Raw genomic sequence first — 72,089 nt, 5'->3', positions numbered from 1 at the left:
TCCTGGTGTTGATGAGTTCCTGCAGCAGCCCTGCCATGGTAACCAGGGTGGAGGTGAGGGCTCTGATGTCCTCCCTGTACCCCCGATAGTGTTCCTCCTGCAGTACCTGGATCTCCTGGAACCTGGCCAGTACCGTCGCCATCGTCTCCTGGGAGAGGTTGTATGCTCCCATGATGGTGGTGAGGGCCTCGTGGAGAGTGGGTTCCCTGGGCCCGTCCCCCCCCTGTCGCACAGCTGCCCTCCGAGTTGCCCTGTTTCCCTGGGCCTCTGCCCCCTGGCCGGTGTGCCCACTACCACTGCCCCCAGGTCCCTGTTGTTGTTGGGGTGGTGGGTTATCCTGGGTGCCCTGTAGTGGTAGACACACCGCAGATTGACGCGCCCTGGAGACAGAGGCATGGGCCCGCTGGGTGGGAGCTGTGCTGGTGTTCCCAGAGGGGTTTGGGTCTGTAGTGGCCTGTGCCTGTGTGAGGGGAACCGACTGTCCAGAGGTCCCCGATGGTCCGGGCTGGTCATCAGTGTCCAGGTCGACAGAGCTGCTGTCATCGCTGACGGCCTCTTGGGTGGGGGGTGTGGAGAATTCTGGGCCCTCCGTGGCGGTGTGTTGGCGGTCGGGTCCTGCAGGGGTATAGAGGTATGGTTATAGTTTCAATGTGTGCCATATGGGTGTATCTGTGGGTTCCCGTGTCCCCAAGTGCTGGCATTCGTGTGTGGGGGCTTTGGTGAGGGTGGCTTGTGGGGGGGATGTGTATATGCATTGGGCATGCTTTGGTGATGGGTGTCCATGCTTAGTGGACGCATGCAGGCCTAGGTTTTGGGATGTGTGGGTTGTGATGGTGAGACATTGGCAGGGAATAGGTGTGCTGGGGGTGGGGGTGAGGATGGTGGTGGGGGTGAGGATGGTGGTGGGGGTGAGGGTGGGGGTGAGGATGGGGTGGGGGTGAGGGTGGGGTTCGAGGATGGGGGTGAGGGTTGGGGTATGATTTGGCATGCAGGTGGGGGGGAAGCAGTATTGAAGCTTCAACTTACCAGAATCCATTCCTCCGCCGACTCCTGCGAGGCCGTCAGGATGCAGGATGTTCAAGACTTCCTCCTCCCATGTTGTAAATTGTGGGGGTTGAGGTGGGGGTCCTCCGCCAGTCTTCTGCACGGCGATGTTGTGCCTGGATACCATGGAACGCACCTTCCCCCGTAGGTCGTTCCATCGCTTCCTGATGTCTTCCCGATTTCTGGGGTGCTGTCCCACAGCGTTGACCCTGTCGACAATCCTCTGCCATAGCTCCGTCCTCCGGGCAATGCTGGTGTATTGGATCTGTGTGCCGAAGAGCTGGGGCTCTACCCGAACGATTTCCTCCACCATGACCCTGAGTTCTTCGTCTGAGAAGCGGGGGTGTCTTTGGGGTGCCATGGAGTGGTGTGTATGATGTGTGGGGTGGAGTATGTGTAGTTAAGTGTGTTGAGTGTGGTGGTGTGTGTTGTTTTGTGTGTGGATATTGTGTGGTTGATGGTGTAGTGTGCCTCTGTGTGATGGTGTTCTGTGATCGCTGCTGTGTCTCTCAGTGCTTCTTTTTGGATTTTGGTCGAAGGGGTTTGTGGGTGATGTGGGTGTGTGTTTTATATTGTATTGTGTGTGTGGGAGTGGTGTGTGTATGTGTATCAGGTGTGTGGAATTCAAATCGGCCAATGTGGCTGAGTTTTGTTCGTTTGTGTGTATTCTGACCGCGGCGGTGTGTGCCGCCAATGGAAAACCACGTTTGAAAGACCGCCGCGTGGATTCGTGGGTCGTAATGGCATGGGCGTATTTCTGTTGTCGTGACGGTGGAGGTTTGGTCACCTCCACTTTTCCGCCGACCGCTGGTCTGGCGGTCTGTTGTGGCTGTCGGATTTTCGGAGGTTTGGCTGCTGCGGGTCAGAATGACCGTGGCGGGTTACCGCGACCACGGCGGAATTATGGAGGATTTCTGACCGGCGGTAGGCGCCTTTTACCGCCGAGGTCAGAATGACCACCTATATGTGTACATTTTTCGGAGCCTGGATTTCGCAAACAATGGGTGATTTGTATTGGGTCAATTGAGAAGTCCCCAAGGCTGTCAATGTCCCCCTCAGAAATGTATTGTCTCCTACACCCATGTCCATGACCACTCTTTTTGGCAAGACTGCCCCGTTCTTTTGTTTTACAATGCAGCATCTTCGTTCAGACTATGCATCCATTCTGTCCCCTTAAACGGAGCTACGCAGTTCCCCTGCTTATCATATACACTGGGCCTACCAGTCCAAATCTCGCCCCGTATTACAGCGCGGACCTGCTTTTCTCTGTCGTGCTGTAGCCAAGGTGAAGAACGCAAAATCCCACGGACAGGGACTTACCGCCTCCCTTCTTACGTCCTGAACGAGTAACCCACACCACTCCTACCCCCGCTGACTCCCGCAAAACTAGCTGCCAAAGCTCCCTTACTGGTTCCATGACGTCTTCTGTCGTTTGCAAGGACTAAGTTCAGAGCCTTTGAAGGACAGCCACCACTACCCCCCACAAGGCGAGGTAGCCATCACGAGGGCTGGGTTCAACCCTGTGTACATGGGCCATGCTCCCCGGCTACCCGCAGAGACCTAGCACAGGTTACTAGGGTTCACCCACCCGGTTGAGTCCAGACTTGTTCTCAGGGGTTTGTGAGGCTTTTCCCAGTGTCCGTAATCCAGTGGATGTGGCTCAGCGATAAGAACAATAACATAACAATGAAACTGCAAAGACGCTACAAAAAGTAAATTTCCTAAAGATTCCTGAAGTGGGTGTCTAACCGTTTCTCACATCCGACATCTGCTTCCAAACAAGCGGGCGAGCACGAGCTACGAGTTGGTAGTGGATCACAGAGAAAACTACCAAATGACTGTGCCTATGAAGCTATCACTGCAGTTATTATGGTCACAGCTATGTTTGATATTTTCAAGTGAGTGGAACTGTTAAGGCAGGCAGTCTCTAATTCATGAAACTAACTTCAAGTCTGCACAAAGCAAGTTGTTATGGGATGAATGTGGGGTAAATTCTCATCCATAAACTCTCCGTTACTGCCGCTCTCAAACCAATGAGTTTGTGGAAATGTTCAACTAGACTCTGAGTGGCATGATTGGCTAGCATGTCAGAGGTCCTTTAGGCTTTAAAAGAGAAGGGGAGAAAAATGGCCCAAAGAAACTCAATTAGGGTCTTGTGAGTTAGTTATAGGTCTCATGCCCAAAATAATCCAGTGTATTACTAGAAGGCAGGGGTGTTAGCAAAATGGTACTCTCACTGAATACTAAAAGAAGGATTGGGTGGTACAGCCATTGAGTCCGGACCCCTGTGAAAAGTGGCACATGCCCTGCACAATGCTGGTCAAGATCAGTGGGGCAGTGTAAGTGATAGGTCTTGAAATGTTGAGACAACCCTACTGGGTTTAACATACCAAGTGGGATAAACCCGTCTTTGACCAGAATGACATAGCCATGCTGGAAAATGGAGTATAGAGAGCAACTCCCCTACTTGCTGCTCTGCAAGAGAAAGGATAACTCAGAGGAGGAAGTTAACTTATTTCCCGTCTGACAGATGAGCAATAAGACCTCGGAGAGGTTTTGGGGTCAGGTCACAGAGTGTTTCTCCCTGAAACTTTGACTCAAGAACTGGTGTGTTCATGTTATTGACACTGAAAGATCCTGTCAAAAAATATATAAAAACTATCAGGCAGGGTAGGTGCAACGTCAACAAGGAAGTATCAAGGAGGCTAACTTGGAGGTGATTAAGAAGTGCTTGATCAAGTTTTGCGCATCAATAATGGCTGCCCAGTTCCAAATTACCTTTGATTTTTTTTTAGTACTGGCAACCTTGGGTGCTAAGGAAATGTAGTTTCCTTAACTCCCAAGTCGCACTTTACATTTAAAGTGATGTCCTTTGGATTGAAGAATGTCCCTGTCTTTCTCCAGAGGCTTGTCATCCCAGTCCTGATGAATTTAGAGGACTTCGCTCCTACTTATCTGGATGGCACTGCAGTTTATAGCTTCAGCAGTACTAACTGTTTGGTGCACCTCAAGGAAATACATGAGGCCCTGTGAATGCCAAGGCTATCAATGTGGGCAGTTTGAAAGGTCACATGCAGCCTAACCAGCCACAGCTCTGGAATAATCTGGCCTGTGAGCTCCACAAAACGTTAAACTGATTGTTTTTTGTGGAGGTTTGTGAAAAGATATGTTGTCGTGCATAGAGCTGAACTGACATATAGGTAAGAACAAAACATTTAACTTGGGAACTAGTTTCAGAACACCTTTGATAAACTGATAGAAGTATTGTGCTCAACTCCAGGAGCACACAATCAATTAATAGAACAAACGGATGGTTCATGCCTTGGCATCAGGTGGTACAATCATACACTGATAAGCAGGACCACACCATGTTATTCATCAATAGACATTTGCTGTCCACAAAAGCAACTTGGACCACAGTGGAAGAAGAAGTGTTTGCAGTTTTCAGGTTATTAAAGAAAATAAGGTTTTAACTATTTGGGACTGATTTCGTGGTTCATGAAAACAACACCCTGTTAAGAGGCTCGTACATTTGTGTGGGAAGTATCCCCAACTACTGAGGTGGTGGTTTGCCTACAAGCAATTGACTTGATTGGCAACAGCCTGTCTGAGCATCGGGTATAAACAACAACAACGCAGATGGATTGTCCAGTTTCTTACACCTGATATGAAACCGCCAGAGTGTTGGACAAACGTCCATTGAGCTACTAGCTCGTGGAAGCTGTGAGAAATTCTATCTTCATGGTGCATTCCAACTGTTTGTTTTTTATCTGAATGACTGACTTTTAGACTTCTATTACTGCAGGCTAGCCATTAGGATCATTAACGCATGTTTGTGTTTCCACATTGGTCATAGGTGACCTTTATATAAGACAGGTGGTTACATGCAGGACTCCCTATCCAGCTGCCAAAAATGTAGTTATGAAAAACAGTCAGATATGAGTATCCCAACCAAGAGCTGCAGCCATATCTGACAGTCATGCTGGAGTAAGTACCCCCTCTAAAAATAAATATAAGGTGTCTTTTAATTTGTAACTTTTCATTGGTGAACGTGATCAAATCCAAACGTAAAGCTTATTTTTTCTGATAAGACCATTGGTAACAGCACATTTCAATCACTGTGTACACTTGTGAAACATTATCTCTGAACCAACGGCAGTATTTTACTGCAGATACATGTAACTGGCAAGGAGAGACCAGAACTCCTCACTTTTAGTGATTCTGATCTTCGATCTGTTTTTACAAGGGGCCTGCACATAATAACAAGCATTTGCAATGCAACGGGTCTTGCATTTGCTTGGTTTAGAGCTATTAGCACTGTAAACTCCTAACCGGACTTTTCTTGCCACATAAATTGAAAAACAAACAAACGAGTGCGATCACGTTATGAAAAACCCAGCGCGCTTGCCCTGCACAGAAAATAAAAAGATAAAGTAGTGCAGAAATCAGGCTGAAAACATGGAGCCTCGTATGTTTTCAGTAGTTTACCGGTGCTGTGTAGGTGGGCTAAACACCGGAAAAGGCATGACCTAAGCATGCCTTTGACTAATGAAAGCAAGCGGATTCTGAAAGGCAAGCCCACAAACCAATGATAGTGACAGGCGTAACATGGGTGTGGTTAAAAGACCAAAGAGAGATTACAACAGGGATGGTGCGCTTCTGCGCTCAACCCTAAAAATGAAATGGGGAAGAGGCAAGGCACCTGCAAAGTGATACATTTGGGCCCATAGTTATCATTTTTTCATGCACCACAATACAGCAAGACACCTTGCTGCACTGTGTGAAAGGGAGAGGGCAGAAATGCACCATATTTAACATTATATGGTGCATTCCAGTCCTCTTCTTGCGCTGGCACCATGGTGCCTGTGCTGCAGGCAGTATTGTTTTTGTGCAGGAATGTGCACCTTCCTGCACAAAAACAATATTTTAAGGCATTTTCCTCTTTCTATATATGCTGTAGAACGTATAACGAGAAAACAAGCATTGGCAAACCTTTTGGACCTTAAAAGTGTTTAAGCATGCATCATATAAAGCCAATGGACCTTTTGGACCTTATAAGTGTTTAGACAAGCAGTATATAAAGCCCACCAATAAAGTCATCCAATAGAGTAGTTAACAATTAATTTGCCACTGTGAGCCACACAACATACATCACATCACATTTGCTGGGGTATGTTTTGGTTGAAAGCAGGACTGGCACGCGACCTCTCTGGAGTTACGTTATGTTAATGTACAATCATCATTACACTCCATGCTGTGCACCTTTACCACACCACTGACCATACTCCATAAAGACAATGTTAGTCAAAAATTTGAATCAACCACCGCATTGGAAATGAGTGCGAATGTAGTACATGCTTAATTCAGGTACACGTTGTTTTCTCCTTAACAATAATGCACAAATGTGTATTTGGTTATCGATACCATGTTTAAAAGGACTATAATACATAAGTACACAAATCTGTATACAATAACTGGCTGTTAAAAATTGAAGGGTCACAAATTAACGCAGGACTTGAAGTGGACAATAGTTATTAAAATGACATTGCATATAAAATAAAATATTCAGCCGACACAAGATAACAGTATATAAAAACTAACCAAAATTGAGTCCGTGCATCTAAAATCAAAAGGACTTCCAATATGAGTTACAAAAAACACAGGCACAGCAGCAGTACCAACAGAAGGGAAAGTGAACCTCTTGTGTGTTCCATGATCCGACAGTGACCTCTAGTGGTTACAATTCAGCAAGAAATACTATGTTGCTGATTCACACAGTTTGTTGCTCTAATATAAAACCACAAAAGTACCAGAAATAGAATAGAAGTACGATGACCACAACAAATACCTTTATTTAGAAATCGGGACTGGTTGAAAAATGCTTACCTGCGGCTGCATCTAATGGATATCGTCAACCCCAACACCAAATAACAAGAAGCGTATTTCCGATCACTAAAGGTTCCACAGCATAAAACTTACCAAAATACCTTAAAAAATGCAGTCTATGACATGGGTGATGCTTAGAACATCTTCAGTGATTATTCACATTGTAGGAAAGTGTGCATTTTACTTTCTAATAAAAAAGACAATGTTTCTACAGTTACATTTCAAAACATGAATATCACTGGAGGAGTGGTACATTCGAGGTATTACCAGAATTTAAATACAAAACAAAAACCACACTCCAATACCGCAAATGGAGTTTGCGCTGTTTGCGCTGTGAGCGCCATGGCCATCATAAAGCACGAAGGGGAGAGACAAAAGGCTAAACCTAGTTCCCCCACACTGGAGTATATGGATTATCGTGCAATTATCCATGTAACAGAGTCAGTCTGCAAGGCGGTAACAAAATTGCACCAAGGCGGGACAAATGTAAAGCATTTACCAATGACATCAAGGGATTTTTGAAAGGCAAGCCCATGAACTAGTGAAAGTGATGGGCATGGTTAAAAGCCCACAGATTCCGCAGGACGGAAAGCGCTTGCGCACTCAAACTAATAATAAGCCAAAATAAAGGTATTTCTCCTTGTTATGCCTCCCCTGGGGAAGAGTAGCATTTTGATGCATTCCTAACTCTACCACTCATGGTAAATCTAGGAATGTGCCAAAATTCAAGGGTGGATGCGTGGGAACACCCACACTCGAGCCATAGATTGCCTCACTGGGGCAGAGAAACACAAAGTATTGACTTGTGCTGCCTTGCATTCCTCCAGGTTTATGCCCTTTGGTACGTAAGAGGAACAGCAACACCACTTTTAATTCAGACTACAGGGTTCATTACACTTTCAGATACTTTCCCTCTGTAGGACGTGTCGTCCTAAAGCTAATATGTAGTTTTGAGAGGACTTCTTGGGGATTTATTTAACTGGGAGGGAAAGGGGTGGAATTGAGAGGTAAAGGAGATCTCCTTATGGTGATACCACAATTCAGATTTATTGGATTGTTAGTACAGAGACTCTATGAATTAGAGAGTGCACAAAGCCTCTGTCCAGCATCTCTCTGGAGTAGGAAACATAACACAATTCAAACTCGGACTGGGAAGTTTGGGAATTTAGTTAAGATTGGTTTAAGCACTGCAGGGAGTGAATCAGTTCGCAACTGAAGGAGGACTTCTCTGTCTCAGGAAAAAAGCTTTGTTTGTCTGCCAGAGACCATAAAAAAAGATGTCCTTCTGCATCCAGCGCTTGTATCCACTTGTGAGTGTGAGATTTTAGATGGACCCACATTGCCAATTTGACCTATTTTCAGTGAAAAAACGGTTTGTGGAGGAACCTAATGATAGAGGTATGGGTGCTGAGAAACTGAAAAGAATCTGTTTGCTGGAGAACGTGCTCTGAACAGACTAAGAGGCATATTTAAACTCTGCGCCGGATTTGCCTATTTTTTTTTACACACACCTGGCGCAAACTTAACACCATATTTACATTTTGATGCTAGACCCGTCTAGCGTCAAAATAATGGTGTTAACATCCTTTTTTGGATGCGTGAAACCTCGTTGCATCAATGAGATGCAATGTAGGTGTTCCCGTCCAAAAAATACCTCAAACACCCTAGCGCCATATTTATCCACCTGGGCAAAAAAGACGCACGGGTGGGAGGCGTAGCCAAAAAATGACTCAAACACCGATTTGCGTAAAAGTTTAACACCTGGGTCAGGGCAGGCATTAAAATGGGGAAAACACTGTACTGCCATTTGATAAGTTTTGTTTTGACCAATGACTTTGTGTTTCACCACTGCGCATATTAGTTGCTCAATGTTCACCAGTAGCACATGGTATGTTTTGTTCAGTTGAGCCGCCTATGGGCTTTGACATTGCATTAGTCATTACATTCTGTATTCTGCCTATTGGCTTTGACATGGCATTAGCCATTACTTTCTGTATTCAGTTTAGCCGCCTATGGGCTTTGACATTGCATTAGCCATTACATTCTGTATTCTGCCTATTGGCTTTGACATGCTGTATCCAGTCTAGCCGCCTATTGGCTTTGACATTGCATGCCTATTGACTTTGACATGATATTAGACATTGCATTTTGTATTCAGCTTGGCTGCCTGTTGGCTTTGACATGATATTATACATTGCATTTTGTATTCAGCTCAGCTGCCTATGGGCTTTGACATGATATAAGACATTGCATTTTGTATTCAGCTTAGATGCTTATTGGCTTTGACATGATACTAGACATTGCATTTGATATTTAGGTTAGCTGCCCATTGCCTTTAACGTGGAGTTAGACATTGCAGTTGAGAATCCAAGCTGTATTTTTCCAAGCTGTGTTTTTGCACCAGAGAACCAAGATGTTTTTCTCACAGTAGACTAGACATGATAAGAGAGAGTACATGGGTGTTGTTTTTCTCTCCGCTGGAGCTTAGGAACAGGAGTAGTCTTGGAGACCTGGCCAGTCTCCAAAAGGCTTGCTCAGTTTCCCAGGTCTGAGAGGAGGGGGCACACCTTTGTAACGAATGTAACAGGCTGCAGAGAGTCAGATTCGAATCTGCCGGACCTCGTGCTGGAGCTTGGCGCCAGCTGCCAGCAATCCCGTGTGGGTAGATGAATCTCTCTTTCTCGCGGCTGACAGGGGTCATCAGCTTGCAGACCTTAGAAAGATGAAGCTGTGAATAGTTCCCACACGGTGAAGTATTTGTTTTGCTTTGCATTCAATATCTTATAAATATAACTTGCTGTGTATATTGCAAACTGATATATTTTGTTTGATTAACGCGGACTTGAAAGCTACTAATTCGTCATACATAAAATATTGTGGTTGGGGAAGAATTAACAACAATAAAAGTCTTCTTTGACCTCAGAAGTGCATTTCTGGTGTGTTATGTTAGTGCTTAGAAACTAAATAAGAGGAAAGCACTACAATTGGTACCTGGAGTCGTGGGGTCGGTCATTAAGAGGTGATTAAGAGGGGGTTTGACGAGTTAGTAGATTTGTAAGTGCACACTTTAAAAGTGTAATTGTTTTTTGTTGTTTGGAGAATTACAGAAATTGTTTTCTGTTTGGGGAATCACAGTAGCACGGCAGACCATGTCTGAGACATGTGTTGATAAACTGCCTGATGGTGCTAAGAAAAACTGTGAATTGTTTTCTGTTTGGGGAATTACAGAAGAAAATGCATGTGTAGCTAAAATGCCTGATGTAGAAAACGTGTCTTTTGGAAGTAATGATGACAGAAAGGTCTGGATACCTTTATCTGCTTACAGAGAAATGCAGGAGAAATGTAGGAAGTTGGAACATGAAAATAGGAATTTACGTGAGCAAATTAGCCCGACTGAAAGTTATAAAAAGGCTGTTTTTGAAGAATCTTTCTTGTCCCATTCCAGTAATGAGGGGGTTAAGACAGCTCCGAGCTGCACTGAGTTTTCGTGTGAGCCAGGGTTTTTGGCAGCCAAAATGCATTCCTTAACTGATAACACGGACGAGAGAGACCAGAATGTGATTTACGAGTTACCGTTGCAAAATGCACAAGTAAAACGAAGGATTTTAGAGCAAGACACCCCGAGTTTCATTAGCTTGTTTGATTTTTGGAAAAAGAATAGCCCTCATTTGAGAGAAATCCTAACACTTTTGTATATGGTCACTGTGAAAAATAATATGCAGCTGCGCGCGTGTGATTTGGCAAATGAAATAATGCAGACTTTAGGTTTCTGCGCAGTGCAAGAAGGAAAAACTGATGTACATGTAATTCAAGAACAAGGGAAGAAAATAGTGCCCCTAGCTAGAATCATACAATGGATCTGGTACTTGCAAGACAGGGCTAGAGTACCACAGATAAAAGAATTACCGATGAAATTGTGTGCACCATTTGAATTCGTGTCCACTGAAGATAAAAAGCATGTTTGTTTTACTAATGATTCATTGACTGAAATGTTGTTTTCTGGCACAGTAGAAGGAACAGCGTTGTATAATGTGTGTCAGATTTTAAAGCAAGAGCTACGTGAGATGTGTCATTTTTACGCTGATTTTTGGTTCATTGCTAATGTTTTAGCACCTAACTGGTTCAATTACCTTGCAGATGTTAATGAGAAAAATTCAGAGAGAGAAGTGTACACCCAGAATTCTGCCTTAGTGGGGATGGCTAAGTGGGTGCCCCAGAAATGTGAACAGCTGAGAGAAAAAGCCACTTACAGGTGGGCAGAGATGAGAGAGATGCATATTCCCCTAGATTTGATAAAAACTGTGCAGCACGCACAAAAGCAATCTGTCATGCAAGCAGTCACAGAGCAGTTGGGGAGAGGAAAGTTACCAGGACAGAAATGGCAAATTGATCAGGTTTTAGGGAGAGTGATTGCTGCAAATTACCAAGGAAAAATCGAAATTATGCTGATACCTAGAAAAGAATCTGATTCATTCAGACAAATTGGAGACAGAATGGCCCAAATTGGCAAAAGTGCAGTGAATAGAGGTTTGTTAAAGAAGGAGTCTGCCCCAGCCCTTCTGACAGTGCAAGAAAAGGGAAGCTGTGGCGCAGCAGATAAAAACCTCAGTGCTGATGTGTGGGCTGAAGCCCCAAGTGATCCTCCAGAACCTGCAGAAAATATAACAAAGGGCCTCAAAAACGTCCTGCTGATTATAAAACAGGGAAAGAAAGAGGAAGGGTGCAGTTTAAATGAAAAATGTTATTTGCAAGAAAAGTCATACTTGTTTCTTTTGCAGATCCTACCACGTTTCGCCACTGTCCCTGAGTGTGCTGTGTGGTCCCCCTTCCGGTGTGTGCGTGTGGGGTCGGGGAAGGGACCGAATCCCCAACCTGAACCTGGCTGAGTAAAGTGCCAGCACCATGGATCCATTTTGCGCAAACTGCGCCTTCGGTTCAAGTTCAACTTGTTTGATTGCATTCTGTGTTTTTTTTTTTTTTTTTCCTCTCGTATGGAACTCTGACTTTTGCTTATCTTCCAGAAAACCTTTCAAGTGGACCGTGCCCCTTTACATGAGTAGAACTCATGCCACATCAAATTGCTAACACTGTTGAATTAGAGACTCACTCAGAGTATAAAAATTGCCCAGTCTTTTCTATGTAGATGTATCTGATGTGAAAGGTTATGAAATCAATGTGTTAATTCACTTCTATTGCTTTACAGGGATTGCTTTGATCATTCAAATGTGAATGTTTTTTTTGTGCTGATGTTTTTGTTTTTGTTTGAAACAAGAGATATGTGAAACAAAAATTCATTGGTCAAAGGGCGGAATGTACTGCCATTTGATAAGTTTTGTTTTGACCAATGACTTTGTGTTTCACAACTGCGCATATTAGTTGCTCAATGTTCACCAGTAGCACATGGTATGTTTTGTTCAGTTGAGCCGCCTATGGGCTTTGACATTGCATTAGTCATTACATTCTGTATTCTGCCTATTGGCTTTGACATGGCATTAGCCATTACTTTCTGTATTCAGTTTAGCCGCCTATGGGCTTTGACATTGCATTAGCCATTACATTCTGTATTCTGCCTATTGGCTTTGACATGCTGTATCCAGTCTAGCCGCCTATTGGCTTTGACATTGCATGCCTATTGACTTTGACATGATATTAGACATTGCATTTTGTATTCAGCTTGGCTGCCTGTTGGCTTTGACATGATATTATACATTGCATTTTGTATTCAGCTCAGCTGCCTATGGGCTTTGACATGATATAAGACATTGCATTTTGTATTCAGCTTAGATGCTTATTGGCTTTGACATGACACTAGACATTGCATTTGATATTTAGGTTAGCTGCCCATTGCCTTTAACGTGGAGTTAGACATTGCAGTTGAGAATCCAAGCTGTATTTTTCCAAGCTGTGTTTTTGCACCAGAGAACCAAGATGTTTTTCTCACAGTAGACTAGACATGATAAGAGAGAGTACATGGGTGTTGTTTTTCTCTCCGCTGGAGCTTGGGAACAGGAGTAGTCTTGGAGACCTGGCCAGTCTCCAAAAGGCTTGCTCAGTTTCCCAGGTCTGAGAGGAGGGGGCACACCTTTGTAACGAATGTAACAGGCTGCAGAGAGTCAGATTCGAATCTGCCGGACCTCGTGCTGGAGCTTGGCGCCAGCTGCCAGCAATCCCGTGTGGGTAGATGAATCTCTCTTTCTCGCGGCTGACAGGGGTCATCAGCTTGCAGACCTTAGAAAGATGAAGCTGTGAATAGTTCCCACACGGTGAAGTATTTGTTTTGCTTTGCATTCAATATCTTATAAATATAACCTGCTGTGTATATTGCAAACTGATATATTTTGTTTGATTAATGCGGACTTGAAAGCTACTAATTCGTCATACATAAAATATTGTGGTTGGGGAAGAATTAACAACAATAAAAGTCTTCTTTGACCTCAGAAGTGCATTTCTGGTGTGTTATGTTAGTGCTTAGAAACTAAATAAGAGGAAAGCACTACAAACACACCACTACTTAAGGAAAACACACAGAGCAACATTACAATCCTCAGGAGAAGATGGAGGTGATACTGATACAGCTTGCTAGAAGGCGCAGAGGACAGCAACAACTCCAGCAATCACCACCACCACAACGCAGCCCACAAAGGCAACGCAGAAGGCAGGAGAGGGTCTTTAGAACCAGGACAACCCTCCCTGGGGCCTGGACATCATTAGGACCTATAGACTGAACAGGCAAGCCATACCACACCTGCTGCACCACATTGTGCCGCTAATTGTAGCCAGCCTGCAGACGGCACACAACATACCACCTATAACAAAGCTGCTTGCTGTCCTGCACATGCTGGCAAGTGGCTCATTCCAAACAACGGGTGCAGTGGTTGCTGGTGTATCACAGCCGTCATTCTCTGTATTCCTGCCAACGGTCTTAGACGCCATCATCTCCCTGACACCCCACCACATCAGATTCCCCAACACCCAGCAAAAGCAGCAGGAGAACAAACAGGGGTTCTATCAAATCCATGGCTTCCCACATGTGCTCGGTGCAAGGGACTGCAACCATGTCCGGCTCGTACCACCTGCAGCAACAGAGCACTTATACCGGAATCGCAAGCACACGCATTCCATTAATGTGCAGGGCATAGTGGACCCCTGCAGATTATTCCTAAAAAGTTTGGCCAAGTATCCTGGGAGTGTCAATGACGCCTACATATTCAGGCACAATACGATCAATGAACAATTCCCGGATGGACAATTTGGAAATGGCCTACTTGTGGGTAAGTCTACAAATCTAGTAATGTACACACAACACCCCAACCCTGTCGGACACACAAGACATACACCACTACAGTAACATATGGCCAGGGTAACACACATGTGCAGATGATAATACATATACAACATGCTGCAGCACAGAATTGTCAGTGCACAACACCAATACACACACCCACATGTACGTAACACACCCACAACTTGACAGGCACATCACAGGAGGGACAGGTGCAGACATGTACTCTATGAAAACAACAGAACTACACTGACCACTACAAGTGGCCTCAGGTTTCCCACTATGTACACATCAGAAACACTACACCAAATAAACAATAGCACAGACACGTCAAGGGCATATACCATGCCCATGTAATGGAACTTCCAAAGAGGTCCAGATGTCTCAAGTCATGTCATGCTAACCATGACCAGAACAATGATCAAACACCACACAACTTACACCAATACCTACTGCATCTCATCAACACATACCTAACTTACCTGTAGTGTGCAGAGACAACTGCCTGATGCAGTGGCTCACACACATAGGAATACAAGATCAGTCACCAACACATACCATGTGCCAGATGTGTTAGAAGTGGAACCACATCACTGGAGTGCAACCTCACATGCAACACTCACTGACTCATAACACCATCATGTCTGTACCAGATATAAGAAATGGCCTAAGAGAAGGCAGAGACACAGTCGGACAGTGCAGATCATGGATGTAATAGTGGGACCCGGTAGGAGACAACAGGACATCACTGACCTCACATGCACTGTGCCAAGAGACACATTTGCTAAGTAGCTGAGCTACATCCCATAGCATGCACTGTGCCTGGGTCGACAGTAGATAGTATTGTTTTGGAAGATAGGAGAGACACTACTGATTATGTTGATCATCCAGTGACAATGGGATACACACCCTTGGACACCTCATGGCTGACACAAACATTAGCTGCCACTCTGGATCACCAAGGGAACAATGTAATAGCCCACAGTTTAATAGTCATGGCCTGCACTGTATGTACATCTTGGCAGATGACCATCTCTACATTACTGTAAGCCACATTCTAAATTGGCCACCCTCCTATCCTGCATATAGCGTGGAAGGGTGTGTAATGTTTCTCGCTGCAGGTCTGTCACTGCAAGATACATAGCATGAAGGTGCAGACTCACATGTTGCTGTCCCCTAAGACCTGAGGAAGTGCCAACCAAAAATACCATCCCAGGGGTGCAGTATGCAGTTTGAAAATAGGAGGTAGACGGTGCTATGAACTCAGATGAATGTGGCACAGATGCATGCTGCACACTGCAGAACACACAGAAAGAACCAATTGGCCATCCAAGAAGTATATGTCCAGGGCGGTGTACCGTACAGCACAGATACATCCACCGCCACATGGCAGATAGCCAAGTACCCTGGTGTAGGGTAGGTAGCGTAGTCGTCACACATGGGGCATCCTTGCATTGTTGAAATGTTGCAGGACACAGCAGCCAATTTAGGAGACATGTTGTGCATTCACACTAACAAATTTAATGGGCCCTTAGGCCCATATTTATACTTTCTTAGTGCCGCATTTGCGCCGCTTTTTGACACAAATGCGGCGCTAAAAAAGTATAAATATGGGCCCTAGTGCCACACCTCATCTGATATGACACATGTCAAAAGGGATGGGATTTCCCGGCACTGTAGTGCCACCATGTTGCCACCACATCTGAGCCCATTGTGTTGTCAGGATGTGCCATGTCCCCTCTACTGATAGTACACTGATACAAAAGTGCACTACAAAACGCATGGTACATATAGAATGACTATCAGTGTAGAATCCAAATCAAGTGTTCTAGGTCCTTGACCCATACACAAGATTGTCATGTCCAACAACCTAGTGCTGACGAAAGATCACACAAGGTTAGGAACTCACACCAAAACATAGATACATATGAGCCACAACCAGATCCTAATAACTGCCATGCTACATGACTTACATCTTGCAAGCCCTCACAATGATTTACTCCTGTAATCTTTTGCAGCGGATATAGGTTATGGCATACAGCCATGGATAATGACCCCATTTCACAACCCAAGCACAGCAGCATCCTAAAGTCCAGATTCTGGTCCCTGGACATCATAGGAGGCAGCCTACAATATGCCCCAGAAATGGTCTGCAAGATCATATTGACCTGTGCCATCCTGCACAACATATGTGTACGGATGAACGTACCGTTATACTAGCAGGCTGATGACCTGCCTGAGGAGGAGGAGGATGATGGTGGAGAAGTAAATGAGGGGGGAGACCACAACACAGCTGCTGAGATACGCCGCAGACTGCAAATTGTACAGAACGTCTTCACATAATCATCACGTAACTCACTTTGTAAATTTTGTCAATAAATATCTCACACATCCACACAATCTGGCTTCGCTGTCTTCAATCTCTCCAACATATACTTTAGGATTATCAGCCTCACCTCAGGGAGCATGTCACAAATACAAATCTGATGAGTACTGTAGCAACATCACACGTGAAGAGTTAGAGTGAACTGCTACCATCACACACATCACAATTAGCCCCATCACTTGAATGTGACAACTGAAGGACACAGTTTATGGACCACTACATATAATTTACATCCACGTTGCCAACTCGTATAACAACAGTACATCACACACAACAACAACGTGTCTAAAAATGAACTTAATAAGGGATCTACACATGAGGCAGTGGATGTCAAAATATGGTGGGACGGTAATGTTTGAACAGACCACTAACACAACTTAGTGTGAGATTTGCAATGGCTACATGGGGCATGTGTGACAAGGTGGGGACATCATTGGTGACAATGCCCAACATGATGAGCCCATATATGACAAGCAATGGGAGAAATGGAGCATGCGCAGTAAATCCATGGAAATCACACCTGCCACTGCCATGGTGCCCAGTCCTGTCACAGGGTACACAGGGCCTCACACTTTGCACAGACATGACTATGGAATGCACATCTAAATGGATGAAAACATATGCAGCTAGGGCTGCATGTCCACCACAAAGTAATTGTAAAACAAAGCAAAATGTTCAGATTGTCAACTGGCTATTGTGTTCAATACATGAAATAGTAGGAAGGTAGGCAGAGTATATCAATCAAAGTATGTAGCAAATATGTATGCATGTCAGACATATGTGTAGTCCACACACGTCATCCATATACTCAAGATCAACATTTGGAGACATTTGTTGCATAACAGTTGCCAATTTGCAAGCAACACCCATCACTAACAATCCCTGAGCTGTGAATGTTGCCTGAAATGTGATGCCCTGTAAGACAACTACACACAGCACATACGTGAACACAAATCGCAATCATATACCATGATGCTTGCGTAGTTCTGACATATGTGGATACACTATGGTCATACTTACAGACATATGCATGACGTGTATACACTTGCATGCTGCTGAATCTGTAATACACACATTGGTGTAACACAACAAACACACACAAATCACATTGTACAATAGACTACACACATGTGGCCATACACAAAATGCCATATTGCAGCCTAGCACATACAATTATTATGTTGATACAGGATGCATACATCAACAAATCTCAAAATCATGCAATCACGATTAGAGTAAAAAAAAAAACCACGAATGTGTCGGAAATATCCGCAAACGCAAACTACATGACCTATGGGCCCTTAGCGTATTTTCCACCTTCGCACTCCTCACAATGCTGATTTACTGGTAAATCAACGCTTAAAGGTAATGCATCAATATAAATACATGCAAGTAAGTAATGCGTCAGAAATTATCACGCAAATATCAGATGCGTCACAAAAATACATGTATAACACAAAATGTGACGCAAGGGCACAGGAAGAGATGTAATAGGATATCCTCTTTACGGACATGGTACAGTGGGTGTACTTTCACTTTCTCTTTACAGTCTGTGCCTCTTTTGACTGTGTGGTTGTGTTTTGGAGTTGGTGATGTCTACTTGCGATCTAGTCTATCTTGTGCTGGCCCTCCTGTTGTGTTTACTGTTGTATTTTATCGTCATTTGTCCCAGTGTCTGTGCATTTGTTGTGTTCAGTGTATTTTACCTTGTACTTGTGCTGTCTGGGTTAGTTCTATAGATGGGTTGGATGGGTGATAGAATTTTTGGGTGTTAAGTTTAGTTTCATTACTCTTTTTTTCCATTATACTGTCTGTCATTTATTCCTACCTGTACCCCAGTGCAATGTCTGGCAGGAGGAGGCTGACCACAATGGGGGAGGAGAAGCTGGGAGTATTTATTTGGTTGGTAGCCCACTACCTCCCATTGATGCTAGAGATGGGTTGGTGTGTGATCCAGGGCTACCGTACGGAGGCAAGGCAGCTGCGGTGGGGAAAGGTGCTCTACCACCTGAAGAGGGTGTACCACACAAGTCGCAATGACCATCAGCTGAAGCATCACTGGGCTGACCTTGTGGGCAGGGAGCAGGATCTACTCGACCATCTTGGTGTGGTGATTGGTGGGCCTGTTGGTGAGTACCCCATTGGCTAACTAATTACTGTTCACTGCACTTGAATGCCAGTAGCAGATGTGTTGGTGTGCTGCATGCAGTGCATGTGGACAGACCGCATGCAACCAGAATGCAGTGTCACTGTGCCAGTATTGACATGGGCTTCAGACATCCAAACATTTAACCAATGCAAGTCCGGAGTTTGGATAGTCATGCACATCCATCACTAAGTCACACATTTCATGGGCCATGGCAACATCTGTGCCCCAGCATTGTGTCATGTATGATAAGGTTAAACACTGCCAGCCTACCACTTGTGAGTGGATTGTGATAACTAAGTACGACAATCCATATATGGTGCAATAATGTCAGAGTTTCACATACATCAGCCCTGCCATTGTGTTTAAAAAGGGGGAATACAAGCCTCATGGGGCAGTTGCAATGGGCCATTTGATGTCATCAGCCAATTGTGACACATCAGTCATGGATTACACAATGCATGTGAATTGCAGACTAAGGTGCAGATTTATGTGCCCCTTAGCAACCCCCTACCGCCCCCATGTGTGCAGCATATTTAAAATATGGTGCACCATGGCGCAGGATAGGGGGTATTAGCGTCATCTTTCATGACGCTATTGATGTACTCTGCAGGAGTAGAGCCAAAAATATTAGCGCTACTCCTGCAGAGTACATAGGGCCCCATTCTAAAGAATGAAAGCCCCCTTTTAAAGCCTACTCTTGAGCAGGCGTTAAAAGTGCCATAACGGGGGAATGCCCCCCCCCCTTGCATACATTATGCCTGGAGCAAGCAAAATGTAGCGCAAAGGGTTACAAAGTGGCCAATGCATGTATTGCGCCACCCTGTAAATATGGTGCAGGGATTTTGGTCTTGCTGGGCCACATTAATGTCAAATTAAATTACATTAATGTGGCACAAGGTGCACTAGGGGTCTATAAATATGCCCCTAACTATTTAGCTTCTTGTCCTCCACAAAGTGCCTCTGCATGCCTTCCAGGACAAGCCAGAATACCTGGATCAGTTGTCTTGCAGAGCACCAGGGTTGTGTCATGTATCTGTCGCCCAACTCCCCCTCATACTATAGAGTTCTATCTTCTACAGCTTGGCAACACATGTTTGTTGCAGGGTGTAGCACTACAGGAATCTCAGGCCCAGTGTAAGAGTGCAGATGTATGTCTCTCAGACACCAGAGTGACAGTCTCATTGTGAGTATGCAGTGATGTGTATGTTGCACTGTCCACAACCTCGATGAATACCTCACTCTTCTGAAATAATACATACTGCCATATGTTGTCCACTAGTAGTGACAGTTATGTGATACTAACCATGGTTTTCCATCCATGTATATCAGGTGGACCTCCCCCCTACACCATCGGTGAAGTGGCAAGATTTGAGGACACAGATGTATCCAGTAAGTGTGATTTTTTCTGTCCTGTGTAGTGTTGAAGTGTTTACTGTGAGTGAGTCAATTGTGTGCTGGCATGGTTATGGGTGTGTGAGGAATGGTATTGGCTGATCATGTATTGACGGGTGTCTACACCTGAATACATGAATGTAGAAGTGAGAGAACTATGGATACCAGCTTCATATTTTGTCATGACTGAAATTATGGTCCACCCGCTGACTCTATGTATGAGTGGGCATGCATTGGTGGATGAGCTGGACAGTTGGGCTGTTGATCTGCAGGGCCATTCCCCCTGGGGTACAGGGGGTGGGATCAACAAATGTGGAGGTAGATGTTATGCTCACTGTGTAGGTGACAGTTCATTTGATCGGGCTTGCATGTGTACCTAGCAACACTGAACCCTTATGGTAAACAACATCATCCCATACTCACAATAACAGCATCAAGTTTCAGGTGATGTTTGTTTGACAATTTGATACTTGAGAAGATGAATAGTGCCCCTGATCAATGTGAATTTTACGCTGCCTTAGAATTGTCACACATGATGCAAAGTCTATGCACATATGAATTTGTTTGTTACCTATTCTTGTTGTGGATGGCTATGGTGTAAGGGAAATGGTGCTATGCAGCGTTGCCGTTTCATCCATCAGGGCCATTGTACCATCTGGATTTTGAGTATGAGTGCATGTGCTATTCGATGTTGATAGTAAGCTGATTTACTGTACATACTCCACACAATGCTGACACTGATGGTTGCCTGTCTCATTTTTACAACTGCCAAGATGAATGCAAACCAACTCTGTGCGTTTCAGAAGAGGGCAGTGCGTTTTAGGCACATTTTGGCAGTGCAATCTGGGTTCAGGAGGATAGCACGCCGCTATCGCTCGGAGCGATCCACTGGTGAGTGGTGGACAATCAGCCAAAAGGGGACCCACACTGCCCACAAAGGCCGGACCAAGCACAACTGCTGTGCAGAGGTCCACAGCTGCCAACGTCACCATTGCTCCAGCAGCTGCACCCACAAGTAGCATGACACACCCATCCACATCATTTGCCATCGACATGAGTGCCATAAAAGATCTACAGAGGGATGTACAACTGGTTCTACAAAAGTTGGGATCCATTGAGCAAGAGGTGGCCAAGAATAGCAATACCCTCAAGAATATTTTTTTAAAAAGACTCAAAAGGGCCAACCTATGAATGACATTATGTGACTCCTCCCAAATTGACTCCCCTCCCTCCTCTTTTTCTAATATTTGTTTATGGGTATTAGGGGGTTACTTGTAGGTTAGAATGGGTTAGTGGGTTAGTTGGGGGATGGGTTTACTACCTTTCATATTTTGCTCTGTTGGTAGGTGGGTGGTTGGGGGTTGATGTTGAGGCTTTTATATGTTTGTAAAAAAAAAAATGTATATATATATATATATATATATATATTTGTTTAGTCATAGTTAGTAAGTGTGTAGTTTAGTGTATGTTGTCCTGCATGTGACTTGTGATATAGTGGGGGTGGAGGGCGAATGTTTAGAGTGTGTCGTTAAATGTGTAAGGTAAGTGTAGCATAGAGTAGTTAGGGTCTGTTGTGGGTTATGCATAGTTAGGATAGATTAGATTAGGATAGGTGTTAATTATTATTGTTTAATTGATTTATTTTTCATAATAAATGTTATTGGGTACTCCCCTACTTCATGTGTCATATGCTTGGGTATCAGGGTCTTCCCATTGGTGTACAGTGCAAATTGTGTGTTGTCCTGGGGACTCAGTCCTGCATCCAAATCCCTCTCTTGACATTTACAACACTTCCTTATGACTGAGCTGTCACATTGGCATCTACAACACATCTACTTAACTGTGCACCTGCCATTCAGTGTCCCCACCACTCAAGCTGACTATGTTGACCATGTATAGGACAAGATAGGTGTGAGAATTCAGCTAACATTGTATGTGTTTTGTTTTTGGATGTTTGTCACTGTGGGACATGTTACTACTGCCTACATATCATTCCTATCCTGCTAAACTGACCAGTGGCAATAATGGATGAGTTTGAGTCCCTCTGTTTCACACCAATGTGTCCTAGTAGTACTCCCAGCTGACGAAATTGCCAGATGACTGTTTCACAACCATTCTTGCAGTATTTGGTGGGTGTGGCATACATGTTTACAGAATATATCACATATTCAGTGATTTGATTGTAGGGGATGACGCCAACATAAATTTACAAAGTGTAGGTACCATGTGCATAGATATGTGCCCACATATACATGCACTCTTGTACTGACACTCTGTGACTTGAGACATGTTACACACGTCACAAGCACTAGGCATAGTAGAAGTGTCACAACACACATAAACATGCTGGCTGTGTAGGTGGTGTTTATTTACAAGTGTAACAGTGCAAAGTATATACAATGTCAAGGTCTGGGACCCCATTTGTGGGATCCTTTCAATTGGGACACAACACAAGTCCAGGGTTGAGGGACATGTCACGGGACATGTTTGGGTAAAGTGTCTTTCAGTGCAGGGGTAGATTAAATTGCCAAATGGAAAGTTAGGGTCAATAGCAGTCCATTGCAGAGAGGTAAACAGTGTGTTGAGGTGGAGTGCAAATCTGTTATAGTGCCAACACTGGCATGATGTCAAGCACAGGACTAAGGAAAACACTGCCCATGTGGCATGGGCTGGTGCTTCTGGGAACTCCTACGGGTGAAGATGATCTGTTCCACATTTTTATCCTCCGATTTGTGTGGTGCCTCCTCTACCCATGATAGTGGTAGTGGGGAGGTACAGGGGGCCACACACACCTCAGTGGTTGCAGATGTGGACTCCCAATTCCCGGCCTGCTGCCATCTGTGGCACTACATATGGCATCTTTGCAGCAATGAAGAGCTGCTGGTTTTTAAGTATAGATGCAACATCCCTATGGTAGGCATCCACGTCTGCTCTGAGGGAGACCAATTCCTGGTGCATGGAGTCCTTCTTGATCTCAGGCACACTGCTGCCAGTTTGGGAGGGCAGTTGTGTGGCCTTTCCCTCATGGCAGCAGCTATGTCTCTCAGACACTCCTGGACTCCACACATTGGGGAGTGTGTGCATCAGTTGGCTGCAGTCGGTTCTGTTGCCGTAACCATGCACGTCTGCATCCCCTCAAGGCTGGCTGCCATAGTTTGCATCCCCACCCGCACCTCCTTGGCCAGCTCCCGCTGGACTCCCACCACTGTCCTCTGAAAGCTGGTGCATGTGTCCTCGGAGACCTCTGCTGTGTCGGTGCTGGCAGGTTGTACTCTTGGGGTGCTAAGTGGGGCCTGTGGGATGTCTCTGAATTCAGTTCTCCTCCTTGCGACTGGAGGTGGTGTCTGTATGTTCACAAGAACTTCTTGGAGGGTCTTTTGGCTGATAGTTGTCAGCTGGTCATCCAGGTCATCAGGGTACTCCAAGACAGGCTGTTCTGTGGGGAGCCATCACCCTCTGCAATGAGATGGTGTATAATCAGTCTTTCTGAAATATGGCAGTTGACAAGTCACTTCACTGACTTGATGATTGAGGCTGATTGTCATTATAGGTCCATGTTGATGTTGAAGTGGTGCAGCACGGTGCTGTGGAATAATAATCAGCGCCGCACTGCTTCACTTTGGTGACACAAGATTGCACCGTATGCAAGTGATAATGGGGCAGCCCTGTGTTGTCCCCCATACTGGTGCAAGATTAAGCTGCCAGCGTAATTGTAGGCATCCTTGCACCATTGTGCAAGGATGTATACGTTGAGGAGTGTGACTGTTCATGTGTGTGAAAGTGTCCCTTCACCCCATTAACAATCACCAATGACACTCTGGCACTTCTGTGCGAGCTGTGGAATGCAGCACACTCAGAAGATCCAAATCGTCATTTACATAGGATTGTTTATGTGCATGGAGTTACGCCTTCACGGTCTTAACGATCATTTCTGGTATTTTGCTCTTCCTATGCATGCTGCAGATTGCAGCAGACATAGAAATTCAGAAATGCAGGAGGTACAAATGTACTCCTCCTCATTGCACCTTGCTAATGCCACCCTTGGTGCTGGCGTAATAGGTTTGGCCCTACCTCAGGTGTACAATATTCCATTCATCTGAGTCAGCATTGAAATATGTTGTGTGTTGCTGTGGCACACCCACAGCAACACCCATTACACCACCTTCCACTCACTGTCATGATCAGGTGGCTACGTATTTTCAAGGTGACAGAATGCCATAAAAAGTGTCTTAACGTGACCTTATCAATACAGCACAGCGACGTATTTACAAGGTGGCGTTAAGTCACTTTTTGTGGCTTAACGCCACCTTGTAAATACAGCCCCTTCCCACACAACACTGTGCCTGGAAGGGGTGTGCAGTGGGTGTTGCTGTTGGCGTGCCACAGCAACACCAATTGCATTTTGACACTGCCTCAGATTTATGAAACGTTGCAAACCTGAGGCAGGCATTACCAGGGCACAACAAGGAGGACTACTTTTATTCCTCCTATTTTTCTTCTTCTATGCATGCTGCATTCTGTCACACGCATAGAAAAAGCAAAATGCCAGAAATTATTGTTTATGTGCGGGAAGGTGACCGTTCCTTCACATTAACAATCACACCCCTAAATAAAGACATACTTGCACGATGGTGCAAGGATGCCTACGTTGGCGCTGGCAGCTAAATTTTGTGCCAGCACAGGGGGAAACACAGGGATGCGCTGTATTCCTTTAAATACAGTGCATCCCTGCATTTCTAAAGTGACTCAGAGCAGTGCTGGCAATTTTGGCTCAGCACAATGCTGCGCCACTTTTCTTTAAATCTGGCCCTAAGTGATATCACAACCAGTGGCACAGCGATAATACATGCGATCCATCCCATGTGCTGCATTTGTACATGTGGGTATTTAGGCCTGGTGTTCTTAATTTGTCCAGGTTGTCTATGTTTCAATGGTGCATGGCACTCCCAAGGCGCAGGTACATCGATAAGCTACATTGGCGTGGTGCAAGTTGCTTAATGTGCAATGTGTCCCTCTGCACTCCTGTGACATACATTGTGTGCGTCCTATGTGCCTCCCCCTTCTAGCGTTGACATTTACGCATATATTTCCCTCATGCAACTTACCCTGCATTTGTGGTGTTTCCTGATATTCTGCACTGTCCTGTCCTTGTAACCCTGTGGCAATGTATTCTGGGATAACCGCTGCAACCATCTCCTCCATCTCGTCAAAGTCCTCTTGCGGTGCTAGACACCCACCTCCAGTTTGCAGTGCCGCCTTCCAGTTCTGTGCCATTTTTTCCTTGGTCCTTCTCTTGCCATCATGCCAGTGTTTCTTGCACTCAGTCACAGTTCTCCTAACCTTTGCCACACTGTTGACCTTATCCACAATCTGCTGCCAAATTGCCTCTCTCCTTCCAATTGGCAATTTGGAGGTGATGAAGAGTTGATTTTGATGCTCCGTCACCTCTCTCACTGGTATTTCATGCTCCTCTGTGCTGAAACGACACTTCCTCTTTTTCTTGTCTCTCCCCTGGGTCTTGTCTGTGTCCTTCTGGCTGGTTTCTGGTTGACTGGGGTCTCCTGGGTGTCTCTCCTGGCTTCTGGGCTTCTGGGATTTATACTTTTTGACTAAGTTTTGCATCAAAAAGTATAAATCAGGCCCTTAGTCATTCGAGTCTACGAAGAACTGAGACCGGAGTGAGCTACTGCTTAGCCTGAAAAAGCTGGGTTCATCAGAGGAGCCAATCCAGAAGCAGAGGCAACGAAATAGGTTGTTTAAACAATATGACCCTAATTTTTAACCATCAAATCACAGGGGCCCTCTGGTTTAAGTCAGCAAATGATTTGATCCATGACTGTGAAACCTGTAACAATCTGTGGCAACCCCCCACCTATACACAGCTGCTAGGGGAAACACTATACTGTTCCTTTGGCTTGACTCTTTCTGTGGGACAATCGTGCTGTCGAAATGCCTGCAGCCATGGTGGGTGTCCTTGATGATAACAACACTTCATAATTTCTCAGGTGAACCGCATCTCTAAATCAGCATTTGCCACTTAACTGTAATTTGTGAAATCCTGCCCCAAAAGACTGAATATCTGCTAGCCTCGGTGATCTCGAGAAGAAGCTGCTCAGAGACTTGTCACAGCATCATCTGGGACCCCGGGTTTTTAGCTGTCTACATCCAGATTCATGCCACCCTGAGCAGTCGCTACCTCTCCACAATTCGAACTGCCCAGACCTTTGCTGCCGTGAACCACTTTCAACAAAAAGCTTGACAGTTATGAATCACCTTTGTTTTTCCCAACATGCGACTTCAAGCCAGCATTGCCTGATCTGATACTGCTTTAACAGGTGAGGAAGGGTCATTCAACCCAGTGAACTCCTACAAACTCGGTTTAAGTGCCCATTGCATGACTTACAACCATGACTATTTTTAGCAACTTTTAATTTTAGTGTTTGTTTCTTATGGCTCTTCCCAACAGTTTCATACATTTTCCCCAAAGTTTGAGATATCTTATTGTGTACATTTTCATCTTTTAACTAACTCGTTTTTGCCCATTGAGTCCTTAACTATGTTGTTGTTCGGTTTGGCGATCTGCACACAGCACGCACACTTTCTTTGAAGAAAAGCTTGCTGCTTGGGTTAAGCTGCCAAGAGTGAACAGCATGAACCGCGTTTATACACAGTAGCAGCATATCAGGATTGTGGTCTCCCTGCCCCTTAGTCAAACATTTGGCCTGCTTTTAGGTTTTTACTGTGTTGTAATTTAGAGGGATCACAGTTTCACTCCATCCATCTAAAACTACACATTTATGATTGCATTTCACCTTTTAGAAGGCTAAATAAAATGAATTACTTTTCTTTTAAATGATTACTTAGAAAAGGAAAGGTATTACAATTCAGATTTTATGGTAGAAGGCATGGGCGTTTTGCTCTATATTTCTTGTCTGATCGTGCCTATACTGTGCATCTTCCTCTTACTTTTCCATCTATAAGGATCAGAGACACAGTGTCCCTCCAGGATCAGCCCTCTGTCCCACCTTGTCCAATATATGTATGGTACCCCAGACCACGGTGGTGGAACCTTGGGGTTTCAACAATGGGTCATATGTGATGGCACCCAATTACTGCTCTCCTTTCATCAGCTGATTATAATGTAATAGAGAGGTTCCAATGTTGTCTGCCCACAGCAGTTAGATGGATCCAGATGAGCTGTCTAAAGCTTAACTCTGACAAATCAGATTTGCTATTCTGCAATCTACAGAATATGTGGTCATCAGATCTAGAGGAACTTGCAGCTCTATCCACCATGGTGAGAAACTTGGGGATAAAGTTTGATCATGAGTTATCCTTCAAACCCCAAATCCGGGCCATCAGAGTCTCTGACTTCACTTTTTTTAAATTCCTGAAAACAAACAAACCCTAAAATACCTGCCAGTCCTATACGGAAAATAATTGTGCATGCTCTGGTAACATCTAAATTCGATTGTCAGCTTTCTACATATAGGGGTCCCAGCACTTCTCTTCAATAAATTACAGAAGGTCCAAAATGCTGCTCTGTGGCTAATTCATAATTGCCCAAGATGGCAGCCTAAAAAGCCCCTATCTGAAGCATCTTCACTGGTTGCCAGTAAACAAAAGGATACATTTCAAGGCCTTACTGATCACTTTTAGAGAGCTACTTAAAAAAGATCTGTCTATCTCAATAGTAGGTTTAAAGAATATGTACCCACTAGAACATTGCACTTTACAAATTAGGGACGGTTATGTATTCCCAGAGTCCGCAAAACCAGAAGGGGCAGATGCTTCTTCTTGCTGTTGGCAGCAAAACTGTGGAATGAGCTTCAATTTGACCTGAGAAAAACCTATCCTGAAGACCTTTTTTTAAAAAAAGGTTGAAAGTCTTTCTCTTTAGGTAGATGCTAGTTCAAGTTGTAGTTATTTGGTAGATAGCACCAGGGCACCTCTTTGGAAGCAGTTGTCACATTGTACAAATAGCCCTCAGGTTTTACCATCAAATTCATACAATTGCTTGCAATATAGCTCCTCAGAGTGTTGCCCCTCATTAACTACTCATGTGCTCACACTTACCTCTCTGTTCCTTCCAAAGCTGGGACAGCTTATGTGTGATGTTTTACTAATACAACAGATCAGCTTCACAGATTCGTTTCCGACTGCCCCCTTAAAAATACAGCAGCATCCTTCCAAGTGTTCACGCATAGAACCTTTTTGGGGGAACCGCAGTATAGCCATAACTTTTCAGCACCAAGAAGCCAACTTTATAGCCACTGTCCCCTTTATTACTAATGTCCATAACACCAAATCATAAATTGACACACATATATTTCTCAGGAACTACAAGTAATGACTATGCCTCATGTACGTACAGCAGACACGTGTTGGGCAGTCACGTATAGTCAGTGGACATCAGAGCAAGTTTCTCGAGAGAGAAGAACAAATATATATGAGTATATACATAGCATGCTGAGATTTCAAAGTACACTACAAGTTTTGTATGTCACATCACCAGTATGCGTGCTAGGTAAGCGCTGAAATTCCACCTTTACGCATAGATTGCAAGACTTTATCTTACTTTTGCATTACGGTAACTATGAGTTTCTTTCTTTCTAGGGCATAATTATTACTGTGAAAGAACAGACACTGTTACAGTAAAATGGCATGCATCCAATTTGTATTTTATGAAATAAAGGTGTGACATATAGTGAAGGCGAGCCCAGGGTCATTACTGGATCACAATTACGTGGTTAGTTGAAATTAAATGTCTACTCCAGCCCCTTGATATGATTTTCCATCCTGAGGATTAAATATTGGGGAGAGGACGATGATGCGAACGAGGCCTGCCTCAATGTAGACTCATTTCGCCTCCTTGGGGAAAGCGGCCTTCACCAGCAGGAAGATAGAGTAGCCGGTTCCTAGAAAATGAGAGGTAAGAGAGGGAGTCAGTGTAAAAAGAAGAAGTGAGGACAGGGATAGAGAGCACCCTGGATGAGGTCAACTATAACACAACCACACAGAACACTTTAGGCAGACGTCTGTACAAACAAGAAGCCGGAATATGCATCTAGCTGGTTATTAAGGCATTTAAAAGCACATGCAACGGCTAGCTATTTACCACACAAATACATTAGTAGTGCTGTAGGCACCCATGCCAACAGAGGAGCTACTTAAGCTTCTTGGCTCATCCGCCAAAAAACACTGCCATACTCACCATAATGACCTCAAACCTCCACAAAACTGACTCTGACTCCAATAAAAAGCATTTTCCAGACACCACTTTAAGAGCAAAAGTTGCGTCAAAAGAGACCACATTCTAGAAACTTTGCGCTGGTGCAAACCATAAGGAAAATCCAATCCTGACTATGCAATATGTAATAGAGTCTTGCCCCAGTTCAGATTACATCTAGGCTTCTATATATCAAGTTTTTACACAATGCAGTAAGCTACCTTGCTACACTGCACAAAAGGGAAAGGGCAGAAATGCACCGCATTTACCATTATATTGTGCATTCCTGTCCTTTTCTAGCGCTGGTGCACTTTTGGCAGCTTAGCGCCAACACAGGCAATATTGCACCATGGTGTAAGGGTGTCTGCGTTGTAAGCAGGATTGTTTTTGTGAAGGAAGGGGCACTTTACTGCACAAAAACAATCATGAGAGACATTTCCTTGCTTTCTATGTGTGCTGCACACTACAACAAATAAAGATATTTCTTCTTGTTATGTCTCACCTAGGGAGGCATAGCATTTTGACTAATTCCCAGGCCTACCACTAATGGTAAATCTGGGAATGCACCAAAATCCATAGGTGAATGCGTGGAGACATCTATGTTTCACCCATATAATGCCTACCTACCATAGAATAGCTCAAGGTAGGGATTTGTGCTGCCTTGTGTTACTCTTGCGTGGCTTGAGAAATCTCACTTAGATTTTGTATCACCCTTACCCCCTCTTGCGTGACACACAGGCGACACAAAGCCTTGAGAACTATGGGCCACATTTTTCATCACCAGGATAAAAATTTGGAAACTGAAATATGTAACTGTAGTGTGGTTAGTTTTACGTATTCATTGCGCTTTAGCTTCAGGCTTTAGGCCTTTGTGCACTTTGCCCTGAATATATTTTATTCATTTGCTGACAGCTTAGAGCCTCTGTGTACTTTGCTCTACATGCTTTTTATTAGGCTTCGTACTGTTATTTTTCAAATAGCCAGTTCTACGGTGTTGTTTTTTATTCATATCACACTGTTTTGCCTACTTCAGCACTGGAGTTCTCCATAACATATTTACTCTGTGCTTCAGTCAAGGATACAGTCTGGTACATTGCCGATAGACGTGGTAAGAGTTTAGACTCGGCATTCCTGCGTAGGGACATTTTGTGATCACGATGACATGTTAGTTATAAAATCACTTCCTTGTCCCAATACACGCAAGAGGGAGATTCCGACCAGGGAACCACAACTTGACGCTGACTGCCTCGTTGCAGATGCTGAACCAAGATCACAGGTCTTTGCTCAGGTATGAGGGCTGATGTCTCCACAGTGATTCTAATAGGCAAGCTAGAAGCTTAACATGCTGTGCTCTAGATAGAACAAGCAGAGGGAGAGTAGAAACTGTTTGACAATATGATAGCTTTGTTTTTATGTTTTACTCTCCTGGTAACTATTACAATCCTACTGTGTTGTATCGTTCTGGTTATTGCGGCTCACGCCTTAATATCTAAAATACAGTCGTTTTATTAAAACATTATATAAAACTTATACTGTCTTTGTCATTTGTATATGAGATCATATTGGAAATAAGAGAGTTGGTTTGGATCTGAGTAACCACGACTTCCCTGAGAAGTTCCAAAGATGTCATGCGCTCGGCTGCCAAATCATTCCTTCCACATGGGAGAAATGAGGCACTGCTAGTTAGCCGGAGCAAAAACCGGATTTAGGGTGACAGAGTTCTTTACACGTGGGTCAGACTCAGTCCCCCACACCGTTATAGATCCTGCTACCTAGAAATCCAGTAGTCTCATTTAGAATAATGAGAGCCCACGCGACATGGCGCCGCCAACGTTTGGTCTGGCTCTAATGATTAGGTCCGACTGACTCTCTTGGTCTCATATATATTTTGACTCCTCGGTTCCGTATACGGAGACGTCCGTGGGGCTGAGGGTTTCCGCCGCCACGGCATAGGTGCTTCCTATTGCTTAGTGGTTGGTTGTTCAAGCTTGAACTTTGAAAGGAAAAAACCCCGATATTGGTGTGCCTTCTCTGACCTGAAGCCGTTTTTTATAAAATGGCGAATCCTAATGTAGTGAACATAGCAATTAATATGCGACATCCGCTCACGGGACATCTATTGACACATGGACTGACAGTCCAGGGGGGTCCAGTCACTTTTGTGGTGGACGCCCATGCAGCCTATAGAACTGAACTTTTTTATTCTTGGGTCGCATTTCCAGCGGTGGATGGGGGAACAAATACTTTTCACGAATACACAGTTGCGAATGTCCCTGGACAATACAGGGCTTACGCTTATTTAGAAATACCTCTATCTTATCAAGAACACCATAATTGGCTTGATGGCGCCCTCCCACACTCAATAGCACAAGTTAGGTTAGGTCCACTGAGTAATGATGGTCCTACCTGGCCTTTATTGGCTACATATACACCACATCCTGCGGTTGCTCAATTGGCAGTGGTTGAAGTTCGTCGTTTACATACAGAATTAACGGCTACATATAGACGATTAGTTCAGTTTGTGATGCAGACATTAAATACGAATGCAGCGCGTGCTGCTCCAGCGCACCCACAGGCTATGGTTCCGGGTATTAATCCGGCCACTGTACACTCGGTTATGGGTAAAGTACCGGCTAAACGAGAGGAGACTCCGTTTTGGCTGGCGCAAAAAATTTATACGCTGGAAGCAGTATTTCCCCATACGGGACCTCAGGATAAACATAGAATTTTGACGATGTGTTTGCCGTACGGGATGGTTCCTCTGGTGGACCTTTGTAATACCTGGGGCACGGTGTTTGCCGCGCTCTACACTACGGCACACGGTACACCGACATTAGCAAATTTACCGGACGTACTTAAACAGATTCAGGATGAATATGGGGCTGCCTCTGCCTTGGATTTGGGCATGCAGTTGCTGGGCAATTTTGCCACAGTTTCTTCTATTATTTTGAGGAATCTCAAAGGAGAGGCAGTAGCACTAGCAGTGCGTATGCGTCTTCGAGATGTACCGCTGCTTAATCAGGAGCGGGAGCTTCCGAGAATAATAGCGGAAACATATTCTAGTATTGGTCGTGATAGCCTAGGGGCTAGACCACAAAAACCCCAGTTACAGGGTAAAAATAATAAAGAAAATGCTAAACAGCAACAACCTGAGGGTTCGAAAAAGCGCTGGGAAAAGAAACAGCAAACACCGAAGAATGATGGTGGGCAGTCTCCGCAACCGGAGACCCCACAGAATAAGTATAATCTCAGGAATAGGGATACTTTGAAGACGCCTGATAGATATCAATATACTGATACACGCCAATCTCGTTCCTTTCAGGACTCCTCGGAAAAGAGAAGTGAGAGAGGTGGGCGGTCAGAGCGGAGGACGGAGTACGTGAAACCGAGACAGGATTCACAACGCTCAGCGGAGGTTTCTATTAAACAAGAAGAGAAACCGCTGCAACAGAAACAGCAATTTAAAAAGAAGAAAGTGGCAGCTGTCTCAGTTAGACATGCCGCTCAAGAAGAGAGTTCTCTTGACGAACAAGACATGGGCGTTAGCACTGTTAGACAGCGCGGTAGAGGTCACAATAGTTCGCCGGAGTCTTCTAGAGCATCTGGAGGTGAAAGCAACTGATGACTTCATACAAGTCGAGACGGCGGATATGCGTGTCTCTGATCCTGATAGAGTATATGAAGTGACTCTGCGATTGGAAGGGGACATTGACCGTGTTATAAACGCCATTTTTTGGGACCATGTGGTAAAATCATATGATGTTCTGTTGGCCGAACAAGATTGGCCACCTGACTTTGTTCGCGACTGTCCAGTTGGGGAGGAGGTTATTACACCTTCCTTCTCACCACTTGTTCCGAGAGAACTCGCGGAGTCCTATAGTAAATCATGGGCTCTAGCACAGGCTCCCGCCTTGTATAGAAATAACGTGGGGTGGGACAGGCAATCACCTTATCATGTAATTCCGATAAAGGGCGAACCTCAGCCACAACCGCAATATCCTATCAAATTTGAAGCTAGGGCATCGGTTAGGAAAATTCTTACACAATTGGAGTATCAGGGTGTAATTGAGCCCTGTGTCTCGCCGATGAATAATCCCTTGTTTCCAGTTGCTAAACCGGACCATTCCTATAGGATAGTGGTGGATTACCGACATTTGAATAGTCATACACGCACATATGCAATACAGAATTCACACAGCGCAGCGCTTATGAATAATATAGTGCGTATAAAATATAAGACAACATTAGATATCTCGAATGGATTTTTCTGCCAGAATATAGCGCCCGAGAGTCGGGACTATACCTGTTTCAGTGCGTTTGGCTCTCAGAAAATTTTTTGTCGTTTGCCTCAGGGGTATAAGAATAGCCCAGGACTGTTTTCGGCTCGTGTAACTGAAATGCTGCATGAGTTCGACCCTGAAGCATTATCATATGTTGATGACATATATCTGACAGATGATGAGATTCTGCAACATCTAAGGCGCGTATCGCGCATTGTTGTGGGGTTTGCTGATATTGGATATAAGTTTAATTTTAAGAAATCAAAGATTGCCTTCCTCAGCGTCATTTTCCTGGGATATGAGTTATCGAGTGAGGGCAAGAGCCTAGCGCCACATTTTTTGGAGAAATGTGCTTTATTGCAGCCTCCTAATACGGTTCGGAAGCTCCAGTCATTGTTGGGGTTTCTGAATTTTGGCAGAACTTACATTCCTGATTATGCAACGCGTATAAAACCCTTATACGAGTTGATTCGTCCGAATTTTTCGAGTACATTTTGGACGATTGAACATACACACATACTGCGAGAATTACAGAGTGATCTCTTAGCAGTTAAACACTTACACACACGGGACAATAAGACACATTTAGTGATCAGGGTGATACCTGGGGCTGTTGGGTTTACTTATGTCACCTTTAATGAAGGGGAGACTGTCCCGATTGCATACAAGTCTCACTTGTATTCTGCTGCAGAGCAACGTTTTGCACAAACTGAGAAAATTCTCACTGCAGTACAGATGGCTGTTATTAAAGAAAGACCGCTGGCCCAGGGTCCACGCATAGTTGTCGTTTCCCCGGTTCCGGCCTTAGAGGCTGTTACAAAAGCGAGTGTTCCTAATTCGAAAGCTTTACACCCGCGATGGATACAATGGGCTACGTCTTTGACAGCCACTGATGTAGATTATGTATTTGACCCTAAACTGCAGACTCAAGAATTTCTTCAATACGAAATAGAATACCCTGTTCCTGCTGGTACATTGCCTATTGACCAATATGAAGTGGTCATGTATACTGATGGCTCTGCGCAACCAGCGGTTGGGACTAAACAACAGTATTCTGCTGCATGTGCGGTGGTGAGCGGCACTATGGAGGGGGAAGTGTTCTGCCCCCGACATACTTATACTAAAACCTTGGGAGATTGCACGGCACAGCTGGCTGAGCTCAAAGCTCTATTGTTAGCGTTGGAGCACGCGGATCTGGCACTTTTAACCTTGCTGGTCTGTGACTCCTACTACTGTGTGCAGTCTTTCAACGAATATTTACACTATTGGAAGATGAATGGATTCAGAGATTCTAAAGGCAACACCATTAAGCATAAAATGTTGTGGGGTAAGGTTGCGGATCTGAAGGAAACGCTTCCTAAAGTCCATGTTGTGCATACACTTGGACACCAGCGCGTTGGAATACACGTTGCTGGGAATACTTTGGCTGATGAAGCCGTGAAATCGGCAGTGGCTGTCACCACTGTGGCCGCAGTGACTCGTTCGAGTTCCAAACCAGACACAGAAATTTCAGCTGCCATAAAGGCTACGGTTGATGGCACACCTTTTCCTAAAGGATTTCCTTCAAAATATAGTTACTGCTTGAATAGTGCGCTAAATGCTACTGTTACAAGTCCAGGCATTGGTGTACGTGAAATTCCCAATAAAATTGAGAGACCTCGATTGATTTCTGCAGCACATGAGGGGGTGGCTTCTGCACATGCTGGGGTGGCTGCCACAATTTCACTTTTACAGGCTCGTTACTGGTGGCCTGGTCTCTATAAAGAGATGAAGCAGTATGTCCTTTGTTGTGACGTTTGTCAACAAATTAAAGCATCGTCGGCTAGACGCCCGCAGCAGACGCCCCTTCTGATTTCAAACAAACCATTACAGTGTGTGTACTTGGATCATTGTGGTCCGCTGACACCAGATAGTGCATACAAATATATATTGGTTGCTGTAGATTCGTGCTCCAGATTTGTATGGGTATGGCCACAACGCTCGGCTGACGCTCGAACTGTTATTAAAGATTTGCGCATCTTTGTCGATATATTTGCAGTTGCCGCTTTTCATTCGGACCAGGGCCCTGCTTTTGCCTCTAAGGCATTCAGGGACACCATGGCTTCGTTGGGGGTCCAACTCCAATTCTCGTCTCCATTTCATCCCGAGGGAAATTCTGTCGTGGACCGTTTAAATCGTGATTTAAAGCAGTCCTTAACGGCCAGAGTTATAGGTACGGGTCGTGGTTGGCTAGCCCACCTATATGGAGTACAGAGAGCACTTAATAACTTGCCTAGAAGGTCACTGGGGGGTCGTACTTCATATGAGTGCCTGTTTGGAACACGAATGTATGTTCCTGATCTAGATGGTCCTAGTGTGGAGGCGGCAGATACGCCCTTTGACATAAATGATCGTGTCACTGTTTTGCAGGATTTACAACAATTCCGTAAAGATAACTCTTCTGCCAGGGCTGCCTCCTCAGGAATTAAGGATGAGCCAGTAACACCTACTGGTTGGATACCCAGGATTGGGGATCTAGTGCGTTCGTGCCAGAGAGATCTTTATCTCTTTTAATTTGACTCGTCAACAACAACTGATGGCTAAAAAGGAAGCGACATATGTTATGTTAAATATTGAGAAATTAGAGAAACTGCCTTTCACGGTAGCTGAGATTCCGTCAGCTGAATGGTTGATCCATGGGGTTATTAATTTGCCTATCTCTACTTTGCAATTTACTTCATGTTTGAAGCACATTCCGGTGGGTAGATATGAACTATTGGGAGACAGTTACATACACGAGGTGTGGGACCTTCCCTTTCAGTACAGATGTGTTAATGGTTTGAAGGAGGTTTTTCTTAGCGGCAGCGAATGCGAAGCTTCTGTCAGCCATTCAATGGTTTGTAAACAGCTGTCCTTGCACGGGGCGTGTAACGCTTCGATTGCTAACTTAGCTTGTTATCTGAAGGGAGTTCCAGTCCCGGTTATTAAAAACACTTTCCAGGTGCTTTCTAACGGCAGTTACATTGTTCTTAACAGCGAACGCTGCTGTGGCACGCGTGCCGGACTAGTTTACATCGTCGTTGTCAACAAGGCCGTTACGTGCTGCGGGAATGTGTTGTTTCCCCCCACTCAATTTAGGGAGGTAGCGGACATCTGGCCTCATATTGCTACTTCCAAGGTTGATTTCGACAAGTTGAGTCGGCTAAAAGCTTTATTGTTTCAGAAGCATGTGGCCCTTACATCTGCTAGCGAAACCTACGCACTTCAGGTGGCGAGGTCATCGGCGGAGATACAGTCCCTTTTGAATACAAACTTTCCAAATCACTTCGGTGAACTTGTGGGACGTATATTTAATGCATCCAGCACTGCTGGTATTGCACATTTTTTCAAAGTCGTTGGTGTTGGTTTTGCTCATACCTTCTCTTCCATATTCGGTTTGATACCTTCGGCTATACATTCTATTTTCGGAAGCATTTTTGGGGGTTTCCCGATTACTTTGGCTTTATTGGCTGGAGTCTTGCTGTTGTTGCTATTTTTTCGCAATGGCTGTCCCGTCACGACGAGATCCTGTATTGCTGCTCCCATCAGCGCAGCTGTGTCGTGAACGCATGATGCAGCATTTTGGAGCGACACTCCTGGGACATTTGGAGTGCGACTGGTCTCTGTCATTCAGACCGGTTTTGGATTGTGTGCAACCCGTGTTTCGATGCCTTTGGTGCTCGTTTGAACATGCACTGTCTCTCTGTCTCTCATTGCAGCGCCCTCCAATGGTCGATACTGACCTGTTGATGTTCCCGATTAGGGCTCATTCCCAGACTTGTGCACTACGGATACGTTTGCTTCGTGAGGCAGTTTATGAGATTCCCTTCCTGGAGTAAGATGGTATTGTCTCTTTCATAGGCCCTGCACGGGGTGCCGCCCTGAATGGTTTTGGGGCTTTGGATCACACCTGCTCCATGGTACTTTGTGGCGTGGATCTTCCGATATTGACATATATCGAAGTGGAGGAACTCCTGCGTTCTATTGCTTCTATCTGACGATTGGATTTTTTACGAAATTGACACTATATTGAATTTGGCTTTATGGTCACATGTTACCTAAATTTATGACTTTGTTGTCTTCTCACCTTGTCAAAATAAGTTTTTTAGGTATTGTTTATATTTAGGGCATCCTTTTATATTATTGGAACCACTTGCTACCGACAAGGGGAGGGTGTAGTGTGGTTAGTTTTACGTATTCATTGCGCTTTAGCTTCAGGCTTTAGGCCTTTGTGCACTTTGCCCTGAATATATTTTATTCATTTGCTGACAGCTTAGAGCCTCTGTGTACTTTGCTGTACATGCTTTTTATTAGGCTTCGTACTGTTATTTTTCAAATAGCCAGTTCTACGGTGTTGTTTTTTATTCATATCACACTGTTTTGCCTACTTCAGCACTGGAGTTCTCCATAACATATTTACTCTGTGCTTCAGTCAAGGATACAGTCTGGTACATTGCAGATAGACGTGGTAAGAGTTTAGACTCGGCATTCCTGCGTAGGGACATTTTGTGATCACGATGACATGTTAGTTATAAAATCACTTCCTTGTCCCAATACACGCAAGAGGGAGATTCCGACCAGGGAACCACAACTTGACGCTGACTGCCTCGTTGCAGATGCTGAACCAAGATCACAGGTCTTTGCTCAGGTATGAGGGCTGATGTCTCCACAGTGATTCTAATAGGCAAGCTAGAAGCTTAACATGCTGTGCTCTAGATAGAACAAGCAGAGGGAGAGTAGAAACTGTTTGACAATATGATAGCTTTGTTTTTATGTTTTACTCTCCTGGTAACTATTACAATCCTACTGTGTTGTATCGTTCTGGTTATTGTGGCTCACGCCTTAATATCTAAAATACAGTCGTTTTATTAAAACATTATATAAAACTTATACTGTCTTTGTCATTTGTATATGAGATCATATTGGAAATAAGAGAGTTGGTTTGGAGCTGAGTAACCACGACTTCCCTGAGAAGTTCCAAAGATGTCATGCCCTCGGCTGCCAAATCATTCCTTCCACATGGGAGAAATGAGGCACTGCTAGTTAGCCGGAGCAAAAACCGGATTTAGGGTGACAGAGTTCTTTACACGTGGGTCAGACTCAGTCCCCCACACCGTTATAGATCCTGCTACCTAGAAATCCAGTAGTCTCATTTAGAATAATGAGAGCCCACGCGACATAACAATTGCTCAACTTATGATTAGTCTTATGTGCTTATAAAAGTATTTTATTTTTGTAACAGATATCTTTCTATTTGTGTAATAAAATGGAGCTTATTGGTTTTGAGTCAAGCTTAGACCTATCTTTTAGAGTTGTAAGCGGAAGAAATGTATTTTTTTCATAAATGTTCTACAAACACAGCAGAAAGTTATCTTTTGTTTTGTCTGTGTTTTGCGCTGTAAAAACACAGTTACTTCCAACACCTGTACAAAAAAACTACAACGGTGTAAATGGATTTATTCTGTGTTTTTTTGCCAAAGCACAAAGTTTCTGTAACATGTCCCCACTATGACTCCAAACAGGAAGGTGGATGTGTGAGAGCTCAGTGCAAATACCCGGTTGTTTGTTAATTGGTGCAGGGAAAGGGCTAGATGTTTCCCAGGGAGTTACTTAACATTGTGAGAATAATTAATTCGTTACTATAGACTCCAAGCGTTTTGTTTTTGTAACTTAACGTGTAGGTATACGAGTTTGAGGTTGACTATCAGAGCCATCCTTCATGTGCCTAACATATATCCAGGACCAAACCGCCCAAGTAAGTGCAATACTCTGACTGCCCACAGGGTGTCACATCTGCACCAGTGTCTACTCCCTCCAAGTGCTCAGGTATTATTATATTCCTCTGATTGTCAGTTACTTCAGCGTCAATGCTCATCTGCTTCCTCTTTAAGACCCCAGCCAAAGCTGATGGCAATGTGTTTTTGAAAAATTCAATTCAAGTACATTTTAATGGCATGAAAGTTATACACACGTACTGTCAAGATTAAGAAAGGAGCTTATCTAGTAACAGCTCAAATCTGTGGAGCAGGTTCAACTTCCAAAAAACAAAGTCTGGCTTGGGCCTTGTGATTAATATGTTTTTTGTATAGCTTTGTAAAGTCAGTACATTTACTGAATGTATTCGTTATTAAATAAGTTTTGTCAATGACCACATTTTTAAAAATGCCTGCTAAATTTTATATTTTTAAACATTAAAGTGGCAAAAAAGAAAGGATCTGTAGATGCTTTTCAATTTGGAAAGTTGCTTTTATTTTGTAAAATTGTAAAAAAAAATAGCATTTGTCTATTAAAAATGTTGCAAATATCTAGTAAGACACACAAATGCCGAAATGAAAAGCAGATCTTCAAAATTTAAGTGGTGCATAAGGAAAAATGTGATAGCAACGCAATTTGTTTTTGAAACACAGAATGCTGTTAGCAAGTAAATGTTTAAAGTGAGGAAATGCGGTGGATGAGACAGAAAGGCAGAGACAGATGAGACAAAGAAAGGGACAGATGAAAGAGATATCGACTGGTGATATAGAAAGTCAGATAGAATGGCATAGTTAGAGGCAGTTTATTATCGTTTTGTAGTAAAAGGGGTGGGGCATTGTGGATGACAGCACTGACAGCACTGAGCACTCCCCCTCATTGCGCATATATGTTTGGTCGGCTGTCTCATGCCGGCCAAACACACATGGGCACTGTGCTCTCTCCAGCCTGGCACTGTACTCTGAGCAGTGTCAGGATTGGTGCAGGGCAGGCTGGGAGCCTGTGCTTCCTGTGCGGCACAGAGCAGAGGTAAGGTTTTCATTTATTTTAATAATATTCCCCAATCCACCTCCCGACCCCCTGGTGTGCCACCCTGCTCCCTGCATCCCCAGCAAGCCGCAACCGGTTAGAGGTAGCTATAAATAGATCGATATAAACAGATATGCAAACACAGATCGATCATTTGAAACAGACAGAAAAAGAGACAGAAAGGAATCAAGCGAGGAGAAACAAACAGTTGCATATATGGAGATAGACAAAAATATAGAGATAGATAGAGACAGACAAATAGACGTGACAGATTTATAGATACCTCAAGATAAACACAGACACAGACAGGAAGATATAGAAGTAGACAGGCAGCAACAGAGGTCAAAGACTGAGGGAGATTGAGACCGATAGAGACAGATTAACATCCTAGCTAGCTGATGAAATATGACGTGCAGAGTCAAAATGCTGTAATTCATCTTAACTGACAAGGTAATTACCTAACGGCTATCTTTTTTGCAAAAGAGAAATAAAGTAAGAAAGCCAATAGCAGTAGTGGCTCGCTTCCCTCACAAGGGTGTGGCGTGCAGTGGTAAAATGTATTTTATTTTAAATTAAAAAATAAAGACTTACTAGATCTGCTGCACTGCGTCCGCTCCTCTTTCTCCCATCGCTGCAGGTAGACAGAGGCTCCCAGCCTGCCCTGCGGCCAATCCTGACGCTGCTTAGAGCAGCATCAGGATTGGCTGGGAGCACCCAGCCAGAGCACTCCCAGGCAGACTGGGAGCCTGTACATGCCCTCTCCAGCATGGCAACTGTGTTGCTGGGCTGGAGAGAGCCTGCTGTGCATGTGTGTTTGGCCGGCCCGAGACTGCCGCCCAAACATACATGCGCACTTCACCCCTGTAGTCCTGCCCCTTTAACAAACGAAATGATAATAAACATGGTTTATTATCATTTCATTTGTTAAAGGTTTTGCCGCTTTTGCTGCTTGCGGGAGTGAGGGGTGACGCTCCTCCGCCCTAACTGAGGAGCCACCCCTGGCCAATAGCTACAATGGTGACCAATTCCCACAGTCTATCCACAGTAGTGGAGGTTGACCAAACTTTAAATTACAGTCAAACTAACCAATGGTAAAAGAAGGCTGACCCAAAGCCCAATTGTTCTATGTATGATTTAGTATTATTTGTTCTTAGCCAAAACATGAGGTTTGCACATAGTTGTAGATGTCTCTAGACCAGTTTAAAAAGGCAGACAGCCATTTCTAAGCACACCTAATTATGCAGAATTCTTAATAAACCCTGAGGTTAACAGCCTTTGGAGGAATAGTCTTAGCCACTCTGTCACTCTTTGAATTCTCTTGCCACCCCCGATGATTTAATACAGTAGCAGGGCTGTTTTCTTAGATTACACATGTACAAAATGACACAAGAAGGCTGAGATTAGCACAAAAGAAGGCTGAGGAGATACTTTCAAGATGGGAACAGGGATAATACATATTTCAAAAATATTGGAGCAAATTTAAGAGCCCCTAGCGCCACAGGAGCATCACTTTTCGTGACACCCTGGTGGCGCTAACCACTGCTCCATATTTACAAGGAGGTGTAGCGCCACTTTTTGTGGCGTTACACCTCCTTATAAATATGGGCCCCTCCGACGCAGTTTTTTGTGTAAGAGGGGCGTGCAATGGGTGTTGCAGTGGGCGTTCCACCACAACATCTATTGTTTTTGACGCTGCCTCAGATTTACAAGTTGTTGTACACCCGAGGCAGCACCAAAAATGAACGCCACCCCAGGGTGCAAGGATGCCTGCGTTGGCGCAGGCAGCTTAACTTAGCACCGGCGCAGGTTGAAACGCAGGGGTGTGCCGTATTCCTTTAAATATAGGGCATCCCTGCGTTTCAAAAGTGGCGCAGCATTGGCCGGCTATTTTTGGCACAGCACCGTGCTGCGCCACGTTTGAATAACTCAGGACCATTGCTTTTTAGCATTAGAGTAATGTAGCATCAAAGAATCCACATGACTGATATTAGGGACTGATGGTAAGTGCCCAGGAGGGGTGCATTAGAATTTGCTTTGTTTCAACTGCTCCAAAAACATAGAAATATAGGCCCATATTTATACTGTTTTAGCGCCGCATTTGCATCATTTTTTTACACAAAGCGGCGCAAAACTTAAAAAATAAAAAAAATTATGCAAAAGCGGTGCTAAAAAAGTATAAATATGGGCCATAGTTGCAGAGGTCTGGCAAACCCTCCATACTTTGTGACCTGCCTCCTTCTATTGGACTACCACAGTCCCGCTCTTAAAATGTCTGCAGCCATTGTGGGTGTTCTTCAAGATAACCATTTATCACTAAGTCATCAGGTGAACCACATTTCTGAATAAGCATTTTTCCACCTATCTGTCATTTTGAAATCCTGACTCTACTGCTCCTGCCCCAAAGGACTGGTTTTCCCGCTTTGCCACGCATATAGCTTTACCACGCATGCCTTATTTCGCAGGTAAGTATAAAGCCTTCATATATATATATATATATATATATATATATATATATATATATATATATATATATATATATATATTACCTAGTGGCAGTCACCACTAGGTAGTTATAGTTAGGACCAAGGTGGTCATTATGAACACGGCGGTAACAACCGCCGTGTTCATGCTGGCGGTCACAACACTGACCGCCAGCGACCCCGGAACCCCACCGGCCAAATTATAAACATTTGTGTCGCCCGCTGGCTCACAGAAAGGCCTCGGCCAGGACATAGACGACGGCTCCATATGGAGCCGCCGTCAATGCCTCTGTGCGGCAGGTGCAGTTGCACCCGTCACACAGATCACTGACCGAAAATCAGGCAGTTACCTGCGCGACGGGGCACTGCACCGGGGCCCCTGCACTTCCCATGCAAAGTGCATGGGTAGTGCAGGGGCCCCCAGGAGGATCCCTCTTTGCCAATAAGTAACATATTTGAATACAAAGAACGACCCACCTGGACAGCGTTCGCTTGTGGACGGCCTTCCCCTTCCTCTTCCCCACGTATCCAATAAAGAGTTGGTCATCCAGGCAGAACTCTCTCGTCCTATCAATGTAAAAGCTAAGAGCCCTCCTGGGGTCCAGATGATGGAGTCTTTCCTCCTCCTTAGATGGATGTGGAGAGAGAGTGATGGATTGTCCCAAGTGAAACGGAGACACTACCTTGGAGAGGAAAGCCGCCCTGGTCCTCAAAACCACTTTGTCTTTATGAAAAGTTGTAAACGGCGGATGAACAGAAAGCGCCTGGAGCTCACTTACACGTCTAGCTGACGTAATGGCTGTCAGAAACACAGTTTTCAAAAACAAATACCTCAAAGGACAAGAATGAAGTGGCTCAAAAGGAGAGCCCATCAAAAAAGTCAACACCAGATTCAAGTCCCACTGGGGCAGGATAAAAGGAGTGGGAGGAAACCTATAAGTAAGCCTCTTCAAAAATCTTAATACTAAAGGGGATTTGAACAGAGAGGGTTGATCAGGAAGACATAAGAAGGCTGATATGGCCGAAAGATAGCCTTTAACAGTGGCCACAGCACAACCACGCTGCGCCAACGACAAAGCAAATAACAATATATCTGATAGATGGGCACTTCAGGAATTAATTTGCTGCTCTCCACACCAATGAACGAATTTAGCCCACCTGCTAGCATAGACCGATTTGGTGGAGTGTCGCCTGGCTGATAAAAGAACATCCACAACCTCCGGTGGGAGAGAAAAAGCACTCAGTTTGCCCCGTTCAATCTCGAGGCATGAAGGTGCAGGCTCTGGAGGTGGGGGTGTAGAACCTGCCCATGCGACTGCGAGAGGAGGTCTGCCCTGAGAGGGAGATGAAGCGGAGGGCACAGCGAGAGTTGGAGTAGGTCTGCGTACCACACCCTTCGTGGCCAATCCGGAGCTATTAGAATGACTTGAGCCCTGTCTTGGTGGATCTTCCTCAGGACCCGAGGAATCAAGGGTATGGGGGGAAACGCGTAAAGCAACTGGTCGCACCAGGACATCTGAAACGCTTCCCCCAACGCTCCTTGCGTCGGATACTGAAGGCTGCAACAGAACAACGGGCAGTGCGTGTTCTCCCGAGTGGCAAACAGGTCTATTCAGAGAAAACCCCACATCCGAAAGATGTAAAGAACCAGATCCGGATGAAGACCCCACTCATGATCGTCTGAGAAGAACCGAATGAGACTGTCCGCATGCACGTTTTGAACCCCGGCCAGATGGTTTGCTATTACGCAAAGCCGATGGTCCCGAGCCCAGGACCAGAGTCGCAGAGCCTCTCTGCAAAGAAGGTACAACCCTACACCTCCCTGCTTGTTGATATACCACATCGCGGTCGTGTTGTCCGTTAGAACCTGAACCGACTGACCGCGAAGGGAAGGGAGGAAGGCCTTGAGGGCCAAACGAATCGCCCGCAGTTCCAGCAGATTGATATGAAACATTTTCTGTACTGGAGACCAACGACCCTTGATCTCCAGTTCCCTCAGATGAGCTCCCCACCCCAAAGTGGATGCATCCGTTATCACTGTGGTCACCGGAGGAGGCAGAGAAAACGGCTTTCCTTGAGACAGGTTGCCGTCCGCAGCCCACCATCTGAGATCCGTCGCAGTGTCTCTGGAGATCCCTATCGACTCTGCGAGATCCCCCCTGTGTTGAAACCACTGCCTGCGGAGGCACCACTGTAGAGCCCTCATGTGCCAGCGTGCATGAGTGACCAACAGAATGTAAGAAGCGAACAGGCCGAGCAAACGAAGGACCTTGAGGACTGGAACAACCGCTCCTTCTTGAAACATTGGAATCAACGCCTGAATGTCCTGGATCCTCTGCGGCGGAGGAAAGACACGATTCAATGTAGTGTCCAGTACTGCCCCTATGAACAGGAGGTGTTGAGAGGGCTCTAGGTGAGACTTGGGCACATTTATTGGAAAGCCCAGACTGAACAACAACTGGGTTGCCAGCTGCAGATGATGCAACACAAGCCCCGGAGACTCGGCTTTGATCAACCAATCGTCCAGGTAAGGGAATACTGCTATTCCTTTCCTCCTGAGGTCTGCTGCAACAACTGCCATCACCTTCGTGAAGACCTGAAGTGCGGAAGTAAGACCAAAAGGAAGGACCGCAAACTGATAGTGCAGCGATCCCACCACAAACCGGAGATACTTCCTGTGTGACTTGAGAATGGTAATGTGGAAATAAGCATCCTGTAAGTCGACCAACACCATCCAATCCTCCTTGTTCAACACCATAAGCACCTGTGCTAGAGTCAGCATTTTGAATTTCTCCTGCTTGAGGAGCCAATTCAAAATCCTCAGGTCCAAGATAGGTCTCAGACGACCATCTTTTTTGGGGATCAGAAAGTACCTGGAGTAACATCCCTGACCCCTCTCCTGCTCTGGAACCAACTCCACTTGACCTTTCAACAATAGGGACAGAACCTCCTGTTCTAGCAACAGGAGATCATCTTCTGAACAAAAGGAAGGACGGGGAGGGAAGGGAGGGGGAATCTCCTGAAAGGGAAGAGCATAGCCTTTTCTCACCACACTGATGACCCAGGAATCTGATGTTATGGACTCCCACAGGGGAAGAAAAAGAGAAAGCCTCCCCCCTACCGGAGAGACATGGGAGACGATGGTGAGAGGACTAGGGCTGCTTTCCTTGTGGCATCCCTCCTGAGGAAGAGGAAGAGGAAGGGTGCTGCTGCTGGGTGGCTCCTCTAGTGCGGACTCTACCCCACCCCCTAAATGATCGATAAGGGAGGCTCCAAGACTGCTGCCCTGGCTGCTGCGCTCTCCCACAAAAGGAAGCTCCTCTTCCAAAAACTTGCAGCCGCCTAAATGATCGAAATGGGGTGGAAGCAGCCTGCAGGCCCAACGATCTAGCAGTGGCACCACATTCCTTAAAGCGCTCTAGCGCAGAGTTCGCTTTAGACCCAAACAATTTCGCCCCATCAAAAGGCAAATCCAACAATGTGGCCTGAACGTCCGAAGAAAACCCAGAAGTGCGCAACCAAGCATGGCGCCTGGTGGCAACAGAGGTCCCCATGGCTCTTGCAACAGAGTCCGTGGTATCCAGCCCTGACTGAATGACTTGCATAGCCGCTGCCTGAGCATCCAAAAGTAGGCCATGCAAGTCCTGGGGCATGTCCGGTAAAACTGTCTTTGCTGCATCCATTACAGAATGTATGTACCTGCCAAGAATGCAGGTAGCATTGGCAGGTTTTAACGCCATGCTACATGATGAAAACACTTTCTTGGCTGACTGTTCCATACGCTTAGATTCCTGGTCAGATGGAACTCCCGGAAAAGAGCCAGGGGCAGACTGAGAAGAACAGGATGCCTGCACTACCAGACTCTCTGGAGACAGATGCTTAGATAAAACTCAGGGTCTCCACATGCAGACCTATAACGTCTGACGACCGACCTGCTCACAGCTGAGGAGGTGACAGGCTTCTTCCACACCTCTTCTATTGGTTCCATAAGAGCCTCATAAAAAGGCAAAAGAGGATCCGCCATGGCTGTAGCAGGGTGCAGTACTTCCGTCAAAAGGTTGGTTTTGACCTGAGCTGTAGGTAAGGGAAGTTCCAAGAAATTCGCAGCCTTCCTAATGACTGAGTGAAAGGTGGCTGCCTCCTCCGTCTACTCCCCTGGAGAGGCCAGATCCCATTCTGGGGAAGTATCAAGACCGCTAGCTGTATCCAATCCTGGAAACTCACGCCTGGAGTCACGATGACGCCGTTTCTTATGACTCGACTTCCCTGAAAACGAACCATGGTGCCGCTTCCTCTCTTTCTTCGACCTGGCTAAGAACAGCTTAGCCTCGCGTTCCTTCAAGGCTATCGGATTCATCTTTTGACATGACCAACATTCCTGGACGTCATGATCCGAACTCAGGCACCAAAAGCAGTTGTTGTGGGGATCAGTGACCGACATCCGACCTCTGCACTCTCTGCAGGGCTTAAAACCTGACTTCTTTGTAGCCGACATGTTGAGAAAAATACAAAGTATCCCTTCCGAAAAACGAACGATACAGGTAGCTAGAAAAGTAACCGTTATCGAAGGCACGGAAAAAAGGGAACTGACGCCGGCATGCCGGCGAGGGCCTCTTATTGCCACGATGACGTCAGGCGGAGCCGCGTGGAGTCGGGCAATTGTGACGTCCTCGCCGACGTGCAGAGCTAGAGAGAAGTTTCCGTTGAATGCTACGCATGGGGAGAATTCATTAGGTGAGGAATCCACAGGTAGCTGTATCCATCAGAATGCCTTTTTTGACGATTGTAGAGTCGCAACTTCGTTGCGGCACTCGGTGAGGCCCCCTGTGTATATATATATATATATATATATATATATATATATATATATATACAAATTCATTGTTACACACACTGTGACAGCCATTTAGACACTCATCTATTCACAGACCCACTCTGAGACTCAAACACCCATTCACAATCCCAGAGATACTAACACACACAAACACAGACCCACTCAGACACTCACACACCCACTCACAGACCCATTCAGACACTCTCACACCCTCTCACAGACACACTCAGACAGACACACTCATAGACTCACTAAAACACTTTCACACCCACTCACAGACCCAGTCAGACACTCACACACCCACTCTCAGTCTCACTCAGTCACTCACCCACTCACAGACCCACTGTGACATGCACATAACCACTCACAGTCTCACTCAGACACTCACACGTCCAGTCACACATACACTCAGATACTCACTGACAGACCCAGTCACACACTCGTGCACCCAGTCACAGATCCAGTGACACTTATACACTCACTCAAGAGACCTACTGTGACCCTCATGCACCCCCTTACAGACCCACTCAGACCCTTATGCACCCACTCACAGACCCACTCAGACCCTCAAGCACCCACTCAGAGACCCACTCCGACACTCACACACCTACTCACAGACCCAGTTACACACTCATGCACTCGGTCACAGACCCACTCAGATACCCACTCACAGACTCAGTCACACACTCATGCACCCAGTCACAGACCCACTGACACTTATACACCCACTCAAGAGACCTACTGTCACCCTCATGCATCCCCTTACAGACCCACTCAGACCCTAATGTATCCACTCACAGACCCTTTGACACTCATACACCCACTCACGGATGCACTCTGACACCCACACCCACTCACTAACCCACTCAGACACTCAGATACATACTCACAGACCCAGTCACACACTCATTCACCCAGTCACAGATCAACTGACACTTATACACCCACTCAGAGACCCTCATTCACTCACTCAGAGACCCACTCAGACCCTTATGCACCAACTCACAGATCCACTCAGACCCTCAGGCACCCACCTACAGACCCACTCAGTCACCCACACACCCAGTCACAGACCCACTCACAGACCCAGTCACACACTCATGCACCCAGTCGCGGACCTACTGACCCTCATACACTCACTCACAGATATACTCAGACACTCACACACCCACTCACAGACCCACTTAGTCACTCACACACTCAGTCACAGCCCCACTCAGATACCCACTCACAGACCCAGTCACACACTCATGCACCCAGTCACGGACCTACTGACACTCATACACCCACTCAAAGACCCACTCAGACCCTAATGCACCCACTCACAGACGCACTCGGGCCCTGATTTATACTTCTGGGTGCAAAACTGCGTTAGTGCAGTTTTGCACCAAAAAGTTTAGCACCAGCTTGCACTACTTCTGTGCACAAGCCGGGCTCCATATTTATGGAATGGTGAAAGCAAGTGCAAAGGGTAGACTAGCGTAAAGAAAAATGACGTTAGTTGGGTGGGGCTGGTGGTATGGAAGAAGGGGTTTTTTCACCAAAAAATGACGTTAGGCAGGTTAGAGTAAAAAAAAAATGACTCTAACCTGCCTAGAGTCTTTTTCTGATGCAAAACCATCCATACCACATGACTCCTGTCTTTGAAAAGACAGAATTCATGCCCACTAACCCAATGGCCAGCACAGGGGACCAGGGTCCCCTGGGCATGGATATTGCACCAGTGCCATATAGGGGGGGCAATTTCAGGGCCCCAAATGGCACTTTAAAAAGAACAAAAATACTTACCTGTACTTACCTATACTTACCTGGGATGGGGTCCCCCATTCTCCTCTGTCCCTCTGGTGTGGATGAGGGTGTCCCTGGGGTTTGGGGAGGGCACCTGTTGGCTTATTCCTTGGTGTTACACCATGGAAATAGGCCCACAGGTCCCCTAACGCCTGCCCTGACCCAGGTGTTAAAAAATGGGGCAAAGCAAGCATTGCCCCATTTTTTGACCCCTCCTCTCTCCTGTGCATGATTTTAGCATGGGAGGATAAATATGGCACTAAGGCCATAGAGTCATTTTTTGCATTGGAACGCCTACTTTGCATCTCATTGACGCAAAGTAGTTTCCACATCCAAAAAATGACCTTAACTCCATAAATTTGGCGCTAGATGGGTCTAGCACCAAAGTATAAATATGGAGTTAGTTTTGCGCCAATTTTGCATTAAAAAATTGACGCAAATTCGGCGCAAAACAAGTATAAATATGCCCCCCAGAGTCTAATGCACCCACTCACAGACCCACTCAGACCCTCAAGCACCCACTCACAGACCCACTGAGACCCTCAGGCACCCACTCACAGACCCATTGAGACCCTCACGCACCCACTCACAAACCCACTCAGTCACTGACGCACCCACGTACAGACCCCTCAGACACTGACGCATCCATTCACAAACCCACTCAGACACTGACACACCCACTCACAGACCCACTAAGACCGTCACACAACTACTCACAAAACCACTCAGACCCTCACGCACCCACTCTCACACGCAGACAGACACTCTCACACCCAGAGACACCCTCTCACACCCAGATGAACAAGTTACTTACCTTCAGTAACGCTTTTTCTGGTGGATACAATAGCTACCTGTGGATTCCTCACCTTATGAATTCACCCATGCACCAGCATCAGACGGAAAATCTTCTTCCCAGCTCTCCACGTCGACGAGGATGTCACAATTGCATGGCTCCACGTGACTCCGTGTGACGTCACTGTGCCAATAAGAAGTCCTCACCGGCGTGCTGACGTCAGTTTCACCCATTTTTTACGTGCCTTTGAGGCAAACAGGTGAGAACCGACCCCACAATAACTCCAAGAAATACATATATACATAAAACTACCATGATGCAATATAACCAAAACCATCATTTATATATACAGGAAAAAACCTTAATAGATACATACACCTATACAACCACATATCTCAGTGTAACCAGACAGGCAACGGGGAGGCGGGTGACATCTGTGAGGAATCCACAGGTAGCTATTGTATCAACCAGAAAAAGCGTTACCGAAGGTAAGTAACTTGTTCTTCTGATGGATAAAACTACCTGTGGATTCCTCACCTTATGAATAGAGTCCCAAAGCAGTACCGCACTCGGAGGTGGGAGCCTGCCTGTTTACACCAAGAAGTCCTGCAATACAGATCGTGCAAAATGGCCATCCCTCCTAACCTCCGAGTCCAAGCAGTAATGCTGTGCAAAGGTGTGGAGGGACGCCCAACTTGCTGCCTTGCAAAAGTCCACCACTGGAACCCCTCTTGGCAGGGCCGAAGTAGCGGACTTAGCCCTGGCGGAATGGGCTCTGATACACTCAGGGGGAACTTTCTTTGCCAACGAGTAGCAAATCTTGATACAAAGAATGACCCACCCGGAGATTGTTCTTTTATGAACTGCTCTTCCCTTCCTCTGTCCAATATACCCCTCGAATAGCTGGTCCTCCAGGCGAAAGTCTTTTGTCCTTTCAATATAAAAACTAAGTGCCCTTTTAGGGTCCAAAACGTGGAGCCTCTCTTCCTCCTTCGTGGGGTGAGGAGGAGGGTAGAAAGATGGAAGGGTAAGGGTCTGCCCTATATGAAAAGGAGTGACAACTTTTGGCAGGAAAGCCGCCGTGGTTTTGAATACCACTTTATCTGGGAAAAACAAGGTAAAGGGGGGTTTAACAGACAGAGCTTGAAGCTCACTAACCCGCCTAGCCGAGGTTATAGCAACGAGAAAAACTGTTTTAAGCACCAAAAACCTTAACGGGCAAGAGTGCATGGGCTCGAAAGGTGACCCCATTAAAAAGGTTAAAACAAGATTTAGGTCCCACTGAGGCACATGAAAAGGAGTGGGAGGAGACCTATTAACTAAACCCTTCAAAAACCTATTCACAATAGGTGATTTAAACAATGAGGGCTGATCCGGGAGGCAAAGAAAGGCTGACAAAGCATCCAAATAACCCTTAACTGTAGCCACTGCACAACCCTTCTTTGCTAACTCTAAAGCAAATAATAAAATATCGGAGAAGCAGGCTTTCAAAGGATCAATTTGTCTTCCTCCACACCAAGCCACAAATTGTGCCCACCTGCCAGCATAAATGGTCTTAGTGGAGTGTCGCCTGGCCCATAAAATAACATCCACTAAATCTTGTGGGAGAGAAAAGGAACTCAAGTTGCCACGTTGAATCTCCAGGCATGCAGGTGCAGACTCTGGAGGTGGGGTTGTAGAAGCTGCCCCTGCGACTGCGAGAGGAGGTCTGCCCTGAGAGGGAGACGGAGCAGAGGGCACAGCAAGAGATGGAGAAGGTGCGTGTACCACACCCTTCTTGGCCAATCCGGGGCTATTAAAATGACCTGAGCCCGATCTTGGCGTATCTTCCTCAGATCCTGAGAAATCAAGGATATGGGGGGAAAGTTGCACCAAGAGATCTGAAACGCATCCCCCAACGCTCCTTGTGCCAGATACTGGAGGCTGCAGAATGACGGGCAGTGCGTGTTCTCCCGGGTGGCAAACAGATCTCTTACTGGAGAACCCCACATCTGAAAGATGTGCAGGACCAGATCCGGATGGAGACGCCAATCGTGATCGGCCGAAAAATGACGACTGAGAGAGTCCGCACGTACGTTGAGCACTCTGGCCAGATGATTTGCTATCAAGCAAATCCGATGGTCCTGAAGCCAGGACCAGAGACGCAGAGCTTCTCTGCAGAGAAGATACGACCCTACGCCTCCCTGCTTGTTTATATACCACATCGCGGTAGTGTTGTCTGTCAGGACCTGAACTGACTGACTGTGAAGGGACGGGAGGAAGGCCTTGAGAGCCAAACGTATCGCCCGCAATTCTAACAGATTTATATGAAAAGTCTGTTCCACTGGAGACCAACGACCCTTGATCTCTAAGTCCCCCCGATGAGCTCCCCACCCTAGAGTGGAAGCATCCGTCATGACCGTGGCCACCGGAGACGCCAGTGAAAACGGCCTTCCTTGAGAAAGGTTGCCGTCCACAACCCACCATCGTAACTCCGCTGCAGCATCTCTGGAGATCGTTATCGACTCCTCGAGATCCCCTTTGTGCTGAAACAACTGCATGCAGGGGCACCATTGAAGAGCCCTCATGTGCCAACTTGCACGAGTGACCAACAGAATGCAAGAAGTGAACAGACTGAGAAGACGTAAGACCTTGAGGACTGGAACAACCGCTCCATTTTGAAACATTGCAATCAACGCCTGAATGTCCTGAATCCGCTGAAGCGGAGGATAGGCCCGATTCAATGTAGTATCCAGTACTGCCCCTATGAACAGGAGGCGTTGAGAGTGCTCCAGGTGAGACTTGGGTACATTTATAGAAAAACCCAGACTGAACAACAACTGAGTTGTCATCTGCAAGAAATGCAACACAAGCTCTGGAGACTTGGCTTTGATCAACCAATCGTCCAGGTAAGGGAATACCGATACCCCCTTCCTTCTGAGACTTGCTTCTACCACTGCCATCACCTTCGTGAAGTATTGAGGTGCTGAAGTAAGACCAAACGGAAGGACCGCAAACTGGTAGTGTTGCAACCCTACCACAAACCGGAGATACTTCCTGTGCGACTTCAGTATAGGGATATGAAAGTAAGCATCCTGCAAGTCGACAGACACCATCCAATCCTCTCTGTTCAACGCCAGAAGTACCTGTGCCAGAGTGAGCATCTTGAATTTTTCCTGTTTGAGGAACAAATTCAAAATCCTCAGGTCTAGAATTGGTCTCAAATGACCGTCCTTCTTGGGGATCAGGAAGTATCTTGAATAACAACCCTAAACCCTTTCCTGCTCTGGAATCAACTCCACCACACCTTTTGACAACAGGATCTGAACCTCCTGCTGCAACAACAGGAGATGGTCTTCTGAACAAAACGAGGGATGAGGAGGGATGGGAGGGGGAAACTCCTGAAAAGGGAGAGCATATCCTTTTCTCACAATGTTTACAACCCATGAGTCTGATGTAACTAACTCCCAATCGTGAAGAAAAAGACATAATCTTCCCCCTACAGGAGAAGTGTGGTCGATAAAGGGGAGAAAACTAGGGCTGCTTCCCTTGCTGTTGTCCTTCAGAGGAAGAGGATGATTCAGGGTGCTGCTGGGTGGCCCCTCTTGTCCAAACCCTCCCCTGCCCTCTAAAGGATCGATATGGGAGGCTGGCAGGCTGCTGGACCGTGGACTGGGGCCTCCCGCGGTAAACGGCTCTACGCCCAAACCCCCTGAACCTCCGAAAGGACCTGAAAGGGGTAACAGAAGAGGCTTGCAGACCCAAAGACTTTGCCGTGGCCCGACTATCTTTAAAGCGCCCAAGAGCAGAGTTCGCTTTATCACCAAATAGTTTCTCTCCATCAAAGGGCAAATCCAATAAAGAAGTCTGTACATCTGAAGAAAACCCAGGGGACCTCAACCAAGCATGCCTCCTAGTAGCAATAGATGTACCCATTGCTCTGGCCACCGAGTCCGTGGAATCCAGACCAGACTGGATTATTTGTTCTGCCGCAGCCTGAGCATCAGAAAGAAGTTCACCAAATGGTCTCTGTACATCCTGCGGCAGGTCAGGAACCATAGCCCTAGCGGAGTCCATCAGGGCATGTACGTATCTACCAAGAACACAGGTAGCATTCACAGCCTTGAGAGCCATGCTGCAAGAAAAAAAAGTTTTCTTTGCGGATTGCTCCATCCTTTTGGATTCCCTGTCCGATTGAATCACAGAGAAGGAGCCTGGAGCAGACCGTGTAGAGCAAGAGGCCTGAACAACCAGACTCTCCGGGGTAGGATGCTTCGATAAAAACCCCGGATCTCCAGGCGTCACTCTGTACCTTCGTGCTACAGATCTATTAACAGCAGGAGACGAAACAGGCTTCCTCCAAAGTTCTAATATGGGCTCCGTAAGAGCATTGTTGAACGGAAGCAAAGGATCTGCAGAAGTTGAACAAGGGCACAGGACCTCAGTTAAAATGTTTGTCTTAACCTCTGCAGCAGGCAATTAAAGATCTAAAAACTTTGCAGTCTTTCTAATCACCGTGTGAAAGGAGGCTGCCTCCTCCGTGAACTCCCCCACTGAAGACAAGTCCCATTCTGGCAAAGTGTCAAGCCCACTGGCCGAATCCAGCCCTTGATATTCTCCCAAGGCCTCCACAATCTCCCCCTCCTCCAACAACTGCCTTTGGTTCTCTTCCTCTTCTAATAGTCTCAAAGCCTTTCTGCGTGACCTCAGTCTGGCCTCTAACCTCGGCGTCGACATGGAACTGGCCGACGTCGATGACACTGGCTTCAACACTTGACACGGAACAGGAGAGAAAGGTTGGCTTCGGTCGAATCCATCACTCGGATCCGGCGCTGGAGCGGATCCCAATGGTGCCGAGGACACTTGCGGCTCCACTATCGGCACTGACTGATGGGGCGATAAAATCGGCGGCATAGGTCTGGAAGGTGATGTTATGGGAACCACAGGGCCTCGAGGCGACGTCATCGGCACCGATCCGGCACCCTCAGCCGGATAGAATGGCATAAACTGCGCCGCCTTGTATGGAGCAGGGGAGCCCAACGAAAATGCCAATCGACCCGTGGGACCAGCCGATGCACCAGCAGGGGCCATTGCATTGAACATCGAGAACATGGCATTCAAAAATGCGGCTGGATCCGCTCCCGGAGCCGGGAAGGCAGGATACCGCTGATCTCCATGTTGCACCTGTGCTTGCTGAACATCGGACTCATGAGCAGCAGGTGAAAATCGAGGACTGTCCGGAGGTGGCACTACCTCGAAGACTGACGGTGCCGGAGAAGCCTCAGGGCTCTGAGGTTGTGGAGTCACCGTCGGACTCACCCCCCACGTCGCACGGCACCGACGAGATGGAGGCCTTGATCGGCTCTGAGCCGAACGATGCCGCGAGTCATGACGACGACGTTTCTTATGTCACTTCGAAGAAGTATGGGAAGAGGATCTATGATGACTCTTATGCCCCTTCTTCGCCTTGGCCAAAAAGAGTTTGGCCTCTCTTTCATTCAGAGCCTTGGGATTCATGCTCTGGCAGGAAACACACTCCTCAACGTCATCTTCGGAGCTCAGACACCAAAGGCAATCATCATGAGGGTCAGTAACCGACATGCAACCCCGCACTCTCAACATGGCTTGAATCCCAACTTCCTAGGAGGTGACATTGTAACTAGAAACCGGATAGAAACTAGCAACAAGATGGAACACCTCCAACAGTAGCAAGAGCTAGGAGAAAACCGTTAGCATCGAAGGCACGGAAAAAAGGGAACTGACGCCAGCACGCCGGCGAGGACCTCTTATTGGCACGGTGACGTCACACGGAGTCACGTGGAGCCGTGCAATTGTGATTTTCCATTGAATGCTATAAGGTGAGGAATCCACAGGTAGTTGTATCCATCAGAAATAGCCCTTAGAATAATATTCACACTGAGAAGCTTTGTGCATGTTATTTTGTACAAAATTGTGAATGTTAGCATAAATGAAGATTCCGAATCCGAGAAAAGGTAAACACCGCCATGGAAAGTCTGGCGGTAAGGAGGAATTGGGGTGCACCTGGGGGCCCCTGCACTGCCCATGCGCTCGACATGGACAGTGCAGGGGCCCCTAGGCATAGCCCCATTGCGATTTCACTGCTCAAATGCTCGACGGGTGCTACTGCACCCTCTGCACCTCAGCATTGCCGCCGGCTCTATTACGAGCCGGCAGCAATGTTGATGTGACTTTTCCGCTGGGCCATTTGACGGTAACACTGTTACCGCCCGCTGGCTCAGCGGAAAAATCAAAATAGGGATCCAAGTATACCGCCAGAACTGACGGTATTCTGGCACCCGCTGCCTCGGTGGTCTTCTCAGAAGTCCGCCGAGGTTGTAATGAGGGCCTTAGTGTCATTACTTGTATCAAACAATATGTGAGTTCCAAATTGTTAAGCAAGCCGTGGAGTAAAGCTTGATTGTTCAACTCACTAATCTTGAAGTGTCAATTGTATAAACTGAATAACTTGATTATGCCTTAGTACCTATGGCCTTGCGACACAAGCAACAAAGGGCAAAATCCTCCAAGAATACTACTCAAAACCACAGACTGGCACACCATAAAGGGAAACTATTTACCCCATTTGAGGACATTTTTAGAGGTGAAGAGAATAAGAAAGAGAAGGAAGAAAAAAACAGCTTAATAAGAATAGCCAATCAAGGGACACACAGCTCTTACCAAGCAGAGACAGAGTCATGGTGAATCGGTAGAGAAGGACATCACCCAAACCACCTTTCAGGTGCACAGGCAAATTATTATCTGCCTAATGTTGAGAAGGGGAGAAACAGAAAACAAAGTTCAATTATAATTTTACCCAGAATTATCATCACCTCCCAGTGAGGAGTTTTTTTAGTTGTGATATTAAGAGGTGGATCTCAAGAGTCACACCTGAAAGACTTTCTGCTGTTCAAGGACACGGTTTTGGATCCGATTTCTACTGGATGTGGTAAATGATCGGATTAATACCTTGCTTAATGCCTGCAGAAAAACAGAAAGAACAGTCAAATTAAATTAGGTAATATTTTAGAAAATTTGAAAAAAAGCATTGCTCTTTTCAGAGCATTAGGATATTTATAGATGTGTGAACATCTTACATCTGCGTCCAGAATTAGAACAGAAACTGACATCTCGCGGCTGTAGGATTTCAGAGAGCCTGTTATTCTATTTAAATTATCTCGAGATCAGCAACATTGACTACGTTCTAGGTAACTGCCTCTATTTAACACATATATTTTGATAGTGTACAATCGCCCAATCAATATAACTATGGTTACAAAAACAACTTAAAATTAGATTTGTTCTCCTGTACATTGTACACCCAGACACCTGATGGCATAACATTTCCCAGTTTCCGCTCAAGGAGGACAGGTTAGAACAAGAGTTTGCCAAGATGTAATGTGGTATTTGACTACGGTTCTTTTACAGAAGCGGTACGCATGGCTCGGTGGTGCGGGGGTGGGGTGTTGGGGGCACGGAGAGTGCGGGGATTTTATTTTATTTTTTTAACTTACCTGCTTTGCTCCCGCGCCACGCTCCTCTTCCAACGCTGCTGCAGGCACAGGCTCCCAGCCTGCCCTGCACTAATCCTGACGCTGCTTAGAGCAGCATCAGGATTGGCTGGGAGCCTGTGCAGGCTCTCTCGAGCCCAGCAACCGTGTTGCTGGGCTAGAGAGAGCCCTGTGCGTATGTGGTCAAACACACATGCGCTCTGAGGGGAGTGCACATCCATGTAAGAGGATTTGCAGCGGTTGCTGCTGGCGGGGGGGGAGGGCGACGCTCCTCCACCCATACGGAGGAGCAGCTTCTGTTCTTTTATCATTCCCAACACATCTTCAATAGCATTGCATTGTCAAAGGAAGATAGCCAATTAAAAGCATCTGGTGTTAAGGACAACATATACAGTTTTGAAAAAGTATACTTTACCTTTGTTCAGGCTAAATAAAACTGTAGGAGTTTTGGATGCATGCTTAGTAAGATATGCTGAATAATTGTTTCATGGTTGGTGATAACATACCTTGCTAAATATTTCGAACTGGCTCCAGTGTGCTTACACCTAAGGCCATTTAACTCACAATCCTAACAAAATTACCAAAATATACAAGTGTGATAAATCATTGTGTGTGAAAGAGCAACATTCCAGTTTGGTTTATGTACCTATCTTCACATTTGTCATAGGCGAGTTTTCATTGTTTATCCGTTTGTACCTCTTCCATTTCTACTTTCCATTCTGCTGTAATATTGACTAAGCACTTTGTTTTCAGATCTGCAGTTATATAAAACTTATATAAAAGGTTACAATTTGTTACATTCCACCGTATTATCATTTATGGTAAAATGGCCGATTCTAGGATAGAGGAAGGCTATATCTGCTCTTCGGTAGCCATCTTGTGCGTCATATTTTGAATACTGATAGGTACATAAAAGCCACTTCCCTGTAATTCTGCAGTTTACAGGATGCAATAAACTCATTGTCTGGAGATATATGATTACACTGTGATACTTCAATTACTCATTCTTTTATAACTTGGTTAGTTAGACTGATGAAACTTTAAATTACTGCATGCTCTTAGATCTGTCAGAAGGAAGGGCTGGAAATGCTGCTCATGATTATGTTGAGTTCTGTATGCGAGGAAACAGTACCTGGAGTTACTCTTCGCAGAGGGTCTTCAAGTAAAGGCTAGGCTTGCGGTCAGCAAAAAGTGTGGGTGCTGACTCAAGCTGTGTGGACGTTGGCATTGCCACACATCGAGCATCAAAAGTGAACTAAGTATCCCAGTAAGTCACAGACACATACACTTCTAGAGAGACGCAAGCCATCTTGGACCTTCGGGTATAACTTCCCTCTTGGTACTTGCCAGCCAATACTGGGGGATTTGTACTACAGTGTTGCTGCATCCAGATGTTGGGTTTCACACATGTGTGGTTACAAAACGAAGTTTGAACTATTTTTACATATTTGTTTGAACACTACAGACTGGGTTTTATGGGTTCTGCTGACTTTCCAGTGAAGGAAAAAGACTGACGTTAAATGATATTTTTATACATAAACAGTTAACATGCACAGGTGATATGGTATTAGAATTTCACCACAGGCATACATTCTTAAGTGTAGGGATTCATAGGATGTTAGTGATGTTCTATGTTTTCAGTTTACAGCAAGCAAGTTGAACCTACATTCCTCTTCCATAAGAGAGTGTGACACACCTTGAGTTAGTTATAACATAGAGAGAGTTGTATATGTGCATGTGTGTACATATATCTAGCAGACTCATAATGTTTTTTATATATTGCTTTCACACTTCCCAGTGTGCTGCCAAAGCATAGCGAGATAAATATACAGAAATATTGCTAAGATTGATAATTTCACCATTGTAAAGTAAGTTCAGTGTTCCAGTAAAAATCTATTTTTGGTGTATCTTCGTCTTGCAAAGTTTCACTACAACTTGGAGCCTACCTTTACCCCAGGTGACGAGTCAGAATGCACAGCCCTATGTCAGTTTTCTCTTGTATTTCTTGCTCCTTTTCCCACTTCTACTACTGTGCCTCGTGTTCTAGTATATGTGGGCACTTGTAGGGAGGGTGAAAGACAGTAAAGAACATTGCTTTCATTGGATCATGTGCACATGGTTACAGTGGTGGCCGCTGCACATGTCAAAGGGGATAAGGCACGACAGAGATGGGGGAAACAATAAAAAAAAATAAAAAAATCACCTTTCCTGCTGTTCACGACAACTCCTGCCGCCTCACTCGTCACTCCAGCTCCCCATTAATCCTGTTGCTGCTTTCATGCTAAACCTAGCATGAAAGCAGCCCCAGGTTGGAGACACCTAAGTGCGCATGTGTGTTTAGCAGGCCTAAGACTGCCGGCCAAACACGCATGTGCACTTAGGTGCACTCTCTCCTCCTCCCCTAACCCACCTCCCATGACCCAGTCCCGCCCCTCACTGCACTGCTGGTTGAACCACCAGATGAATAATAAAATGACAGTCAACTATCGTTTTATTTTTCATCTCCTGGCTCTTGGCGAGGAGGGCGACGCTCCTCCGCCTTTGCAGAGGAGCCGCCCCTGTAAGGTTAGTGCATCAAAAATGTAAGCTGCACTTTAAAAAAAAAAAATCTCTACCATACCTCTACTGTTTTTTTTTTTTTTTACCCTGTATCATATGTTTCTCTGAATTTCTGAACATTTTGTTAAGGCTGGAAATGCATCCATGGACTGAAAAGCTCCAACAAATTTTAGGTATAAACAACCCTTCCTACTTTTTATGGTAAGTGCTTTGAATGTGTGTGGTTCTTCAGTTGAGGAAATACTTCACAGTCTCTTTTTCGCCCACCATTCTGGTTTTCCACCTTGTAGTAACACCAATAATCCGGCCTAGAGAATTCCCCACAGCTACTTACCTCACTGCGTCAAGTAAACCTTGTAAAATATCCTAAAGCGCGAAAACCCATACGTGTCAGCAGGCTCATTCATTAAATCACAACTAATTGTTCAGCTAACTTTCCTTAGTTTCTGGCTGGTCTCCCCTTCAATTACTCTGCATTCTCCTTTCCCTCAGTCAGTGCTTGATTAATGAAAAATAGCACTCTTGTCAGGAGGCCACTGCTGCTTGACCACCCACAGCCCATACTAGTGCTGTCAATGACATTACCAACACAACTACTAGCCAACACACTCCTACAAGTGTGACATTTCAGACTATTCCAGGTGCCCACCACTACAAGAATGACTTGGTAGGCCGGTATTAGTGCTTTTTAATGTACATTGAATTAATAAACAACTGTTGTTGTGCTCATTTCTAACTGAGACAGAAGGCTCCACTATGTGGTAGACTGTCATATGTGACTGTTGACAATTAAGTGCCAGGCCAAGAACTGGAAACCACCTGCTCAAATTAAGCATTGCCCTCAGCAGCAGCCACTAGACACCATGTGTACTATGATTAACACATAAATAATATAAATACAGATTCTTGAGGCATATTTATGAGTGGGTTGCGCCATGCTGGCACCACACAATGTGGTAAATGCGTGGCACAAACCACTGTCATATTTTTGAAGCTACCCAAAGCCACTTCACGTGGATTTGAATGGCCTCAAAAATATGAAGTTAAGTAATGCAGCACAAATCACTGCGTTGTCTTATTCTGCCCTGGGTAGGGGTTCCATGGGCATTCCAATGGGTCTTCCCAGGTAACTCCTATGGATTTAGACACATTCCCAGATTTACAAGGACTTGTCAACCTGGAAATGCGCCAAAATCTTACGCCTACCCTGGAGAGGCGTAACAAGGAGAAATATCTTTATTTCTCCTCGTATTTGTTTCTCTCTTTATGTGTGCTGCATTTTGCAGCACACATAGAAGGAGGGAAACGCTTCTCAGGGTTGTTTTTGTGCAGGAAGGTGTCCCTCATAGCCTTTATTGACACTTAGGGAGATAAATGCTCAGCAAGGAGGTAATCCATATTTTATCTGTCAGTACACAACTGTTTTCCTCAAATTACTTTCTGTAAGCAGGGCTGATGGGTGATTTATTAAGGCATGTACAGTGTTGTCTAAGACACTATCCAAACAAGTTGGGTTACCGTGACTTCTGAATGTGCATCCCAGGCCAACATTAGATCATAGTGGAAATTCAAGCCTGACACATTTACAGACTTATTTTTTGTTGCACTGCCAAAGTTGATATAGTTTATTTCTAAGTAAGATGATGTAATGAAAGTGCAGTTAGCAACAAATCGATCATATCAAAAATAGTTAAAGTACATAATAGAGGCAAATGTAGATTGATAGAGGGAGGTGTGCTACTTACACTGAAATATAACCTAAAGAAAAAGTAATACGAACTGGGCGATAAACAGAAGAAAATTATAGGCAGTCAAACCATGCTATATTGCTACAAAAGGGTAATGACTTAAAGAGCCAGTGCTCCTAAACATCAGGTCATGGTTTTTGATAGCAAATGATTGGCTAGGAGGGAGGCTATCAAGCAGCTAGAGCATAAATGTGGATGGAGAGAAGAAGCTTCCTGACAGAATATTGCAAATATCTAGAAGATGGAGATGTGCTGTCAGATATCAACTGTTGTATACACAACTTTCTTCAGCCAAACAGAAATCTATAGATTTAGCATGAAGGTAGTGGCTGGATGAGCCACTACCCCAAAGATACTAAAGCCCATATTTATGGGATTTGTGGTGCAGTGCAGCTCAGCAAGTCACCTTGCTGCACTGCACTGCACTGTATGACAGAGTAAGGGCACATTCCTGTCCTTTTCGCTGTCACTGTTTTGGCAACCTAGTACCCACGCAGGCACCCTGGCACCGTGGTGCCAGGTTGACTGTGTTGTAGGCAAGATTGTTTTGTGCAGAATGCAGCACACATAGAAAGAGGAAAACACAAGGAGAAATAAAGATATTTCTCCTCGTTATGCCTGTCCAGGGGAGGCGTATTTTTTTTTTGCCTTCCCAGGTTTTCCAGGCTTGGTAAATATGGAACTGTATGAAAAACCATGGGAGTTGCTTGGGAATACCCATGCAACACACATGCACAGATTAATGCAAACAGCGATTTGTACTGCGTTGCATTACTCTTGATTTTTGAAGCCATTCAAAGTCACGCAAAGTAACTTTGCGTGGCTCCAAAAATCTAACTTAAGGTTTGCGTCCTCTTGCGCCACGTTGCTTGGTGCAAGAGTGATGCGAACCAGGTCATAAATATGGCTCTAAGTAACTATTTAGCTTAGAAGTTATTCCATGAATGTCATAAATCTTATGACTGTTTCCCGCTATAATTCTATGATTTTATCTGTTATCTCACTTGTTTTTGGTATTACTTCTTTCAGTTATAGGTTCTTAAACACATACAGGACCAGTTCCATTTTAGCATTAGTCTCTATTTAAGTGAGCTAGTCCAACTTGTTTACCTTTGGCCCTGAATCCATCTTAGGTAATGGAGGCTGCATCTTCGACAACGGATGCTGAAATTTTTCCTCAAGTTATGCAGAATCATCAATATGTCTGCCTTTGATGCAGATGTCGTCTGTGCCTATATTTCCAAGAACTGTGAAAGTGTCAAGTCATTCAGATACAGACATCAACAAAACACCCAGTGCAACATTAGGCTGAGACAGGTGCCAAAATTGTGAAGTCTGAATTGACGTCCTCTCACCTTAAATGTCCATAAGGAAATGTCTGGGACACAAACCTTGATGCAGTTAATCTATGTCAGACATTCTTCAACTCATTTCAGAAATTCCAGTCTCTGATAAAATTCAGTATATAAGGACTGTCACTTGACCATTTAGTTAAGAGAGAAACCTCACACAGGTCACAGATGCAGACGCAGATCCTGATGAGCACAGCACCCGATTACACCTCGACCAAAGAAACCTCAAGCAAGTCTGCCAGAGGCTCGGCGAAGCATTCCATTCTGCATTCGCAAACTTGTGTCAGGACTGTGTTCTCTCATCAACACAATCTCTTAGGTATTGGCCTTGTGTTTGAAATAGTTTACAAGCTATTCCAAACAGACAACAAACACTATTGTGCAGGTTACGTACAGCCTCAAAAACTCAGGCTTTTTATGTATTCATCTGCTAGAACTAGCACGCTTAGAGATAGGATAGTGAGGGTGTGTGGGAAAACAGGGCTGTCTGCAGAGGCCACCGGACTTTTTGCCCCCCATTTTTCACTTTTTGCTGGTGTTTTCCTGACTCTGTTGGTGCCCTGGGTACTGCTAATCAGTCCCTGGACCTGTGCTCTGTTTTAAAGGAGTATGCAAATTAGGCTAATTATAATTGGCTAAGTCAACCTACTTATAATTCCCTAGTATATGGTAGGGCATGTAGGTTTAGGGACCCCAGCATAGGTTATGCCCCCATAGGTGCGCTGCTGAGGTGCCCAGTGTCATTTAAAAGGCAGGTCTGCCTTGCTGGCTGCTTTTAAATTAAAGTTACATGCAAATTCGACTTTGGAATTAAAAGTAGTTCCAAAGTCTTAAACTACCTTATTTTTACATATAAGTCACCCCTAAAGTGTGCCCTATGTGCCACCAGGGCTGGGTGCCATGTAACTATAAGCCGGGACCTTATAAAAATGGTTTTATAAGCCCTGGTGAGGTAAATCAGCCAAATTCGTTTTTCCCTCATAGTAGTGAATGGCTTCCATAGGCTAGAATGGGGAGACTTTATTTTAATTTTAAAAGTCCCTCTAAGTAACAGATACCTCAAGTTTGGTATCAAATAATTGTTATAATAAATCCCACAACTTCCAGTTGTTGGATTTAATATAACTTGTTCAGGAAAAGAGTTTTAAACTTTACCTGAGAAGTTGCCAACTTCAGCCCTGCAGTCTTTTTGCTGCTTTGCTCTGATTGACCAGCCTCTGGCAGCCTACCCATGCTGCCTTGATGAGGTGTGAAGTGGCCTGGCTCAACACAAAGAGATGTGCCTGGGGGAGGAGATCTCCCCTCAGCAGATGGAGAGGAAGGAAGGGGGAGGGCCAAACTAGTCTTCAAAGGCAGGGAAGGACATTTGGAGCAACCCAGCACCTCCCTCACATCCTGCAAACGCAGACAATTAGGTTCCCCCCTGATTAGATTAGCAGAGGGCAGAAGAGGGGTGTGTTTAAGATTTTTAGCCACACCAGTAGGTGGGCTCAGCCGGATGTAACCTCCAAAAATCAGTTTCAGCCATGATGGATTTTTGAGGAATGTTGCTCCCTGGGATTGATTTTTGCCACACTTCCCAGGAAGTGGTCATCACAGGAGGAAGGACCCTGCATCTGATTGGGGAACCAGGACCCCCCTGTTTTTCACCCAGGAGCAAGGATAAAAATGGCAGACCTGCACCTACACCTCAGATACCTACCAGATTCCAAAAAGGAGAACAACAGAAGAAGTAGGACTGCCCTGCTGGACCCCTGACCTGCACCTGGACACTGCACTCTAGAGGACTGCACCAGCTGCACACTTGGGCTTCACAACAAGAAGGACTTTGCCTGGCTTCAACTGGTTCAAGGGGGGACTCTCCGTTTGCTACAGGTGAAAACTTGCTAACCAGAGTCCCCTGCACAAGCTCCAGAAGAAACCAACCAGTGACCAAAAAGGAGTTTGCACCAGGTGCATTCTGGGAGTTGTAGTCTGCACCCTCAAGGAGCATCTCAGAGCTTCTGGAACCTTGGGGTGAGCTGTGGACCTCAAAAGAACCTTAAAGGAACATCTTGAAGAAGATCCAGAAGTTTGGAGAAGTTTTGGAAAAAGCTCCATAAAGGGACCGACCCACCACGGCAACTCCTGCCGGTTTGCCTCAATCACGACCCGGCCTAACTTGCAGGTTCATCTTGGTGAAGAAAATCTCCAAAAAAGGGACTACGTCCGAACGTAGGAAGTTGACCGGGACCTCCCAGGCAGTGTATCCGAATAGGGCCCAGAGACGTTGGATCAAGATTCAGGTTTGCCCCGGTCAAAGGATTTTCATCCCAAAAAAACGACTACGTCCGAAGGTAAAAATCTCCACCGAGGGCTACCGCGACACATATCCGAGTAAGAGTTCCAGGAGGTCGGATTCGACTGGCGACTTGGTCCTGCTGAAGAAAATCTCCAGAAAAACGACTAAGTCTGAAGGTAAACTTTAGACCGAGACCTCCTACGAGCTGTAGCCGAGCAGGGCTCCATTGCGGTTGGCCTCAAACTTTGACCCGGTGGAGGTGCGATCAGATGACCAGACTGGTGCTATTCGTTTCTAAGCGCTCAAAAGTATTAATTCTTTAAAAATTCATATCTCCGGTTCCCCTTATCCGATTTTATACATTTTGGTGTCATTTTTAAGATAAAAACATAATCTATCTTTATAAATTGGTGTTGGATTTTTTATTGTGTTTTGTGTTTTACTTATTTACTGTTTGTGATTTTTAAATGCTTTACACATATGTCTCCTACGTTAAGCCATGTCGCTCGTTGCCAAACTACCAAGGGTTGAGCTGGGTTCAATTTATTGAGACCTAACTGGACCTAGGTGGAGGTTAGTGGCCTATTCCTAAGTGTAGGTACTTACCTACCCTTACCAATAACCCATTTTCCAACAGGGTGTAAGGGCTATAAATTGTGATATTACAATGTTTCCCTGTTAGCTACTCCTTTTTGTTGTCTTCTGTGATATTACCAATGTTATGTGCACTAGATACTGGCATTTAAAAATAATTATTTTTAAATAAATATGTTGAAATACATTCTCCTTTTCTAGTGAACTTGAGTGTGTACATCATTAATAAATGATTGTTTGGATTACCACTGCTCCCTAACCCAAAAGCATTGACACCACCCTATTTATATATTGGGAGGGGTTTTGCGGGGCTACAATAACCTGTCTTTCACAATTAGCACTGGTGCACTGGACTAGGTTCACTTATGTCACCCAAAGGTGTGAAAACAAACCTTGTAGAGCTGAGCCAGAAACCCAGTTTATGTGACTATGGAAAAGGAACTTACAGGGACAAAAGCACATAGCTAAGCAACAATCATGTGCCACACAGAAACCAATTATGAAGAAACTTAGCTAGATAGGTGTCATTTCAACAGCACATGCTTCAAATCACACACCGAATATCAAATCCCTGCTGATGTGCTGACAGGGAGCAATAAAAGCTTCTGTACATTAGTTCTGTCCACCCTGAAGGACCCTGTATATTTCCAGGGGGTGGTACCCAAAATCTTCTGCGGGATCTCCATCAATAAGATCTCATCTCCTATAACACAAAACAACCCAATAGAGGGGGCAGGTCAAGAATGGGACTGAGCAAACATTGTGTTGGTCCGCCGTTCATAACTTCTGCCCGAATGATTATCCCTACTGGGCCTTTGACCCTCATTTCAAAAATAAAAGGAACACCGGGTCATCTGGAATAGAACATAGTAGTCCTTCAAAGGCCCTTCATGCTTATAAAGCACCCACCCTACCTTTAGGCTGAGATAGTAACTACCCTGCAAGGACAGTGAAAATGACTAAGCACGCCCTTGAAAACCTGGAAACTAGGGAGTCATAAAAGAAGTAAGCAAAGAAACCCAAGCCTGATAAAACCCATGCCTCTCACCAATGGCCATCTGAGGAGACCAAATAAACATCTTGGAGGGTAGAGGACAGAGTTGCCAATATGCAAAGCTAAAGTAGCCCAACAGGGAAAGCCTCCACATGTCAACCTGTGGCCAAATGCACCCAGCAATGGACCCTCTGACTGCCAGTAGGCCCACTCACTGCAATTTGAGCTGTACTGACTCCATAGCAGAACAGAGCAAATGAGTCTTGACATACTGAGTCCTATAATGAAACTATTGACTGCATGAGAGAACATTGAGGCACCAAGAGACTAAACAGACCCTCAAGCGGGGAAGGAGCCATGCTGAGCCTAAACCATCACCAACTGCCCCCAAAGTGTCCTCACGTGAAAAAACATAACCATAAAGCTTCGAACCAGTCGAAGCCCAGGGTGCCATGGACGGTTGCACATAAAACAGGATGTGGATTGGACGTGTCCATCCTTTGACGGGGGGGTCTGTGAGGGGTGTGGACTGTTAAGAAACCGCAGCAAAACTTTGGTGTTTCCAAGACTTAGGGAGCTAGGAAAAGGGTGCATAGTCTGAGAGGATGGAGTGTCCTCACAGAGTAAGGAATGCAACAAGGAAGGGGGTGAAGACAACTCATGCAGTGTGTGCCCTGCAAGAGTTGAATGGAAGTGTTTACCATTTGGCAAACGAGTGATTTATGAACAGGCCTCAACTCAATTTATAGTTTGCATAACTTACTCAGATTTCCCCTTGGCGTTGTGAACCTGCGTTGTGTATCTGCCATCGTGGTGTACATGTTCCTACAACATTCCATTACCTCACTTTCCATCTCTCTGCGCCAATTGCCATTCCTTCTCTTCCCTTTCTATACTCCCTTGCATTCTTTCTTCCTTGAGGCCTTTGCACATCTAGTGCCCTATTACTAGCATGCCCATGTATTTCTTTGCTTTCTCTTCGCAGCTTTCCGCTGCTGAACGTATTTTTCTCTCTCCACATATACATGTGGGGCGGATCTTTCTACTCAGGAAGCACTATTCAAGAGCAATGTTTGTTGCATCAAGCTGCGGTGATTTTTTTCCCGCTGAAATTAAGCCCTGCTCGAACTGTTACTTAAATCGCAGTCTTGGTGCGAGGCCGAATGCCGTCTTCTAATCACCGACACCCTGTGGCACAAAGCCCAATTTCTGGAGCTCACTTCCCCAAAACTGTAGAAAGTTCTGCACTCTAAACAACCACACTCCTACCATCTGCCGTGTGCGTCTCGTTCTCTCTCAATGCTGATTTAGGGAGAAATGAAACTCGAACATGGATGTCCCTCTCAGTACCCCATACAGATTTAGAGACTGGCCTAGAAACAGCCGCTTGGAGGGCAGGCAGCCCAGAATTAGAATAGAAAGAAGCTCATGCCACTAGGCCACGGAAGAAATCAAAAGTCGATTGATTCCAAGTCACCCTGAATTTCAGGATCCCTGGGACAACGGTTCCAGATTGCAGAAGGAAACAATGAGCTGTAACGTAATGCCTTTCAAGATAAAGGGTCTTAAATTGTAGAATTTGTATCCCGGAATGGATCAGTCATTGTCTTTGACATGCCCATTCTCTGCAGAAAGAGACGATTTTGTGCAGTTCGGATAAATATGGCTAATTCCATGTTTTTTCGGAGATACTTTGCGATTATACCTACGTCACACATTTGTGGAAATTTGGGCAATTGTGTTTCATTAATTCTTCATTCGGATAATGTCAGAAGACTGCAGTCCTTCTTTGGGGTGCCTAACATGCTGCTTTTAAGTTATTGTGGTAAACAACCAAGCTCAGGTGCTTTCCACTGGTTCGGGTGGGAGGAGCCTTCACCAATTCGCTGGAGTAGTTTGTACCGGAATGGTACGTGAGCACTAGTCCTACTGATGCATCGTGGAATATGCAGTTCACCACTGTCCTTTAACTCACATTTCTTATGTTTTCACTGACAAATGCCACTGGCCATACTGGACATCTCTTTACGCGTGTTTCAGTTTCATTCTATTTAGCAATTGTTAGGAGGAGGCTCATGTTTTACATTTTTGTTGTCAAAGAAAGGTGTAGCCAGTGTTGTTCGTGATAAAAAAACAACAGTATACCACCCACTCACGTGAGCCTTATGACAGCAATTTAGCTAAACATTTTGAGAGCAAACATGCACATTCTGAGGAACATGTATATAATACAATTGAGCTGCCCTATGAGAGGTAACAGAGACCGGTTCATATCTCTTGTTAAAATGCTGGCAGTAATGTAAATGCAACTTTCAGAAGTGAACTGGCCTTCTCCGGCCTCATGAAGAGATCCAGAAAGGATACATCTCAATTTAAGGGAACATCAAAAAAGGGAATTTCGTAAAACAAGACTAACTGAAAGGTGCCCTTTAAATTGTTTTGACAGAAGTTGTTTTCAGTTGAATAACACAAGAAAAATATCATAATTTTTCATTTAAGGACTTTAGAATCTCTCCCGGAATAGGGAGAGTTTCCATATGCAGCTCTCCTAAATTGCATTTGCTCTCAAAATGTTTAGCTAAATTGCTGTCATAAGGCTCATGTGAATGGGTGGTATACTGTTGTTTTTTTTATCACGAACAACCACCAAAAACATGACTCTCCTGTCTTAGGGAAGACAGGAGTCATGCCCACCACCCCAATGGCCAGCACAGAGGACAAGTGTACCCTGAGCATGGCCATCGCACCCTGTGCCATGCAGGGAGCCCCAAGTTAGGGCCCCCGATCGCACTTTAAATAAAAGTAAAAAAATACGTACCAATACTTACCCTACTTACCTGGGATGGGGTCACCCATCCTCTGGTGTCCCTCTAGTGTGGGTCGGGGTGTTCCTGGGACTTGGGGAGGGCACTTGTGGACCCGTTTCATGGTGTTTAACCATGGAAATGGGTCCACAGGTCCCCTAACGCCTGGTCTGACCCAGGAGTTAAATAATGGTGCAAAGTAGACTTTGCACCATTATTTATCCCCTTCACCCACTCCCACCCATGCGTCATTTTAGCACAGGGGATAAATATGGGGATAGCACAGTTTTTTAGATGGGAACACCTACCTTGCATCTCATTGACGCAAGGTAGGTTCACTCATTCAAAGAATGGTGCAAACTCCAATATTTTGACGCTAGACGTGTCTAGCATCAAAATATAAATATGGAGTTAAGTTTGCGCCAAATTTGCATTAAAAAAATGATGCAAATTTGGCACAAACAGAGTATAAATATGCCCCTCAGCGCTCGTGAGCTATAAGGTACGGAATGTTTTTATCAGCAAGTGTTCAACTCGCTGAGCCATTGTGCCAGTGCACAATGAATTGATTTTGGCACTTTATAATAAGAATTGAAACCTGGCCAAAGAGAACCAATTTAACCAACCTTAAAATAATAAAAGTTTCAGTTGTCTTACAGGTTTTGCAGTGGGCGAATAACTCATACATCTACTTTAGCACTTTTGTAACTCTTCAGCTTAGGTTACACATGCTTCTCTGAACACGTGCAATAATTTACTGAGCAATTTTACGGAGAATTCAAATGTGACCTACAACGTACATGTAACACTCTGTAGTAGGTACCTTAACCATCTACTTTATTTTATAATTCAAACCTGTGATCATAGTAAACACAGACCTCTTAAGCATGTGCATTAACTGCCTGAGCTGTATTACTGGCATATCATGCAACTTGCTGGACACAGAGAGAGGTCTGCAGCAGGCGCCTTAATCCTCTAAGCAATCTTAACATGCGGTATTTGACAAATTAAGGAAGGCAGAACAGTTTTACTATTACATTTTCCTTATTGTCTTTTTTTGGGGCGGGGCAGTGTTTGTAAAATGGATGTATACAACCTTCCAGACCTATTCCATTCCTCCTTGGAGAGCTCTCTAAGGAGTCTCCCCCACTTCAGAGGTCGCCCTCTCCCTTGCCCCATCTTTGGTTTCAAAGCATATCTTTTCCCAGTTCCAGCCCTGTTGACAGTTGACTGACTATTCCCCGAGCAACTCTCTTCCACAGAATTACCCGGTTTTCTTCTAAACTACCCTGGCCGCTAATAGTCCCTCAAACGTCTAAAGATCGCAAGCCTTTGGAAGACTTCCTAGAGTTCAGGGAGACTCCGTGCATGAAGCGAGGGAGGTGCTCGGGCAAGGACTGCGGGTCAGCATTAGCAAAGCTCCCTTCGAGTTAGCGGCGGGCCCTAGCCGAAGGTGGTTAATTCCCAGCGGCGGTTACCGGAAGAGTCGCCATATCCTCGGCCCTGTTCCTGCGTCTGCTCTCGCTTCCTTCTGCCGTCTCCCTGCTGTCCTCTGCCAGTCACCTTACAAGGGCACCGGCTCGCGGGCCTGTATTTCTGTCCCCGTGCCAAAGTAAGGCAGGTCCCTCGGTTCAAATCTCAACCGTTGTAACGAGTGGCTCGGCTGGCGCGAGGCCTGGCAGCTGTGCTGGGTTTCTTCTCTCACAGCTAAGGGCTCTGTCCTCAGAGGGGGTATGTAGAGACACGGACTTTCCCAGTTGTACTGGTTTTGAGACATTGGGGAAAAGGGTGTGCAGGAGGGGAAAACTGCAGACAGTGGACCAGCAAACATAGCAGAACGCAGATGGTGAAATACTACTGGGGTTGAGCGCCTGCATGGATGATGTGTTGTCACCTGCAAGCCTTGGT

The 72,089-nt window shown here is 45.3% G+C and overlaps 1 protein-coding gene across 1 annotated transcript; it reads right to left on the bottom strand.

The window, feature by feature from the left end:
• Nucleotides 1-28,402: 28,402 nt before the first annotated feature.
• On the bottom strand, nt 28,403-71,799 carry COX7A1 (cytochrome c oxidase subunit 7A1). Its single transcript, XM_069206960.1, has 4 exons — nt 71,660-71,799; nt 57,230-57,319; nt 57,020-57,104; nt 28,403-29,057 (listed from the first exon to the last, which is right to left on the bottom strand). Exons 1-4 carry the CDS (start codon nt 71,672-71,674, stop codon nt 28,999-29,001), a joined length of 249 nt encoding a protein of 82 aa, XP_069063061.1. The 5' UTR covers nt 71,675-71,799; the 3' UTR covers nt 28,403-28,998.
• Nucleotides 71,800-72,089: the final 290 nt, after the last annotated feature.

Source organism: Pleurodeles waltl, chromosome 9, assembly GCF_031143425.1.
Source record: "Pleurodeles waltl isolate 20211129_DDA chromosome 9, aPleWal1.hap1.20221129, whole genome shotgun sequence".
Classification (NCBI taxonomy): Eukaryota; Metazoa; Chordata; class Amphibia; order Caudata; family Salamandridae; genus Pleurodeles; species Pleurodeles waltl.
The sequence above is the reverse complement of the archived record's forward strand: the minus strand, read 5'-3'. Positions and strand labels throughout refer to the sequence as shown.

Excerpts from the sequence above, each read along its gene's own strand:
- COX7A1 (XM_069206960.1), bottom strand. Across the intron at positions 57,105-57,229 it reads AACAGCAGAAAGTCTTTCAG|GCAGATAATAATTTGCCTGT; the intron begins GTGTGACTCTTG and ends TCTCAACATTAG. Across the intron at positions 29,058-57,019 it reads CATGACTCTGTCTCTGCTTG|GAACCGGCTACTCTATCTTC; the intron begins GTAAGAGCTGTG and ends CTCATTTTCTAG.